This window comes from Dipteris shenzhenensis, chromosome 24, assembly GCF_047967505.1.
Source record: "Dipteris shenzhenensis isolate YYH24624 ecotype China chromosome 24, Dip_SZ_1.0, whole genome shotgun sequence".
Lineage (NCBI taxonomy): Eukaryota > Viridiplantae > Streptophyta > Polypodiopsida > Gleicheniales > Dipteridaceae > Dipteris > Dipteris shenzhenensis.
The window spans coordinates 54001717-54073805 of NC_141619.1; the positions used below are offsets into that span (position 1 = coordinate 54001717).

At 40.6% G+C, this 72089-nt stretch overlaps 1 protein-coding gene and 4 pseudogenes across 1 annotated transcript; 3 read left to right on the top strand and 2 right to left on the bottom strand.

Annotated features, from left to right (window-relative positions):
- Positions 1–223: 223 nt before the first annotated feature.
- On the bottom strand, positions 224–1772 carry LOC147886811 (uncharacterized; annotated as a pseudogene).
- A 4469-nt stretch (positions 1773–6241) lies between these two features.
- On the top strand, positions 6242–7215 carry LOC147886812 (uncharacterized; annotated as a pseudogene).
- A 1892-nt stretch (positions 7216–9107) lies between these two features.
- On the top strand, positions 9108–9908 carry LOC147886813 (uncharacterized; annotated as a pseudogene).
- A 6131-nt stretch (positions 9909–16039) lies between these two features.
- LOC147886814 (uncharacterized) lies at positions 16040–18419 on the top strand (annotated as a pseudogene).
- An 18803-nt stretch (positions 18420–37222) lies between these two features.
- Positions 37223–38032, bottom strand: LOC147886815 (uncharacterized). Its single transcript, XM_087395897.1, has one exon. It carries the CDS (start codon positions 37935–37937, stop codon positions 37362–37364), a length of 576 nt encoding a protein of 191 aa, XP_087252023.1. The 5' UTR covers positions 37938–38032; the 3' UTR covers positions 37223–37361.
- Between the last annotated feature and the right edge of the window lie 34057 nt (positions 38033–72089).

The window sequence follows — 72089 nt, forward strand, 5'->3', positions numbered from 1 at the left end:
TGTGGCTTTGTTTGCTTCAAACAAGGACAACCTATGCAACTTTGTCTTTATAGGTACATGGGAGCACATAGAGAGCAAATTCACCTTCTCCAATGTTGCATAACTTTCACCTGACCACTTTAATGACAATACATTGCTCCACCAGTGATCTCCAAGGGCGGGATCAATAATGTTGAGGATCTTATTACAAAAAACAATATATCCACTAAGATTCATAGTATTGTCAAACAGTAAACTACATAAAATTGCGAATCAAAAAAAGAAAAAAATAAATAGCTTTCCAATTCTATCGCTATACTTCCTTGTAAGCTCATCCACTTCTTTCATTTTCAACTTGTGAATTTCATCTTCAGAGAGAGTTGAGCGAAGAGGCTCAATCTTTTTGTGCAAATCCTTGCTTAATTGAACATATCAAGTATCCAATAAAAAATAGAAACAAATACAAATTTAGAAAAAATAAATACATTACAACCTTTTTGTCAAGAAATGCATTCAAGTAGATGAAATGTGTACAAATCATTCCACCTACATTATAAACAAGCCTGCCCAAATATCTCCTGGTGAGAGGAAACCATGGTTCTGCTCCCTTTGTATGCTTCCTTCTTATTGTAGCAATTAATTTCACATCTTCATCTTAAAGCTCCTTAAGATAATCATCGAGATTTGCAAAACAAATATTGTAAGTGTTCACAAGCTCATCTCGCAACAAAGTAGCCACCAAAGCATATGTATTGAGGCTTCAAAAAAAGAACAAAGAATAATATTTTTGAAAAAAATTCGGAGCCAAATAAATTGAATGTAAAGGTAAGAGAGAAACAATACTCACAAGTTCATGCATTGAAGACATGAGAGGAGAATGACTTTTTGAGGATCAATGATAGTAGACAAAACTCGAACATGCTTGTCCTTGCAATTTGCAAATCTCTCTTTAATAATTTCTAGCCATGCCACTGTCCTATGGTTTCCTTCCCAAACATAAAACATATGATTTGACAACATATGTAAGGAAGGTCTCCTGGCAATCGCCTCCTCAAAATCTTTATTTATTTCTGGATCCTAGGTTGAAATGACAACATCATCCACAATCGACTCCTCACTTTCACAAGTGTATATCTTCATGCATTGAAGACACGAGAGGAGACTGACTTTTTGAGGATCAATGATAGTAGACAAAACTCGAACATGCTTGTCCTTGCAATTTGCAAATCTCTCTTTAATTCTAGCCATTCCACTGTCCTATGGTTTCCTTCCCAAACATAAAACATATGATTTGACAACAGATGTAAGGAAGGTCTCCTGGCAATCTCCTCCTCAAAATCTTTATTTAGTTCTGGATCCTAGGTTGAAATGACAACATCATCCACAATTGACTCCTCACTTTCACAAGTGTATATAGAAACAATAAAGACACCCTTTTCTGACACATAACCCTCTTTACAAAAAGCAATCTTCACACCTGAGAGGTCATCCCTTAGACCGTGAACTCTCGCATATGGGATGAGGCAAGACAAAGGAATTGGAGGACAATCAAAACAACTTACAGCCCGTGTTATCTTGAGAATATCTTTCCCTTATTCCATAACCATCCTACTTTCATCCTTCAATGCATCCCCCTCCTTCAATGCATCCTCCTTTTTGTAGGTCTCAGGACGCAGCACATAAGGTACAATTTGTAATGTTGACTCTTTCACACTTATATCTTCATGAACACTTTGACACTCCTCAAGCTCCATTGGCTCAACAGAATCCTCCCTTATTGTATTGCGAGCCATCATGGAACTTCTACCTCTTTGAAATTTTTTAGACCCTCCTCTTTTAGGTGAGTCAAAAGGACCAGTTCGAGGACTGCAACCAACAAAAACCACACATATATATAGACTTGAAAGATAGTACAGATCTAGGCCTGGCTTTAGATATATACCTTTTGGACCCATGGACTTTCTACGCTAGAGATATAAGACTCCAAACCTATGCACATACCAACAACTCACTATATAAGATGAAACATCCAAACCTGTGCAGATACCAACAACTCCATAGCAAGCACTATCTTTGCATTAACTACAAAAGCAAAAAATCTTCTAAAAGACCTTTCACATGCTTAGAAGGGAGTTTTAATGCTGATAACAATTGAAAGTGCATCTTTGTTGAGCACATCTGAGCAGTTTGGATTTTAAGTGATTGATATCATCATCTTGCCGATATCATCACATGAACCAACCTTTTCTTCGCACGTACTCTTACATTCATATTTTAACACACATGTACACAAGCCCTACATTCCAAGCACACCCCTAGGCAATACACCAGCCCAAGTACACTTATATCTACGGTGATATCCAAAAAGAAACCTCTATCATCATTAATCTCCCACAAAATGACACACTCATAGAATGATAACATGAGGCGGGTGTGGAGATGAAACTATTATTGCAAGCATAAGCCTAAGAGCCATTGAGACACCAAAAACCAAAGGAAACTAGGGAGACTCCCCCTAGGTGTGCAAGGTTACATAAGGAGCTGATAAGGCTATGTCATACTATAGGAGGAAAGAACAAGACAAGTGTTACATAGTGCCAAGGGATGTCCATCTACAAAGTGTAAAAAGGATAGCTATGCGAAGTGCTTTACAAGGCCTTGCACCATGAGATTGCTCGATCAAAAGAGCCCTAGATGCAATCGTACTATCCTCAAAGGGCGTGAATCAGCTCCTACCAAGTAGCTGTGATTGTCTTTATGGGTGACTCCAATCTCCCCTCAAAAGCCTGAAGGCAGCAAATCGTCCAAGTGAACCAGATGGTGAGGCTGCTAAGCAAATCCTAGCAAAGATCACTCGCAACTCCTAACACATCACTACCACAACATCAATGCAATCTGTAAGTGGCAAGTCTTGTGTTGTATGTCTTTGTTTATAAGAGCAAAGAGGAAGCAAAATATAAAGATGGAGAAAGAGAAGAGGCAATGTGGGAGGTGGAGAATCTTATCTGCGACACTGCTCAGACGTGAGATATGTGTACCTGAGAGAGCCCGTGCCAGCACATGCTATTTGATGTGAGTCTTCTTGGGAGCTGTTGAGGTCTTCATGCGAGCTGTTGAGGTCTTCACACACGAGGTCTTCATGTGAGCTATTGAGGCATGGTTGTGGTGTTGACCCGAGCCACAAGAAGACCAAAATAGTGTTTACAAATTTTGTATTTTTGTTTTGCAAGTTTAGAAATATTATTATTTGATAGATGAGATATATAATTTTATCTATAAAGATTACAAAAGAATAAGCGATTGCATGTATATATATATATATATATATATATATAGTTATGCATCTATATATTTATATTGCTTATATATAAACCTTGATATTTGTACAATCTTTATTAAGATTCTTTAAAGGGTAGACTATCTAGAAGAAGAATCGACATTTAATGCATTGAAACATTAAAAGAAAAAACATTTATATTCTTCAATATAAAAACACATTCCAATATCATTCAAAAGATGATGGCTTCTAAAGACGACTTCTTTGATTCACAAATATCTTCTTGTCTTTAATAGTCATCATAATTTGGTGCTCCTTTTAGATAGTGGCCATGTGACGTTACTTCTTCAAGCTACAACTATTTTCAAAGAAAACATTTTCTAAAGCCCATTTCTTAATTGCTGATCTTTTTCTTGCATTGTTGCTTTCTTCTCGTTGTCTTCTCTAAAGGATTGAAAATGACTCACTGTGTCACAATCTATGGACCTATTAGAGGATCAAAACTTGTTATTCGTTTGGAGTAGAGATATTGTCAAATATCTCTGAGTGAACTTCGTGAACATTTTTAGCTTGCAAAAACTCAATCAATGAGTATTGTACAGATGACACTTGGTGATGAGAAAATAAATATTAAAGTTCAGACTTTGGAGACATTAGAAGATGGATATATTCTTGATTCATATATGCAGTCATTCTATAAACTTGTTTTGCTAACAGGTCACTCTGGCTCTCCAATAAACATAGAAGATGATGCACCAAGAGAGGGCTGATGTACAAGAGTTGCCTACTTCCTATGATGGATATATTGCCTTTGATCTGGCTCCATGCAGGAGTGACTCTTCAATGGCAGGAATGGAGCATAAACATGATGGACATGTCTGGGCAGATTATGTAACATGTAATTTGGATTGCTTTCCAGGTATTGTGTGATTTTGTGCGATTAAGCAGGTGTGAAGGTCATTTATGCTGCTACAATTTGGAGTGCTCATTTTTGGCATGATGTTCTCTAGTAAATTAAAAACATTGGATTGGAGAGCTAAGGAAGGTTTCTTCGATTGGACAAATAATGGAACCTTGGTGTGCTCTTTTTGTCGTGTGGCTCTAGACTATGGCTCCAGACTGCATTAAGCAATGCCCAGCAGTAATATATTACTGTATTCCCAGAGATCATATAGGGCGCACTAGATGTGTCATTCACTTGGGTTTTCATGAGTGACCGCCCTATTGTAGATGGTTCTTCTAGACAACAAAAAAAGGCAATTGACAACATGGTTTTTTCTTATGCAAAAAAAAAAAATATTTATGCTACAACAAAGCAGATTGAGATAGGTGTGGCCCAAGATGTAATATTGGATTTGTTGCTGAAAGAATTGCACGAAGATAACAATGGAGAGTTTGGTGACAAGGAAATGACTGATTTGTTGAATGTTGTTACTCCACTATCAGACAAGAAGAGGCTTCAAAGATGTTTGGAGAATGCACGAATAAATTCAACCTATGGACTGAAGGGGCTTGAGGCTATTCTAGATCTTGAGAGTAAGGTCAAATATCCATTTATTCATAGTGTGCTTTTTCTTGGCCAGCTTGAAACAGACATTCAGCCACATGTCTTCAAAATGTCAATGCTAGGAGCAAGAAGTGGCTTGGATTTGGTTAACAGGATGCAACTTGAGGGTAATCTGCAAGAAATGTGGGTACACTTTGATCATGTCCATAGATTTCAGGGTTGTTCTATCATGGGTGCACATGTATATGACCCATATATCCGTGAATTATTGATAATTGCTACTTGTAATTTCAAAGATTGTTCTACTTATAACCAACAATTATCAACATGAGATCACTGTCAACATAAGCATGAATTAAAATAAAACTTATCTTAATCGTCTCGATGTCCACGATTAAGAAACATAGCCATAGAATAAAACCACAACTCTGATACCATGTTGACCCTAAGACGAGAAGAGAAGAGGAACGACGAGCACATACGAGAGAGACAAGGAGCAGGGAGAGAAAGATGAGACACCAGAAATGGAGCCCCTGAAGTGTGTAGAATAGAGACATCATATGAGTATATATAGTGGGGACCTCTAGGGTTAGGTTGCTATATATAGCACAGTCTATATATAGCTCCAACACATCTGTGTTTGTGTGTGCATGCATGTGTGTGTATGTGCATGTGTGTGTGTGTGTGTGTGCATAGAGGGGGGGAGAGGACACTTACATTGTTTCTTGGAGCTTGGGGATGGTGCTTGATGATGAGGGTGTGGACGGGGGGAGAGAGAGAGAGAGAGAGAGAGAGAGAGAGAGAGAGAGAGAGAAAGAGGGAGTGTAGCTATGGAGGAGGATGAATCTCTTTCTTCATAGACTGATGCTTCGCCAGAACGTGCAAGAAGAGGGACAAAAGACGGTCGCTCGCCTCTGTCCCTCTTCTTATATAAAAAAATTAAAATTCATTTTATTGCCAATATTATCGCGTACAATATCGCATAAATCACCGTGGATATTACCATGCATATACCCACTCTATGCGCGTGCTCGAATTTTACTCTTGATATATCTACTTTTGGTAGGGCATGGATGATTCTTGCTTACAAAGTGTATGTAGGACATAGAATTGTAATATTCTATGTACACTAGGAGATTCTTTGAAGATTTTCATATAGAAATCAAATATTATTTATAGACTAAATATTGGGATGATCTTTTCTTTGTAAAATCAATATGTCAATGTTATTTTTTTACCATTTATTTCAAAAATTATTTTGACCCTTGTTCATGCGTGCAAAACGAATGGGATGATGAGGGATCACCGGTGGGTCTAGAATGCAACCGATGGTTGGTCGATCGCTTGTCTTGCCCCTACACGAGATGTAAAAGAGGCATCGCATGTCTTTGATGCGTGTGTCTGGTACACATTGACTGGCACACGTTGAAAATTGCAGCTTATGGGAGGATCCACGGAAGCGTACATGAAAAGAGACAATGGACCCATGGACGCTGGCGAAGATGGACATTGCTCCTCATTGGAGTGTCATTGGTAGTGGAGCATAGAGGATAAGTGAGGAGCGGCTATGAGAAGAGGCCATCATAGGGGTTTCAACCCTCCTCCCCTCCCCCTCCCCCCCTGAAGTTGGCACATCAAGAGGGGTGCATGATGGAGGTGCATCCGTCATTGTTCCACCCCATGTGAGAGTTGAGGACACCATTTTATATGAAATGGTAGAGGATTTAATCCTCAATGAAGCAAATGATGATTGTGAGGATGATTACACATGCGAGAAGGCTAGGTAATCTTCAGAGGAGTCCTTGCTTGAAGCAGTCCGCAAACTAGTGTATGAGGGAAGCACTTACTCTATTTTATAAGACTCCCTCAAAATGTTTAATCTTCAGGCAATGTTCGGATGGAGTAGTGCAAGTGTCGATGCACTTATTAGGTAAGTATTCATATATGTTTTATTATCGTTAACACTATGTATAATACTTAGTTTCTAATATCACCTTTTTATGATTTTTTTGGTGTTTTAGATTGCTAGGGGAAAGTTGTTACCGGTGGGTAATCAACTACCTGATAGCCGCGTTAGAGTGCGCGAGGTATTATGACGAAACTTGGACATGGATTATGCATGTATACATGCCTGTGTCAATGATTGTGTGCTCTTTCGTGGTGAGTATGCCTACGCAGAGGCCTGTCCTAGATGTGGCTAGAAGAGGTATAAAGATGGCATGCAAACCACCATAGTGCCTCGCAAGGTCTTGAGACATTTTCCACTTATCCCTTGTGTCCAGTATATCAGAAGCAAAGGAAGCAATATGATACTTGCATGACATGCATCAAATCGTAGTACAGATGGAGTCATGAGAATGCCAACGGATACACCGACATGGGGTCACATTGAGGATACATGGCCAGAATTTAGGATGGAGTCTTGACACTTGAGGCTTGGTTTGGCTACTGATGGAGTGAACCCCTTTGGTGAACACTCCACTACTTGGAGTACTTGGTCGGTTGTGCTTGTGAACTACAACATTCCACCATGGGAGACAACAAAAAAGGTAACATCTTTCTCTCTCTTCTCATCCCAGGCAAAGCATAAGGTTAAAAACATGGATGTTTATTAGAGCCTCTTATCAAGGAGCTCCAAGAGTTGTGGAAAGGCATCGAGGTGATAGATGTTTGTAGGCCCCCTCGAGATCAACGTGCTTTGGTGAAGGCCATCCTTTTGTGGTGGACGATGCATGACTTTCTAGGCTTTGGAGAGATCTCTAGTACGCTCATATCCTATCTTTAAGTGTTATGTTTATATCAACATGTATTGAAAAGTGTGCTCATCCTTCTTGTTTGTATATGTGCTTTAGTTTAACATAGTGCATATCCAATTTGTGGTCCATCGTTAGTCACAGAGAGGCCCGTGCTCCTAAACAAGGTGATATATCCCAACAACCAACGATTCTTGCCTACATCGCATCCTAAGTATGTACCTTCCACCAATGGGATGGAGCCATTCCAATGGAGCATGCAACGATTGGGCAAGGCATTGGAAAGAGCATCATGCGCAATTCCCTCTTCCTAATGGACCACCGAGAGGTATGTCACGATAGTCAATCTCATTGAGCCTCCTCTATTGGTCAAAATTGAAGATCCAGCATCTTTTGGATCCCATGCATGTGTTCAAAAATGTGGGACAAGCCATATGGGATCATGTAACATGTAAGAGGGATTCACTTTGTGCTAGGAAAGACATGCAAGCCTTTCGTCATCTCCCTCCCTTAGCCACACCTCATGTGGGACCTCGTGGAAAGATTATCCTTCCCAAGGCACCTTGGATTATGTCCAAAGATTAGCAAGAGCAAATGAGGCAAGTCATTGCCTCCATTCGCACCCGCATAGGTTACATGCGGTCCCTCAAGGGTACATTCACAAAAAGCAAGAAGGGAGGCTCTGCTCAACTCTATGGACTCAAGAGTCATGCATGTTATAAGATGCTTTAGGTTAAACACTAATCCTTCTTTCTTTATTTACACGTGCTCATGTCTTTAATGCAATAATCACATGTATGCTCTTGTTTTATAGTTTATCATTCCAATAGGCATAAGTGGATATGGAGATGCAAAGGTGAAAAGAGCAATCTTCAAGGTTGGAGATGTGGTGAGGTAATGAACAATAACTCCTATTCCATTAGATTCTCTCTCTCTCCAATAACATGGTTGAATACTTGTATTACTTGTAGGCTTGTGAGCTCCAAAGAGATAGAAATCTCATCCACCTATGCAACTCGTCTTTTTGCAGTGGAGGCCATTTGTGCTCTTGAGGATGCTTTTTCACGATCCATTCTTGTTAGTCAAGTGCACCTACTACTCCATTTAGTTCATGAGATTGCCATTTGTGGAGCGGCGCACTCTAGGTGGATGTTCTTTGTGGAGAGATTCCTTAAGACACTAAAAGATTTTGTCAGATTACGAGCTCAACTAGAGGCAAGCATAGCAGAAGGGTGGATAGTGCAAGAGGCCGCTTTTGTCTATGTCTCTCAATATCTCTCCACCGTTGATCCATCATTGCCTCATCTATGGACCGAAGAGGAGGACCCGAAGATGCACTCCAATATCCCTAGTGAAAGGGACCTTGCTCGTCATGGATAGAGATTTTTGGGCTATGGTTGGTCAATAATTACTCTCTCTACTCAATGCTCCTGTGATGACAAAATGGGTGGATATGTTCGAGGCACGTGCAACAAAAGATCGAGAGAGAGATGCATGGAAGAAGGCACATGGGGAAAGGAGAGCACCTCCTTTTCCTAAAGAGCTTGTGAATTTACCCGCTCTCATTAATGTGGAATGGATACATGTTACGATGACCAAAGCTGAGACACAAGGAGTGCAAATTAGCCTTAGGGAATGGGAGTATACAAGAGGGTGCATACCAAAGGTAATGAAAAGGTAGTCCATATGTGGATTTACTTGTGTATATGTCTTTGTGTATATTTGTTTGAGTATATGCATTTAAAATCTATTGATTTTGCAAGGCCTTGCTTTCAACTCTATGTGATCTCAAGGGTGTCATTTTCATACCCGAAAGGTGGATGAGATCAGAACCACAAGTGATGAGCAAGTGATAGTGGAATCATGAGCAACTTTGAGACTACAACCAAAGAGGTGAGGTATTGTGGAACCATAGAAAGAATAATCAAGGTGGATTTCAAAACATTTCACTCGTTTCTCTTCAAGTGTCGATGGTTTGCAGGTGTGGTGATGAAACATGAGAATTATTTATACATGGTGGATTCGACCCAGTTTCATCATGGAAATACCGATATCTTGGTACATCCTACTAGTTGCGAGCAAGTAAAGATATGCAAGAAGTTATAATTAAATTTATAGAAATCAAGTGGTCATTGCCTAACCTACTTCTTTTGAATTTTTTTATTGATAGGTCTTCTATGTGCCATCCCTACATCAAAGAAGACTATGGTATGTCATTCTAGTCACACCACGGAGTAGATCTGTCTTTGCAGAGATAGATGCAAAGCATGTTATTGATCCTAGTATAGCACGCACTATAATAGAAGCCTATGTTTACCACAAAAATAGACGCGTAAGTACACAAGTCATTGGGAGTGGGCATCATGCGCGTATCCAACAATATGGTCGATAATAAGCATGGTACTGGTCTAGGAGAAATAAGTGCGATAATAAGCGCGCGTATAACGTGCTTCTATTATCGTGCATGTACCCGCGTCTATTACCGTGCATATATCCGCTCGTATTACCACTAGATGGATTTTTCCAAAAAAAAAAAGGAATGACCATTTGGATTAGGTTCTAAAAAGACCCATCCGGATGGGCATCCCTTTTATTAAAAAAATAATTAAATTTTAGGTATGATTAAAACCAAGCATTTCATAGACAACAATTTCAAATTTTAATTTTTCATTATTCATGAAGAGTTTTATAAAAGAAGCCCAAAACAAAGATGGGCTTATATACATAGGAGAAGTTACAAAATAAAATTAAGGCTAATCATTGTCTTTCTCATTATCATTGTTAGCGGAATGCCATTCACCACCTTCACCTCTTTGGCTCTTAAAAAACACATAGAATATTAGTAATTATTTGATCATTAAATTAAAAATTATTAAACTTCTAATCAAATCTATTACTTACCTACTGAAGAGTCCCAATTGCCCTATCAAACTCATCTTGAGTTATGTTGCAATTTTCGAGGAGCTATAGCCATGTTTCGTACTCTGTGTGGACCTCTCGATACTTCACTATCTCTCATGTCGGTCGCCAACCAGTAATGTGTGCCTAAATCAATAAAAAATGTTTAGGATATGATACTTAGAGTTTAGTGTTTAATGATTTTTATTTAAAATAATAAAAAGACTTACAAATTTGTCTTTCCAAGCAGCCTTCCCTCTAGAGCCATAATACGTAGGCACCTGTCGAGACCTGGTCTCCCTCTGTTGCTCGTATACTGCTCGACCACCGGGTGTGCTCTCCACTGGCTATGGCTCTGCATCATGGACATTTTTCAGATAGTAATTTCTATCCGATTCTGTCACTTGCTTGCCTGCCATCCATCGGATACTAGACTTCTTGTTTTTTAGGAAGAGCTTTACATGCTCTTCAAGCCATTACTGTGAAAACTGGTGTTTCAGTGGATTTGGATACCGGATGTGCATGCAAGTTTCTATGTAGTTCAGGAGACTCACATCTTGATCCCGAAATCTTATAAAACAATTTTGATATGTTGAATGTATCAGATTATTTAAGTGAGTCCGTAATCTCCTACTAGCAGTAGTATCAGGATCCACATCTCCACCTCGGTGGGTATGATAATATAGACCCTGCCCATCGGGCGTCGGTCTATCTGTGTCCTCATTCTTTGTAGGAGTGGAAAGTGGTGAAACATGAGGAGAGTCGACATCCCCTCCACCAAAGCAACATCATCCACTGGAGCGGCGTGAGCATCTATCGCTACTAGAAAATTGACGATGACCCTCTGAAGGCCTCCACGTGTAGGAGAAGGTCGATGTGAGAGAAGTGGAGAGGCAGCTTGTGAAGGCAATGGAGAGGGCTGATGTGATGGAAATGGGGAGGGACCTCGTGACAGCAACGGAGAGGGTCAGTAAGAGGAAAGTGTAGAAGGCGGTGCCGTAGGCGGCACACTCTGGACTAGTGGTGTTTCTCGATATGGAGAGGTATATGGAAGCGTAGAGTAAATCCCATAAGCACTAAGCTCTTCGGATGTATATCACCCAAACAATGAGGCCGTAAGCTACTCTTACTCTGTCCATGCATGCAAAGCGGCCTAGATATCAACTGGACTAGCCGCGCCTAAGTAGCTAGATTATAACCCTCTGAACTGGGCATCATCTGCAGCGTGAGCCTTCGCATATGATAGCCCATCATTTACAAAATCGCTTATACTACAAAAACGATTCGAAGAAGATAAAGCCATAATCTGAGATAAGAACAAAATAGATATTTTAATAATATGCTCTCTGTCTCTCTCTCTCTCTCTTAATATAATTTTTAACTAGTGTCTAATTAGAGCACATTAGACAAAGAGAGACAGAGAGAGACACAGAGAGAGACACACACACATAGAGAGAGAGAGAGAGAAAGAGAGAGAGGAATCAATTTGGAGTGTTTTTTATGGGCCACCCAAGGGGCACATTGAAGAGGGGAAGAAGGAGGGAGAGTTCATTGGAGTGTACATGGGGGTGCACTTCAAATGGGAGGAGAGGGAGATCAATGTGTCATCCAAGGCACATTGATGGGGAGGAGATAGGGAGAGTACACATTATGAGGGGAGAGAGAGGGAATGTGCACATGGAGGTGCACATTGAGAAGAGAAGAGAGAGAGAGATCAATGTGCTATCCAAGGAGAGAGAGAGAGGGAATGTGCACATGAAGGTGCACATTGAGAAGAGAAGAGAGAGAGTGTGTGTATATGTGCACATAATGTGCACATACACACTCAATGTGCACATCAGAGTACACATTGAAGGGGGGGAGAGAGAGATCAATGTGCCATCCAAGGCACATTAATAGGGTCCTAGGAGAGAGAGAGAGAGAGAGTGCACATTAAGAGGGGAGAGAGAGGGAATGTGTACATGGAGGTGCACATTGAGAAGGAAAGAGAGAGAGTGTGTGTATATATGCACATTAATATGCATGTGTATGTGCACATTAATGCGCACATACACACTCAATATAAATATATATCTTATTTTTATAAATATCAAAAAATTATTTTATTTTTATATTAACGATCTTATTTTATTATTATGAAACCTAGTGTATATGTGTGTGAATCCTAGGTGTGTGAAATCTTATGTGAGGGAGGAATCCTATGTGAAGGGGGAATCCTATGTGAAAGAATCCTATGTGAAGTAGGAATCCTATGTGAGTGGGAGAATCCTATGTCTAGAGGAGATCTTACGTGGGTGCCTCTCATCTATAAAAGAGAGGCATACCTTCACTTAAGCTCTCTACATCTCTCATCTAAACTCTCTAAATCTATCTACTAATCTCTCTACTTCTCTCATCTAAGCTATCTAATCTCTCTACTAATCTTCAACCGGTGTAGTTGCCATCATCTATTGGAGCCTAAGCGGAGTCTATGGGTGCTTCTTCTATTGGTCCCTCTTCTACTCGGTCTCACATATGGAGGTAAGTGCTCTCACCCTTTTTAGTATGAGAGAGAGAATGTGCACATAATGAGGGTGCACATTGAGGGAGGGAGAGGAAGAGAGAGGGATCAATGTGCCATCTAAGGCACATTGAGTGTGTATGTGCACATATACACACTCAATGTGCACGTTGGAGTGTACATTGAGAGGGGGGAGAGAGGGAATGTGCACATGGGGATGCACATTCAGGAAGGGAGAGAGGAATGTGCATATAGGAATGCACATTGAGAGGGGGGAGAGAGGGAATGTGCACATGGGGATGCACATTGAGGGAGGGAGAGAGGAAATGTGCATGTAGGAATGCACATTGAGGAAGGGAGAGGGAGGGGGAGGGAGAGGGAGAGGGAGGGAATACACACTCAATGTGCACATTAAAGTGCACATTGAGAGGAGGGAATGTGCACATCGGGATGCACATTGAGGGAGGGAGAGAGAAAATGTGCATATGGGAATGTACATTGAGGGGAGAGGGAGAGGGAGAGGGAATACACTCAATGTGCACATTATTTGCATATTGAGGAAGAAAGCACATTGGAATGCTTGATATTTTCCAATGTATAATATGTACATTAGAGTGCATATTATTACAATGCATTAAGCATTCCAATGTGCACTCTAAAATGCAAATTGAGAAATGGAGAGAGAAATAGCACATTGGAATGCAATAAACATTTCAATGTGCACATTTAATATGCACATTGAAATACTTATTGAATTCCAAGTTTCAATGTGCACATTGGAATGCTTGAAGCATTCCAATATGCACTCTAATGTGCACATTGAAAGAAAGAAAAAAAAAACACATTAGAATGCAATAAGCATTTCAATGTGCACATCTAATGTGCACATTGAAATGCTTATTGCATTCCAATGTGCAATGTGCATCTTGGAGTGCACATTGGAATGCTTGAAGCACTCCAATGTACACTCTAATGTGCACATTGAAAGAAGGAGAAAAAAAAGCATATTGGAATACAATAAGAATTCCAATGTGCACATCTTATGTGTACATTGAAATGCTTATTGCATTCCAATGTGCAATGTGCATCTTGGAGTGCACATTGGAAGACTTGAAGCACTCCAATGTGCACTCTAAAATGCACATTAATGTGTGTGTATGTGTGTTTGCAATGCATGTGTGTGTATATGCAAGACGCACATTAATGCATGCATGTGTGTGCATGCAAAATGCACATTAGGTGTGTGCATGTGTGTGTATGATGCATGTGTGTGTGTATATGTGCATGTGCATGTGCATGTGCATGTGTGTGTGTGTATGTGTGTGTGTGTGTGTGTCATGCTAGATTCTTGCTTACAAAAATACCTAAGACATAGGATTGTAATATTCTATGCACATTTTGTAAGCATAGACTTAGGTAAGGAGAATCAAATAATTTTTATAAATTCAATATTAAAGTGATCATTTAGTTTTGTAAAATCATCTTGGTAGTGTTATTTTTTGTCAAGTATTTCAAAAATTATTATAAATCCTTGTTCATGCGTGTAGAACGAATGGGACAATGAGGGGCCGTAGGCGGGCCCGGAATACACTCAATGGTTGGCCGATCGCTTGCCATGCCCTTGCACAAGGTATAAAAGGGGCATTGCACATCTTCGACGCATATGCTTGGCACACGTTGAAGATTGGGGCTTATGAGAGGATCCACGGAAGCGTACATGAGAAAAGACGATGGATCCACAAATGTTGGCAGAGATCAACATTGCTCCACATTGGAGCATCATTGGTGGCGGAGCACAGGAAAAGGGAGGAGTGGATATGACAAGAGGCCATCACAGGAGTTTCAACCCTCCTGAGGTCGGCACATCAAGAGGGGTTCATGATGATGAAGGTGCATGTGCATCCGACGATGTTCTACCCCATGTGAAGAAACTCCATGTGAGGATTGAGGACACCATTTTACATGAAATGGTGGAGGATTTACTCCTCAATGAAGCCAATAATGATTGTGAGGATGATTGCACATGCGAGGAGGTCAGGCAATTTTCAGAAGAGTCCTTGCTTGAAGCAGCCTAAAAACCGGTGTATGAGGAAAGTACTTACTCTATTTTGCGAGCCTCCCTTGAGATCTTGAATCTTCAGGTGATGCTTGGATGGAGTAGTGCAAGTGTCGATGTGCTTCTTAGGTAAGTATCTTTATATATGGCAATATCGTTAACATCGCGTATTCTACTTATTTCTTAATATCATTTCTTTTCATGATTTTTTGGTATGTTTTAGATTGCTAGGGAAGTTGTTACGGGTAGGTAATCAATTTTCCAATAGCCGTCAAAGTGCTCGAGGTATTGTGACTAGCTTGGGGATGGACTATGTGCGCATACATGCATGTGTCAATGATTGTATGCTATTTCGTGGGTGGTGAGTATGCCTATGCAGATACATGTCCCAAATGTAGAGAGAAGAGGTATAAGGATGGCATGCAAACCACCATAGTGCTTCACAAGGTGTTGAGACATTTTCCACTTATCCCTCGTGTCAACATATGTTTAGAAGCGAAGGGAGTAGCACACTAGTCACTTGGCATGCATCAAATAGTAGTACGGATGGAGTGATGAGAGTGCTAGCAAATATACCAGCATGGGGTCACATTGAAGATACATGGCCAGAGTTTAGGGTGGAGCCTTGACACTTGAGGCTTGGTTTGGCTACTGATGGAGTGAACCCCTTCGGCGAACGTTCCACTACTTGGGCTGGTTGTAGTTATGAACTACAACATTCCACCATGGGAGACAACAAAAAAGGCAACATCTTTCTCTCTCTTCTCATCCCAGGAAAGCATAAGGTTAAAAACATGGATGTTTACCTAGATCCTCTTATCGAGGAGCTACAGGTGTTGTGGAGAGGCATCAAGGTGATGGATGTTTCTAGGCCCCCTTGAGATCGACATGTTTTGGTGAAGGGCATCCTCTTGTGGATGATGCATGACTTTACAAGCTTTGGAGAGATCTCTAGTATGCTCATATCTTATCTTTGAGTACTATGTATATATCAAAGTGTATTAAAAAATGTGCACATCCTTCTTGTTTGTATGCATGTTCTAGGTTTATCCACATCTAGGCATAGAGCATGTCCAATTTGTGGTCCATCATTGGTGACAGAGAGGCTCGTGCTCCTAAACAAAGTGATATATCCCAGCAACCATAGATTCTTGCCTACATCACATCCCAAGTATGTACCTTCCACCAATGGGATGAAGCCATTTCAATGGAACATGCAAGATTGGGAGGAGCATCATGCCCAATCTCCTTCTCCTAATGGACCACCGAGAGGTATGTCATGACATTCAATCTTGCTTAGCCTTCCCTATTGGTCAAAATTGAAGATCTAACACCTTTTGGATCCCATGCACGTGTTCAAGAATGTGGGACAAGCCATATGGGATCATGTAACGGATAAGAGGGATTCACTTGGTGCTAGGGAAGACATGCAAGCCCTTCAGCATCTCCCTCCCTCAGCTACACCTCACATGGGGCCTCGTGGGAAGATTATCCTTCCCAAAGCACCTTGGATTATGTCCAAAATGAGCAAGAGAAAATGAAGCAAGTCATTACCTTCATCCGCACCCCCACCGGCTACATCCGATCTCTCAAGGGTACATTCACAAAAAGCAAGAACGGAGGTTTGACTCAACTCTATGGATTCAAGAGTCAGGATTGGCATAAGATGCTTCAGGTTAAACACTAATCTTTCTTTCTTTTCTTACATGTACTTATGTTTTTAATGCAATAATCACATGTATGCTTTTGTTTTATAGTTTGTCATTCCAATAGGCATAAGTGGATATGGAGATGCAAAGGTGAAGAGAGCAATCTTCAAAGTTGGAGAGGTGGTGAGGTAATGTACAATAACTCCTATTCCAATCATGATTCTCTCTCTTTCTAAATCATGCGACTAAATACGTGTATTACTTGCAGGTTTGTGAGCTCCAAAGAGATACAAATCTCTTCCATTCCTGCAGCTCGTCTTCTTGTAGTGGAGGCTATTTGTGCTCTTGAGGATGCTTTTCCACGATCTATTCTTGTTAGTCAAGTGCACTTACTACTCCATTTAGTTGATGAGATTGCCATTTGTGGTGCGGTGCAGTACTCTAGGTGGATGTTCTTATTGGAGAGATTCCTCAAGACACTAAAAGATTTTGTCAGATTACGAGCTCAACCGGAGGCAAGTATGGCAGAAGGGTGGATAGTGCAAGAGGCTTTTGTCTATGTCTCTCAATATCTCTCTACCATTGATCCATCATTGCCTCGTCTATGGACCAACGAAGAGGATCCAAAGATGCATTCCAACATCCCTAGTGGGAAAGGGACCTTGTTCGTCATCATGGATAGATGTTTTCGGGCTATGGTAAATAACTACTCTCTACTCAATGCTCCTGTGATGACAAAATGGGTGGATATATTTGTGGAAGCACGTGCAACAAGAGATAGAGAAAGAGATGCATGGAAGAGGGCACATGGAGGAAGGAGAGCACCTCCTTTTCCTAAAGAGCTTGCAAAATTTCTCACTCTCATTGATGTGGAATGGATACATACTACGATGACCAAAGCTAAGGCACAAGGAGAGCAAATTAGCCCTAGAGAATGGCAGTATGCAAGAGGGTGCATGCCAAAGGTAATGAAAAAATAGTTCATATGTGAATTTGCTTATGCATATGTCTTTGTATTCATTTGTTTGAGTATATGCATTTAAAACCTATTTATTTTGTAGGGTCTTACTTCCAACTCTATGTGGTCTCAAGGACATCATTTTCTTACCCGAAGGGTGGATGAGAGCAGAACCACAAGCGATAGCGCAGTGATGGGGGCAACTTTGATACTATAAGTGAGGAGGTAAGGTATTGTGAAACCATAGAAAGAATAATCAAGGTGGATGTCATAACATTTCACTCATTTCTCTTCGAGTATCGATGGTTTGCAGGTGCGGTGATAAAACATGAGAGTGGTCTACATATGGTGGATTCCACCAAGTTTCATCATGGAAAAACCGATATCTTGGTACACCATACTAGTTGCGAGCAAGTAAAGAGATGCAATAAATTATAATTAAATTTATAGAATTCAAGTGATCATTGCCTAACCTTCTTGTTTTGAATTTTTTTTATTGATAGGTCTTCTATGTGCCTTCCCTACATCAAAGAAGACTATGGTATGCGATTCCAGTCACACCATGGAGTAGGTCAATCTTTTTAGAGACAGATGTAGAGCATGTTATCGACCCTAATATAGCACATCATGAAGATGCAGAGGAGGATGCCATCGAGGTTGATGAAATACAACCTCTCTCCAATGCGCACCATAGTGGGGAAGATGAAGATGGGGAAGATGACAATGACTCAATGGAAGATGCTTCGAATGAAGAAGAAATGAGTTTATTTATTGACCTAGCCACCATGGGCTTAGATATGGATACTAATGCTTGTAGAGACCTCTTGGCAGACGAAAATTGATATCCATCTTTTTGAGATTGATCTTTTGTATTGTGTTTGCCATTGTTTTATATTTATGCTTCTATTTTTGTCACTTTTTTTAAATTTATCATCGTAATCCTTGCCGTTAAATCCATAGGAATTTTCTCAATATTGAACAAATCTCTTTAGAATTTATTAGGTGGTATGTAAATTACATGTCCAATCTCCTTAAGATCTTTACATATATACATATATACACACACTTATACTTACACACACCTATATATTATAAATGATTAAAAATTTAATGTTTATGAGAAAGAGTAGAACAGAGATAGATGATAGGAGAGAGAGAGATATATATACATAGAGAGAGAAAATAAAAACAAACATAATATATAAGTGAGTTAAAATCTATATCTTTATGAAATATATACATACATACTTGTCCAAAATACATACATATATACATATATTTACACACACACACACACACACATATATATATATATAATAATTTATTTAAAAATGTATATGTTTATGAGAAAGTGTGAAAGAGAGACATATGATGAAAAAGAGAGAAAAAGAGAAAACAAAAAATAGACAAACATAATATATTATAAGTGACTTAAAATTCAAATATTTATGAAGAGAGGGAGAGGAAAATAGAATGGAAGAGAGATGATGGGGGAGAGAGAGAGAGAGAAAAGTGGAAGAGGGGGAGAGATAATAGTAGAAGAGAGAGAGAGAGAGAGAGAGAGAGAGAGCCGACACAATCAAAAAAGACAGGAGTTCAAAATTCGTTTTGAACTGTAATAATCGCGGTAATAGGCGTGGTAATAACCGCGGTAATAGGGCACTTGATATCCTCTCTCCACCTCCCCATCCTCTCTCTTCTCCTTCTCATTCTCTCTCCAAAGCCATGGTAATAACCCACTGTAAACACCCTATTCTCCCATAGTGACTCCATGAGGATGCGCATGCAGAGGAGGATGCCACTAAGGTTGATGAAATGCAACCTCTCTTCAATACGCACCATAGTGGGAAAGATGAAGATGGAAAAGATGACGACTTGATGGAAGATGCTTCGGATGATGAAGAAATGAGTTTATTTATTGATCTAGCCACGTCCATGGCTTAGATATGAATACTAATGCTTGTAGAGACCTCTTGGCAGATGAAAATTGATATCCATCTTGAGATTGATCTTTTGTATTGTGTTTGTCATTGTTTTATAATTATGCTTTTATTTTTGTCATTTTTTTATATTTGTCATCATGGTTATTGCTGTTGAGTCCATAGGAATTCTCTCAATATTAAACATATCTCCTTATAATTTTATTGTGTGCAATGTAAATTAGATGTCCAATCTCCTTCAGATCTATATACACACACACACACACACATATATATATATACATATACACACACATTTATAAATATATACATATACATTATAATTGATTAAAAATTTAAATGTTTATGAGAAAGAGTGAAAGAGAGAGAGAGATAATGGGAGAGAGAGATGTATATAGAGAAAACAAAACCAAACATAATATTAAAGTGAGCTAAAATCCAAAAATTTTAAAAATACATACATATATATGTTTCAAAAATATATACATACATATATACACACATTACACATACACACGTATATATTATAATTGATTTAAAAATTTAAATGTTTATGAGAAAGAGTGGAAGAGAGAGAGATGCATGATGGGAGAGAGAGAGAAATTGAGAAAATGAGAACAAACCTAATATATAAGTGAGAAACTAGGAGGGAGAGATGATAGGGGGAGAGAGAGAGGCATAGAGATGATGGGAGAGAGAGAAATGATAAAGAAGAGAGAGAGAGAGAGAGAGAGAGACAAAAGCAAAAACAAACTAAATAGGTGAAATTTTAAAAATTAATCTTTAGTGATAATAAGCGCGATAATATTCACAGTAATATCCGTGGTAATACTCGCGACGATAATAGCGCACTAGATATTCTCTCTCTACATCTCTCCACCTCTCTTCATTCTCTCTCCACTCTCTCTCCAAGATCGCAATAATAATCTGCTACAAATACCCCATTCTCTCATAGTGTTGATCTTAGCCACTATGGACTTAGACATGGATACTAATGTTTATAGAGACCTCTTGGAAGACAAAATTTGACATCCATCTTGAGATTAGTTTTTTTTGTTGTTTTTATGTCATTGTTTTATAGTTATGCTTCTATTTTTGTCATGTTTTTATATTTATTATCGTGGTTTTTACCGTTGAATTCATAAGAATTCTTATTATATCAAACATATCTCCTTAGAATTTTATTGTGTGTAACCTAAATTAGATGTCCAATCTCCTTGAGATCTTTCATTTTCTAGTATATTAGAGAGAACAATGCCAAAAATATATACATATATATATATACATCCATACACACACACACACACACACACACACACACATATATATTATAAGTGATTAAAAATTTAAATGTTTGTGAAAGAGAGTGAAAGAGAGAGAAATGATGGAAGAGAGAGAGAGAGAGAGAGACAAAGAGAAATCAAAAATAAATATAACATCAAGATTTCTTTAAAAAAGTTAAAGAGATAATACACACACACACACACACACACACACACACACATATATATATAAGTGAGTTAAAATCCAAATATTTATGAAAGAGAGTGGAAGGGAAACACAATGGGAGAGAGATGATGGGGGAGAGAGAGAGAGAGTGGAAGGAAGAGAGATGATGGTGGGGAGAGATAAAGAGAGAGAGAGAGAGAGAAAATGAGAACAAACGGAACAGGGGGAATTTTGAAAAAAGATGAAAGCGATAATAAGCATGGAAATAAGCACGATAATGGCGCACGCGGTAATAACACTCTATATCTCCTCTCTCCACCTTCCCCCACTCTCTCTCTCTTTCTTTACTGATTGTCTCTCTGGGGGTGTGGTAATAATCCAACCAAGCACCCCATTCTCTCATAGTATCACCAAGAGGTATGTCCTTTATATCGACCACAACATCTATGTCCCTCCCACCTCTTGATAATCCTCTCCATCCTCAATACATTTATCATACTTTGCCTACATTTTTGTCGTTTCTTGAAATAGCTTTTCCACCATAGTCTCTCTATTCTCATCCCTTTGTATCAGCTTTTTCTCTTCCATAACCTTGTTTCTTTAAATTCTTGACCTTACCCTCTCTATCTAACATCCAAAATCTTACTCCCAAGAATTATCCTAGGTATATTAATTTTATGTAACTTTTGTCAGAGAGTGCGAATGGATGGCAACAAGTAATTGCCATTCTGTTATTGGTGGATCCCTCTTGTAGATCATTATGGATGCAGGTGCCAAAACCCACCCTGATCATTCATGGTATGTCTCCTTCTCTTGTTCCATATATTTATTTCAATGGATCTTAGTCCAAAGCCTTTGGCACAATCTACAAATGCTAGCTGATTAGAAGAAGATCTGGATAAACTAATGATTTTAGAGTTTGATGATATGATAGACAAGCTTTGAGAGTTTATTTGAATCAAACATCGGTTGGAGGAACTTAGAACTTTGGTAGGAAATCCATTCCACAAACTTCTTGGGAAGTTACCTTCTTCTTTTGAGTCATTCAAGGACAATATATATCTTTGCATACCATTGAATTCTTTCGAGCTAAAAATCCTAGGTCTTTTTCATGACAAACTCTTATTGGAAAAGATGATGGAGCAAGATGCTACTTTTATTCCAAAGGCAATAAGCAAAAAGATAAAGAAAAGCCAAAGATAAAGGACTCATCATCATCAAAAGATAACAAAACTTCTCAATCTAAGAAGTCACTTAAGTGTTTATTTTGTGGCCAAAGAAATCATTCCAAAAAAAGGTATTCACTATAATAATTTCAATGAATACCGGTGTTTCAAGCGCCGGTAATAATACACAATCATTGAAAAAAAAAAGAAGTTACGGGCGTTGGTATTTGCGCTGTAACTATTTAGTGCTGGTAATATCGACGCTAAGCGCTGGTAGTATTATCGTTCATATTTTTTGTGGTAACTCCGATAATACCAATGCAAAGCGTCGATGATACCAGCATTTTATTAACCCCAATAATATCGGCGTTTATTCCGTCGATATTATCTACGTATTAGAAATAGAAAAATAATCACGAAATGTCGATATTATCGGCGTGCACACAGCCGATAATACCAGCATAACTAGCAGGGTGCCGATAACATCAACACTTGCAGAAATATTAAACGCTGATATTATTGGCACGAGCAGAAAGCGCCGAATACCCCCAGCTCTTACTCCACCAGCCGGCTAAATACTTGCAATACTCCCCCCTTTGAGCACCCTAGGCTGCCTCCTCTTTATGCGCGCGTGGTCTGCCCTCCTTCGTTTATGGCTGCGCCTTCCTCATCTCCTATGGCTGCGCCTGCAGCTTCTCATGATATGGCTGCCTCTGCACCTCTTGGGTCTGGTCTGGCTGCCTTCGTCCCCACTCCTCGAAATGCTTTCCTCCTGAAGATGGCTGCGCCTATAACTCTTTTCCTGTCTACGCCAGCTGCCAACCCCCCCCCCCCCGAGAGCTGCCCGAGAGCTCCTGGCAGCCTCCTTCTTCTGTATGGCTGCGCATTGTGACTCTTTCTATATGGCTGCCACCCTCTCCTCGTATATGGGCCGCCCAACAGCCTACACGGCCCCCCTATATTTGGCCCCCTTCTCCCCGGCTGTATGGGCTGCTTTTTCCTCCGGTTCTGCACCCTTCTAAACAAAGCGTACTGTATCAGTTCTTTTCGACAAGCCTTTCCCTGTTTTTCATGCATGGCAGCCCCTTTTAGGCTGCACCCCTCCTTTACGTGCATGGACTCTTCTATTTTTATCAGCCCAGCTTTGCTTTCTTAATGGCTAGTTGCCTCTTGCGCGTCCACCTGCTTCAATATAACCTGATTAAAGCTAAAAAAGTCTTGCACTCCCGTGCATTAATTTTATCTCTGATTCGAATTCAAGTTTAATCTCCGGCATACAAATTCTAATGAGTATTTGCAATATTAGCCATGCGATTCTGGCCTCTAAATCAGACATAGAGGAGCCCAAACTTGGGAGTCTTCATCTCATGTAGTTGTCACCTCTTCAAATACACCACTGGGTAGCCATAAACACACTAGACATTATCTGTTAGCAAAAACACCAAAATTCATAAAAATTTATATTTTTATTGAAGATTCTCTGTATAGGTGTGCGACAGCACGACATCCACCCCCTCTGGACCTGCGTATCCTCCGGTATGCGCCAACCATAGGAAATAGAGCATCATCTGCATAACAAAATCATCATAAAATCAAAATATCCTAAAATATCTACTACATCCTTGAAGCTTCGATGTCAGTCCTCTAGGATCGAAGGGCTTCTTCAATGGCATCTGTATAGCACCATCCACATATAACTCCATATCCGTAGCTTCACTGACACTGAAATCAGCTCCAATTCCCAGATCAAATGGGTAGTCCTTGGTCATGAAAAGTAAGTATATATTTGAAGCTCCATCGCTCCATAATAAGAATCTCGCTGGCATATCCCTGGCATATGAACCTGGAATCTCATTGAAGTCCTCATGGATTAGTCGTTGATCATAGGAATTCTATGGGATGTAATATGCTCCATCCTTCATGTATGTGAGCCTCTCTACATGGGATCTATCTAACTGCATCATAGAATTGTTAATGGCTTCAATCATAACATATATCAACATCTTTCCATGAAAGTCAGCTAACTGCAACAATATAACACGATTAGCATCCATAGACATCTTTTTGTTGATCCTTGCATAAACTCCCATAATAAAATCAAACTTCGCGTCTTTCAAGTCAGAATGATATGTATCAAAGAGATATCCTTGGATAAACTTATGCTCCATTCACAGCTTCCAAACACCTGTTCCATTGTAGAATCCTCTGTATCTCCGATCTCCATAACTACTCAAGCAGCTCATAAGACATATAGTTTGCGGTGGTATATTGTCACCACCTCTGAGAGTCTTTGGCATCATAATAAAAGCTTCGTCATTTGTTGCTTTGATAAGAATAGTGATTTGTATAGTCTGCTCTATCTGGAAGGATATAAGAGAGAAAAACTCCATTGATTTGATTATTTGGGAAGCTCCATAGGTTAGCCTCCATAAGTCTTTATATGCTTGTAAAGTGCCAGTGGATCTTTGAGAATAGTTCATAATACCTTTGTCATAAATTTGGCTCATCTCTGGAGGTTGGTGTAGATAAGTAATAAGGGTCTGTATTTGGTCGTTAAGATAAGGCTCTATCATCCTCCTCATTGTGGGAACCAGCATCAGGTCATCATAATTAGTAGTCTCCTCCCCATGCCACTGTGATCAGTTACCACCCGAATGGTGCAAAGGAGTCTCCTTTCCATGCCTGTGTGATCGGTTACCACCCGCATGGTGCAAAGGAGTAGTAGTCTCTGCTTCGGTAGCATCTTCATAATTCTGGTCACACAGGAAGGTCAAAATAGGCTCGATAATAATCACTCTCTCCAGCTCTTTAGCTTGTAAGTTTGTGTTGATTATCTCTGCTTGTATAATTGGGTCCATTTGATTTGAAAAATTTGGCTCAGCTTCACATGTTGGATCATCTAGTTGTAAGTCATTGATTGCGTCTTCATAAGTAATAGCTTCCATCGGCTGCTCCAATAAATAGTCTTCATGAAGTAGTTCTTCATCTCCATCATTATTGTCATCTCCTTGATCATCTAGCTTATCCAATTTGCATAGTAACATCTGGTTCTCTTCAAGGATATCGCCATTGCTATCTGCGTTGTTTGCTTGAATCTCCATGTCATCTATATGGTTTAGATTCGTAATCTCCTTATGCTTCATCGCAACCTGTACTCCATAGATAGCAGCATCAATAACATCATCAGTACTCTTATTGCTTATACCTTCTATTAATCGTCTCTTCTTGTTATCCAGTTGTCTAGCGTCTTGAAGTAGACCTTGCTCTCTAGTGTCAACCTTCATAGCTTCTTCTAGCAGCTCCGTCTTCATCATAAAAGTCGTTAAAGTTTGAGTTAAGTCGTCTATACCTCCACTATTCATGTCCGAAAGTTGCACTAGTGGGCTTTGGATTGAAGAACCTGCTCTGCTAGAATTGATCATAGGTACCATACTCGTTGTAGACTTCATGTTTAGTTTCTCTCCAAGCATCTCCTTCTTCGTCAGAGTTTGTACAGCTTCACGAACTTCGTTCCAATCCTCCTTTAGACTGTTATATGTGGAGGGATCGTCTAGTACATATGCCAGTCTCTCTTGAAGGTCTCCCTCTGCTGCTCTTAGAAATAGCTCAGTCTTTTCGTAATTTAATATCTTCTGGTCTTTGTCTGGCAACTGGTCATACTTTTCATCAAAAATCCTTAGTAGCTTAAGAGCAGAGAGACTTTTACCTCGGAGATCAACCCACTGCATAAATAGTCTTCTCGTCATCTTTGTATTGTCTTCCAAGTAAAAATAAGCTTTGATAGCTTGCTCGAATGATTTCCAAGTGCTTCCTTGAGTCTGCTCAATCTCCCTAATCTGCCGCTTGATTTCGTACTATGTGACGCGATTAAAGCTTTTGACTCTAGGTAGCTCTGGTATAGCATACATCTCCATGTAATTAACATAAGCTTTTAGATACCTGGTTGCGTCTTTCCCATCAAATAAGTCCACCACCGATATAAACGCTTCAAGAGCTCTCTGTATGAGTGATTCCAGCTTTGTATCCTCAAGTTGTTGTTGAAAACTTGATTGCTGCTGCATATAAGTCGAAAATAATTTCATCATCGCTGCCATATCTAAATCTCTAGTTGGGAGGAGCTTCATCATCCTCGCCATATCTGAGTTTTCACTTGAGAACTCCATCCTCGCTCTCACCCCGGCTTTCACGTCGGGTTCACCAAAGATGTCGTAGAGATTATCGTGAAGGTGCCGGGAAGCGCGGAGCTCCTGACTGTGAGAGGAGATGGAATCAAAGTAAGATCAGTAGACAAGACAAGAAGTAATTAATCAACCTTCCTTCAATGATAAGCTTCATCAATCTCAACAAAATCATGATTAATTGGTCGATAATCATTGGATAATAGATAAATAGGATAGGTGAATGAAAGTGATAATCATCATCATCATAAATAATAAACTTGAATAAAGAGGATTAATAGATAGTAATCATAAATTAGAGAGGATAGATAATTCATGATAGATGAGGAATAATAATAATGAGAATAAAGTAGAGAGAGAAAATAATCATCAAGCATGTTCTTGAATGGTTGTCAGCGTCGCTTCAAGATGCCCAATGCTGCCATGCAGCTCTTGATTGGATGATTAGCTTACTTCATTAAATCTCCAATTATATCACTATCGCTCCTCACATATCTGTATCGCTTGGGCCTCCATGTTTGCATCAGAACAATTCCTCCCCTTGCTTCTATGCTGGCAATTACAGCTGCCTCATGTTTGCTATAGGCCGTTAATTTCGACCAATTGCTCTCCTTATGTTCATGCTTTTGGGCAACATCCTCAGCCTACTTTCGGTGGTGTTTATGAACTGTCAGCGCACCAGCTTATCAGTGGCGCTCCTATGCTTTTGAGGTTGTTGGTAGTAGGTCTCCTTGATTTGTTGTAGACCACTTCTTTTAGACCTTCTCTTGTTGCAGCAGTCGTCTCCGTCTCCACAGCTGAGACTTCCCATCATTCATGAGGTGGCAGCAGTAGCTGCGCTGTCCTTCCTATCCGTCCTCTTTATCACTCCTCTTATACTTGCCTTGCCCACAGTCCCATGGAATCGTGGATCAGCCAAACATTGAGGCTTTACTTCAATGTCTAATAAGCAGCACACTCTGCTCTAGAGCTGGTGTTACCACCCCCCTCTCGTTCCCCTTTGTTCAGCGCCGAATACCCCCAGCTCTTACTCCACCAGCCTGCTAAATACTTGCAATACTCCCCCCTTTGAGCACCCTGGGCTGCCTCCTCTTTATGCGTGCGTGGTCCGCCCTCCTTCGTTTATGGCTGTGCCTTCCTCATCTCCTATGGCTGCGCCTGCAACTTCTCATGATATGGCTGCCTCTGCACCTCTTGGGTCTGGTCTGGCTGCCTTCGTCCCCACTCCTCGAACTGCTTTCCTCCTGAAGATGGCTGCGCCTATAACTCTTTTCCTATCTCCCCCCGAGAGCTGCCCGAGCGCCCTCGAGAGCTCCTGGCAGCCTTCTTCTTCTGTATGGCTGCGCGTTGTGACTCTTTCTATATGGCTGCCACCCTCTCCTCATATATGGGCCGCCCAACAGCCTGCACGGCCCCCCTATATTTGGCCCCCTTCTCCCCGGCTGTATGGGCTGCTTTTTCCTCCGGTTCTGCACCCTTCTAAACGAAGCGTACTGTATCAGTTCTTTTCGACAAGCCTTTCCCTGTTTTTCATGCATGGCAGTCCCTTTTAGGCTGCGCCCCTCCTTTACGTGCATGGACTCTTCTATTTTTATCAGCCCAGCTTTGCTTTCTTAATGGCTAGTTGCCTCTTGCGCGTCCACCTGCTTCAATATAACTTGATTAAAGCTGAAAAAGTCTTGCACTCCCGTGCATTAATTTTATCTCTGATTCCAATTCAAGTTTAATCTCCGGCATACAAATTCTAATGAGTATTTGCAATATTAGCCATGCGATTCTGGCCTCTAAATCGGACATAGAGGAGCCCAAACTTGGGAGTCTTCATCTCATGTAGTTGTCACCTCTTCAAATACACCACTGGGTAGCCATAAACATACTAGACATTATCTGTTAGCAAAAACACCAAAATTCATAAAAAATTATATTTTTATTGAAGATTCTCTGTATAGGTGTGCAACAGCACGACACCGTAAGCATAGTCAAGCTTCTCGGTGCTAACCATCTCACCGTTGCTCTTTGTTGCTAGCATGGTCTCAAGGTTCCATGATTGCGTGAGCATAATAGGTAAACTACCATCACTGTTTCTTGCCTCCACATATTGGTCACACCATTTCTCCATGAACGACGGCATTTGCAATACAATATGGTTGTATCTTCTCCCTTGTCTCATCCGTCAAGCGAAAGCATAAGCCCTTCCCTTGACGCACTTCATTAGTCAATTTGTCATCATCCTTAGTACTCCATAGCATTGGCATGGTTCTATCTACACGTCCAAGATATTCAAATATCCAGACACAAGATTCTTGCACCAACAAACTCAGGTTTGCCCTTTTGACGAACAAAAACTTTTAAGATCTTCATGAAACGTTCCAGATAAAACATCCATCGTGTGTTCATAACCCCTACCATAGCTACTTCATCAACCAAATGTACGAGTATGTGAACCAGTATTGTCAAAATGCTCGTTGGAAATGTGTTTTCTATCATGCATACAGTCTCGATTGCTAAGATTCTCATCCTGTAAATGGATGTATGATCAATCTCCTGGCAAGATATCCACCTACACAAAAAGGGCAAAATAAAGAAAGATATCCATACACACTATCTAATTCTAAATATCTCATCAAATACCAATCTTACAAGTGAAGACAAGTTGTATATACATTTTCACACTCCAATTGTACAAACACCAGATATTGCTATTGGAAGAATGAACTACAAGGCAAACATATAACAAGTTAGTAAGCAGTTTGAAATAAGAAACATTAAACAATTATCAAGGTGTATATATACATGCAACATTTTGTGCCAATCATGAGTCTTGAAACCACTTAACTCTTTTTCTTTGGCACTGGTGAAGGCACCTTTCAATCTATGCATGGTCCCTGTGGGTGTACGTAGAGTTTCAATTACCTTTTTCAATAAACTTCTCTCTTCTTTGCTAAGAATCCAAGGTGCATTTGAAAGTTGTCCATTCTCATGAGGCCAATACCTTCGCAACATGTTCGCTTCCTTCAGATATGCCCTACTATTGTAATTATCTTTCTGTCCACATATGTGCTGCCATACAACAATTGCAACATTCTTGAAACAATGCAGAGGATCTAAAAGGTAATTGATTAGAAGTTCTTTCCAATATGGTAATGCATAGAAAGCATTCAATCCTTTCATCCCTTGTCGAGAGAATTCTTTACCATCATCCCACGCTTGTTTCCAGACACTCACTGTCATTCTACTTGGAACTAGCTTTTGATCTCGTTGTTGCATAGGATGGTCCATAGGAAGGAACCTGGTGTGCCCCTTATAAATCATCTTCTTAAGATGTCCACTATAACGAGCTTGCAATTTTGGACCACATATAAGGCATGCATGATATCCTTGGACACTATATTTGCTTACATCCCCATACCCTAGATAATCATGCATAGTCCACATCAAGATAGCTCTCAAATTGAACATTTTACGATGCCTTTTCTTTGAACTGTCAACCACTACAATTCCATTGCAAAGATCTTGTAGCTCATCGATCAATGGAGCTAAATAAACTGACATGTCCTTCACCTTTCTCTTTCCTGGTATAAGTAAACATAATATAAGATGCCCTTTCTTAATTAACATCCATGGAAGAATGTTGTAATTCACAAGAACTACTAGCCAAGTAGACCATTTTGGTGAACGGAGACCAAAGGGATTCACACCATCCGTTCCAAGTCCCAATCTCAAATGGCGTGGTTCCAAGCACAGGCCACTTCCTCTCTATATGTTTCCATGTAGGACTGTCTGATGGTGTTCGCATTATGCCATATGTAGATCTGTTTTCTGCATCCCATGACATAAGACTTGTAATTTTCTTGGTATCTGAGATGCGTGGAATGAGTGAAAAATGTCTCAAAATCATACTTGGCACTTTGTTTCCTTGAAAATCTTCTTGATAACGTGATGCACCACACCGAGGACATTGCAATTCATTTGCTAGATCTTTCTTGAACAATAGATGATCATTGGGACAAGCATGTATAGCCTCATAGTCAAGACCAAGAGTGGCTAACGTCTTCTTTGCTTCATTATGTGACTCTGGCATACAATTTCCTTCGGGGAGAATTTTTTGCAATAGTTGAAACAAAGCTGTTACACTGCGGACCAACCATATATAGTTTGAAGATTGAGAAGATCGAACAGCATGCGTAACTTTGATATTTTCACCCCTTCATACAGTAGTTCATTGCATTGATCTTTTATTTCGGCCTCACGTTTCCTGTCTTTTCTTTGCTTCCTCTTGGGATAAAATATTACAAAAGAAATTGTTGAGCATATCTTGTATTCCTGTCTCAAGTCCCAGATCTTCTTCAATGTCCTCTATTCCAATCTCTGCCTCAGTCAAGGGGTCAGAAGATGTACTCACAACACCTGCCATAGCTTGTCGTCTAGCATCCCTATGATGCACTGATGTAGCAGGTGGATTTGGTCTCATATCCAAGTGTGATTGACTTGTACTTATTCCTTGTACCTGAGACTCAAACCATGATGTACATTGTCTGATATCTTTAGCCCCATATCTTCTCACATGATCTTCTGCAATTTGATGCCGTCGACGTGTTTGAAACTTGCAACGAACACATCTACACAAGATGATGTCGTTTAGATCCTCTTCCATTCCTATGTTGACACAGTGATTCTTCTATGCTTTGGCTGTCCTCTTCTTAAATTAGATGATAATAATCTATCGTCGTTATCGTATATTGAAATTATCGTGGATGAACAAATAAATGATTTGTTAATTGAAAGAAATATAAAACACCGATACTACCAGCATTATGTAAAAAACGCCGATAGTACCAACGTTTTTTTGAAAAAATTCATGTCGGTAGTATCAGCATTCATTTTTAAACTTAAAACGCCGATGGTACCAGTGTTTAGCTCAAAAAGTTGATGTCGGTACTATTGGCATTTTTTTTTCAGCTTAAAATGCCGATATTATCTATGTTTATCTCAAAAAACTAATGCTGGTAGTATCAGCGTCTATTTTTTTCCTTAAGGTGCTGATATTATCGACAGTTTTTTAATCTGCACTGATAATACCGACGTTTTTAAAATTTGCGTCGATATTACTAGCGTTCTGTAGTTTTTTGAATTTTTTAAGATCCTTGCTCGTTTGCCGCGTGTTCACGCCTATTTTTTTACCGGTATCTTACGTTTATGTAGTAGTAATTTTACAAAGAAACGAGCATCGAAGTTAGCAAAATCCAAATCTACCTCTACTTCACACTCAAATTCTTTTAATGACATAAGGACAAGAAGTATGAATCCAAAGCAAATGTGAATTATGTTGCTAGATATCATGTAGTTCATCTTCTTCTATTGATTGTTCTCATATTCTTATATCTTTTCCTATCTCAAAAGAGCTTGAGAAACATTCCAAAGAAGAGTGGGTTGAGGATAGTGGAGCATCAGTCCATCTGACACATTAATCCTCTCAAATGGAGAGCTATAGAGGTTCATCCTTGCAAGTACCTATTGGTGATGATTCTTCTTAATATATTCGAGGAGTGGGTGATCTTACTTTTAGAGATGCTTCTCTAGACGATGCTCAACATGTTCCACACCTATCTACCAATATGTTTTCTATCTCTAGAGTAACTTCAAAAGGTTTTGGTGTGTATTTTGAAGATGATGTTATGGAGGTAATTGATCGTAAGTCATTTTCTCTTACAGATCATGGATATCAAAGTGGAGGACTTTGATCAAAGCGACCACCTCTCCCTTTGTGGACACACAATGATAATGGCTTTGTATAGTCATCAATAACCTTTGATGGCTTGTATAGACTCATAGTAATGAAAAACATATATGCACCTTGCCTCGCGTCTCTTTTTTTTTTTTTTTTTTTGCAATCCCTCCCCAATAGAGGGCAGAATTCGTACATACTTCCAAGGGTGCTTATTGGGGGTTGAACCCACCACCTTGGCCCTCTTTCAACTAAGCTAGCCCCCTTGGGTTACCTCGCGTGTCTTTTTAGTTTTGGATGTATGGTCTTGTCCATGATAGAGCTTATGATTCCATTGTGCATCCAGTAATTAATTTACATTTTTCTAAAAATAAGGGCTCTTCTAATAATACTAACTTCTTTTTCTATTGTATGATATTTTGTTATAGAAGTCACTAGAGAACTTCAAGAGATAGGGGAGAGCCTCTAAAGATGAGAAGTGCCTAGTAGCCACTAAAGACTGGCCTTTCAAAGCCCCAATCTCCAAAAAGAAGACTCACCCGATCCAAAAGGTAGGGCTAGCAGAAATCCCTCAGCATAATGCCAACATTGAGTGGTCGACAATTCCTCCACTTTCTCTCAAGAAATGCAAAGCCCTAGCAAGAGAAAAGCCCAACCCCCCCATAGGCGCTCCCAAAGGATCCTTGTGCCACCAAAATTTCTTCGAAGCACTAGCAGGGTCATCGAGCGGGGGAGACCCAAGTGTGCCTGAGGAAGATCTTGCACATGACAGAGGCCCCAAACATCCCTTGCACTGTCATCCCCAATGAAAGCCTTCTTCCTCAGTCTCTCAATTCTCCCCAGGAAAATATAGAGATCATGTCGAAAGCAGAGATAGAAGAGTTCATCCCTCTCTCTAGCTCATGAAACAGATTGAATTAAGGTCCTGGAATGTCAAAGGTATCAAGTCAAAGGTTAAAAAAACCCTTTTCTGGTCTGAAGTTAAAATAGATCAAGTGAAGTTCTGGGCAATTCAAGAACATCACCTGGATGCAAGAAGCCCCAAGAAATAGTTCTTTGGCAAGAAACTAGTTTTCTACAGAGAAGGAGCTGAAGGAAGCAGCGGGGTTCTCTCTATTGTTGATAGAGAATTGGAACCCCAAGTAGTTTTCAATCACAGGTCAGGACGAGCTCTCGGAATCCGCATTAGATGGTATGACTAGTCCTTTACTATTATGAATGTTTATGCTCCCAATGAGACAAAAGCTAGAGGGAAACTATGGTCGGACCTCGCCGATCTCCAAATTGATGGAGAGTGGTGCATCACAGGCGACTTCAACATGGTTGAGTCCAGGTGTGACAGAACAGGATCAGCCTCCATTCTCTCAGGCTCAGAGCTTAACAAATGGAGTTAGTTGGCTTCCAAATGGGCCCTCTCGGACCTATGGAGGGCAGGCCCCTGGAGAGATGACCCCGGATTCACCTATGCAAGCCTACAACATGCATCAACACTTGCAAGACTGGATAGATGGTACTGCTCTCATCAGGCAGATTGGATCCCTCACTCACTGGAAATGAAAGTCGACTCCTCCAACTTCTTTCCGACCACTATCTAGTAGTCCTCAACCTAAGCCGTAATGATGCCAACCTCATCCCTAAAGGGAAGAAAAGCTATTGTTAACCAAGTCCCACCTGTTCAAGGACCCGGCATTCCGGGCACTTACAAAATCTGCGATTGAAGAACTCCAAAAAAAGATAAAAAGAGGGTCCTCGAACTCTTGGAAGTGCTTTGTCAAGAAAATTCAAGTGATCATTAAAATAGTAGGACCAAAACTGGCAAGAAAACATTCAGAGTTAAGCGTGAAAGGTAATGAGTCAATCCTCCGGATCAACAATCTCAAGCTATAAGGTAAGGCCTCCGAACAAGACCACGCCCAATGGCTGGACGCAAGAAAAGTCCTCGCCAAACTGCATGCTGCAGAACTTGAAAAAATTCGAATCCTCTCCAAAGATCAGATATTAGGGAAAGAAGAAGCCGGTCTCAGCTACTTCCTAAGAGCGCTTAAAATGAGAAAGAAGCAAAACCTAGTCTCCAAGCTCCAAGATGAGCAAGGAGTCACCAGCTCGGACCCTGATGTAATGGCGAAAACTACCCTGATGTAATGGCGAAAACTATGCTCAACCACTTGGCCCAAATTATGGGGCAACCGGAAACTAACTCACAAGTAGTAAGAGAGGTGCGGGCAAGAATACTTAGCACAATTAAAAAGTCAGTCTCCCAGGAACAAAACTGTTAACTCGACCGGTGCATTTCTGCTAAGGAGTGCAAAGAAGCCCTGTTCGCGATGGGAGTTGACTGGATGGGATGGATTAACGGTAGAATTCTTCAAAGAGTTCTGGGAAGAGCTCCAAGATCCAATCACCCTCATAGCAAACAGAGCCTTCAAACAAGGTCAACTAGAACCAGCCATCTCGTGAGGTCTAGTCAAACCCATCCCTAAACAAATATCCTACTCCTCCCTTAAGGACTGGCGACCGATTACAATGATGACAGTGATGTACAAAATAATCGAGAAAGTGCTAGAAAGAAGACTTGGCCCTGTGCTCAACATCACGATTATGCCTCACCAACATGGCTTCATCAAAGGTAGGTCCATAATGGATAATATTTTGATGGCCATGATAGGAATTGAATATGCCAAACTTGCTGATCAAAAGTGCATATTACTGCAATTGGATTTGGACAAAGCGTACGACAGGATCCTTTGGTCCTATGTTCAGGAAGTAATGGAGGCACTAGGTTTTGGGTAAAGCTTTAAAGAGCTTGGGATGTGGAGGGATCTCAGAACTGCTCTTCAATGTGGGCTCGTTTCTGGGACAATGGTCCATTAAACAAGAATGCCCAGTGGCCCCTCTGTTCTTTGCAGTTCTGTACCCATCCGCTCATTTCTGCACTCGAGTACGAAGCAGCCAAAGGAAAAATTTGTGGTCTAAAGCTCCCCAATAATGAACAGCTGCTGGCCAAATTATTTGCTGATGATGCCCTCATGTTTCTGAAAGCGGAGGAACAGTTCTTGAGAAAAGCTTAGGAGATTATCTAGGATTTCTCAATAGCTTTAGGTTCAAAATGCAACATTGAGAAATCCAGGCTTATATCACTGACAAAAGAGAACAATTTTGACCCTTCTTATTGGGTGGGAAAGACAACAAAAAAAGGCGAGATATTTCGTCACTTGGGCACCCCATTGGGAGTGCTAGTCTCTCACAATCAATGAGCTAAGTGGGTTTTAGAGAAAATCCACAAGAAATTGAAAAGGTGGGAGTTCATTCTTCTACCCATGCATGCTAGGGCCAGAGTCATCAACGCTTTCCTGATCCCCCTAATCTCGTTCAATTCCCCCTGCTAAAAATGGCTAAAATCCATTGGAAAGAGTTCCTGAAACCCATCAAACTTCCTCTGGAGAAACAGTACAAAAGCAAATAGACCATGGCAGTGGTGTAGCTAGGAAAGGGTATCTTCGCCAAAAGAATATGGAGGGTTGGGGATAATCAACCCAAGGTTTCATGCACTGGCCATGTCAGCAAAACTCTTTGTGTCTCTCACAGACAACAAGCAGGCTTGGGCAGTTATGGCAAACTTCTGTATTGACCAGGGAGCTCTCAAGTCGCAAGGGGATTCTTGGAAAGGACTCCGAGTAGCCGACAAACTGCTCTCAGTGGTCTTCCTTGTAGATTAAAGGTCTCACGGGAATGATGGTAAGGAACTGTGTAGCAGCAGCCTCAGCCCTAGAATGGCAAAAAAGGTCAAGGTACTTCACCAAATCCTCGGTCCACTGGTCTCCGTGGCTCTCCAAAATAGGGATCCCTCTCGACTCTCCAAGCTTGATAGAAACGGCACGTAAGCTCAACAACAAAGGACTTGGCCACCTAGAGGAGATCTGGCATCCCTCCCAATTCCGTTGGCTACTCCCTGAGGAGGTTCAACAACGGTGGCACTGATCAACATTAGAGAGCATTCTGTTGGGTCGGCTCTTGGCAACCTTGCATAAAGGCTCCCATCCATCATGCACCTTTGTTCAAGATTGGAAATCATGGAACTGGCCTCGTAACAGACCATTTAGTAATCCCCAGATAAAAGAGCTGTACCATCACCTAATCACCCCTTTAGATTGGGCATATCCCCTTAACAAAGCCTGGAACAAAGATTGGGCCCCCGACAAGTGGCATTGGATCTTAGGAAATCTATGGAGTTCTAAGTGTCAAGAGAAAATCAAACTTTTCAAGTGGAAGGTCCTGGTTGGAGCTCTCCCAACAGGCTCAAAAGCGGTAGTAAGGGGATTGGGTCCAAACATATGTTCTGGCTATGGGGCCAACGGGGAGACGCTCTCCCACACCTTCCTCGAGTGTCCCACCATCTCAAGAGTAGCGTTCAAATTCAAGAGATGGCTATTCTCAACCTAGGGATTCAAAGTCGCCAAAATTCATCTTGCCCTCGGGAACATCAACCTAAGTTTCTGAATCAGCAGAAACAGTGTTCTTAACAGCAAGCTCATGCTTCTTGAAAAGAGTGTGGCATGCAAGGAACCACAGACTATTTAAAGGGGAAGATACCAATCCCACACTCAAAGATATCCTGAGTGACTGTGCCACCTCTTTCCTAGATCTACGAACTTGTCTGGAGCAAAGTGTAGAATGGAATCAGTTCTGGGACGCTGTGGGAGGAAACCACATCAGCTAAAAACGTTTACCCAAAATCATGTAAAGTTCATCATTCGTGTGGTAAACTGTTAGTGATGCCACTCCTCTGGTAGAAGGCTATTGTAAGGGATGGCTCCCGTAAGCTCGCGTTGTATTTTTCTGTTTGTTTCTTTACTGTTCTTCTAATGCAAAGGTTTACTCCCTGTTGGGGGGAGTTTGTGTAAAAAAAAGAGATGAGAAGTGCCTGATATTAGCAAGTCAGAGAAACTATGTTTTCGACATCTATATTGAGTGCTTATATGGTATTTTTTACACTATTTTTGGCATTTTTACCGGCACCTATTTCGACGACTTCTATCAAATATCCATTTTGAAGGCGAAGAAACGTCCACATGCAACAGAATCGAGTGTGCGTAAAACTACACGCAACATCCACCACTTATTGAGTGACGATGGCATGAGATGAGAGACTTGAGGACAATATGATTTTAGGACCCAAAGTGTTTCCCATGTTATCAAGCTTTTTTTTAATTTTTTAAAAGGCACACCGTAGCTGCTTTATTTAATATCGGGAGAGAGCAAACACTCTCCACTAGGAGCACGGTCTTTCACAACGAGAGAAGTTGAGGCAGCCGGCTAGGTGGCATGATCAGGCGTCAACCACCTCACGCAGGACAACAGTGGCCGGCTCATGAAGATGATCATGGGAAGAGGAGGAGGAAGAGGCGAAGCGGATGGGGGTGCCTGCGACCTCGGGGGTGCAAAGAATGCCGCCTAGGGAGAGTAACGTGAACTGAACGTAGACGGCAGGGTAGTTCTCTGTGATCTGCAGCCGGTAGTTGTTGTCGGTGCTGTTGTAGCGCACGCGAATGATGGCATTCTGCGGCGTGCCACTGGGGTCGACGGCCACCCGCTCCAGTAGGCCGTCGACGCAAGCGTAGATCTGTGATGCATCTCCTTGAGCGCCCAACGTGACGGTGGTGTCCGTCAGCACCGGATCTCCCGGATACCCCAGCGCGAAGAAGAACCTAAAGAGATACCCGATTCCACTGTCCCGAGCCCAAATGGTGTAGGTGTTGCTAGCCCCAAACACCACGTTCTGGCCATCTGTTGTCACTACATTCTGCCATGTCTCATCATCCTGGGCCACGGTGCTGCAACCCATAAATACGGCGGTCACCATCATTAACCAGCACACTACAACTACTCCTCCCCTGGTTGCCATCTTCAATTCCCTCCACAAACAGTGCTACTAAGACAGCTTCCAGCTACACTCGCATCAAACTGAGAAACCCTACCAACTATGAGTAGTGAAAGCTATTTGAGAGAGAGAGAGAGAGAGAGACACGACATGTGAGCAACATATGGGCTAGGCAAGCAAGAGGCATGTGTTTTGGAAAAGCAAGGTGTATGTGAGCATTTAATGGGTCAAATAAATGTTGACAAATCCATCCAAGAGAGTATGTGAGTCAAGGGAGTTGTTGAGGACCATGTGGGCATTACGTGTTGGTAGATGAAGAATGTATGCATTGATTGGTAAGTGAGGAGCATGTGAGTTGAAAAAGCAAGTGGCATGTGAGCATTAATTGACAAGTGAGAAGAATGTGTGCATTAATTGGTAAGTGAGGAGCATGTGAGTTTAAAAAGCAAGTGGCATGTGAGTTTCTAGAATAAGCATCTTTGAGGTGTCCCCACTTGTCTTTATATGAAAGTCTTCAAGTAGGCCCTCTCTCTCTTATATGCATTGAAGGAAGGCGTGCATTATTGAGGAGAATTTTTCAATAAAAAAGGTGTAAATGAGAAAAATAGTATCATGGCTTTTTGGTTTTGTCAAAAGAAAGATATGAGTGGAGATTTGTTGGGCCACCTTAAAGATACCTTATGTCATTGGCATCTTAATAGCTATAGGGTCTAGTTAGGGTGGTATAAGATAATAATGAGATAGTTTTAAGAAAAATACCAATGCTTCTTTCTCCACATTTAAGAGACACAATCATTGATATTTTTTTCATAGCACTTTCTATTGGTAATGTAAACATATATTATCTTTGAGGTAAATAATAAAGTGAGATAGAAGGCTTCTCTTATGCATATGTATATTATGTGAAGAATACTTATGCTTCAAAATAACACAAAATATATTTCTTAGTGCCTGTTCCCAGTGCCTGTTCCCACTATATACGTGCCACAGCATGACAACGTCAACAATGCATAATGCAAGGATAAGCAGACACAAAAAGGGAGGCAAAGATGGTCTAGCTACAAAATAGCATTGATTAGCATGCAATACTAATAAGCAATGTCTACTACCACAATATCTTTATTGAACTCACCAACACCTTCATGGCACAAAGATGACATAGAGTGGGTGGATTGAGTGTTCTTGGTGCCATGTGAACTAGAGTCCACCACACTCTATATCCGAATGACATCCCTCCTTTATCTTTGGGTCTTCTTGGCTCTTCTTGTATGGTGCTAGGTTCCTCAACACTAGGAACCACCTTTGTAGTGATGGGGGGTGGCATTTGCTAGGGGCCTTCCTAGGAGCCATCTTTTTTTGTTTGAGTGTTAGTAAGAAGAAGCCAATGAGGATTGTGAGTGACTCTAGCTCAAACTATTCTCAATTGTGTGCTGAATGAATTTCAATTGTGCATACCTCTATAAAGGTCCTCATCTAAAGGATACTCTCCATGCAAGTAATCTTCCAACTCTCCTTAGAGTGTAGCTCATCAATCCAATCTTCTTGGGCCTCCTCTCTCTTTGAACAAGCCCAAGTATTGCAAGGGTGCTTAGGGGGGTGATGTATTACTCACTGTAGTGATTCTTTCCACAATTTGCAAGAGTCACCCATGAAAAAGAATCTATAAGTAACCCTCATATTAGCCACTTAGAAATCACACATAGAAAAATGGAACTGATACCTATATAACAATCAAAAACTAGTGCAAACTATGTGTGTTTGTGTCTTTGGTTTGTACATTGTGTGCATCTATGTTCTCTGTCTACTAAAGGCTTTTGCAAGGTGAAGACCTTGCCATTGTAGTATGGCCTCAACTAGAGATGCCCCAAAGTCTTTTGTCGCTTTGGTAGTGTAGACACCTCAGCTCATTGTCGTATGCCTCCATATTTTGCACAATGGATACTATAATACTTCCATACAAAAACACATCATGTCCCAAAGGCTACAAGAATGTCAAGTGAGAACCTATAACATGCTTGATTGAAGACACATCTTTGTGGCTATATCCAATTATCATGCAGACAAAGCCATTGCATAAATGGCTTCTCGATCAATGGAATGCTGGCATTTCTCAAGGTTCACTTGCCATCAATCATTAGTCAAGGAGAGCAAAGTTTCTTGCAATGAATCGAACATAAGATATAGCTCAATAAAAATAACAAAAAACACAAGCTCTTTGCTTACTCATTGGGTGGTGATACTCTTGCACACTATCACTTTACTTTGTTTCTCTTCTCAACCTAGGTAGGAGCCTAGACAGGAGATAAAATGAGAGAAAAAGGCACTCCCATTCCTTGGATTTATTATGGTTGCAGCCTCAAGGCCTCAATGGTAAGAAAAGTTCTTTGTCTCCTTCATAGCTTGCACATAGTTCTTTCCAAATGCTAATAGAGCCAATCCGAAGTGGAAAGGACCATGTGTAGGGAGACTCTTGATCTTTTGTTGATACATGGCATCCCACTCATCCTCCTTGCACAACATCATGTGAAGACATCGTAAATGCATGCGATGACATTGTCACACAATATCATCACTAACACTATTGAATTACATATTCTAAAATGAGTTATGCAAGCAAAGTCATGGATGATTATTTCAACCATTTTGATTTATTACGCTTATCAAATTGCAATGCTTGCTCTACTAGCACATGTGACTCTAGACTAAACTTGTCTAACAAACCTAAGTGACCCTACATACCAAAAACATTAGATTCAATGCACTCAATATGCATGTGCAAATTGGTTTTGGATATTATGAAAACTTACTTATTGATCATGTTGAGGACCAATAGAAATTCTATTTTTTCTCTTTCCTCAAATTGTACAACTAGACATTCAACTTGCAAAAAGTCTACATATTCCAAGTTTGGATTTATTGATATACACTCACTACATGCCCACAGTTAATGGCTCTCTTCCCAAACAATAAAGATTCTATCCTCCATGTGCTTTCAAATCATTGATGCATGCAAGATCAATATCAAGCTTGGCAAACAATTTTCTATCCCATTTACCATTCATGCATTTCACTTTGGCTAACTAGCATGTGTGCTTGCCCCAAAAAAGGCTTAGATACTATGAAGCGTGACATGGTGGATTGGTAGTCTTTTTTAGCAATGAAAGCTATAAGTTCTGCAACATAATCATCATTGGTTCTAATGGCTGGACTGGCTTTAAGGTGACAAGGGGGAATTCTAGATATTTTATCGAAAAATGTAGAGATGTAGGTGCATCTATTCATTCCCTACTATTGATGTGTGCATCTACTACTGAGCCAAAACTCTTTGCTTATTGGCTTGTCGAAAGGAGGTGAATTGTTGTAGATACTATTCGATGTAATGTACGATGATTATCAAATGCCATAATCTCTTCCACAACCATGGAGAGAGCTGCTACCACAAGAGGGATCTTCTCCACAAGTGGAGAGACACTTGCTTACAACATTCCAAGAGGTATCTCCTCTACCATATTGCTATCCTTTCCTTTTAAAGACAATCTCATCCTCAACACCATAAATAAAGATAAAGTAAGAAGAGAAAAAGAGAGCTTTTATATTAAATATGTGAGATTACTTTAACAAAGAGCTTCTTGTTGATGGATGGAAAAAAGAGAGGAGAAAGGGGGATTTTTATAGCATCCCCTCCCCCTAATAAAGTGCCATGTGGCAATCCATTGATGTTGCAAGTGGGCAGCACCCACTTGAGCACCCAAGAAGGACACTCTGAGACTGCCCCACGGGTGCCTTGCCGTGGGTGCCCATAGAGTGCATGCCAAGTGGGCCCTATGAGTGCGCCTTGGTGGTGGTGCAACGATGCACATGTGTGCTCATGATGGCACTAGGCACCTAGTGTGGCCCTGCCATGTGTATTGCACGCGTGGCATGTACATGCCCCCGTAGGCCACATGGCTTGTAGGTGGGCATTGTAGACATGGCATACACATGGCCTTGCCACATGTATCCCGGGCCGCTCATGATACACATGGTGGGGTCATGCGTATGCCATTGTCCACATTGGGATGGTTACATACAATGGCCCTGCCATGTGTATTGCAGGCCCTCAAAACACATGGCAGAGTGCCACCTATGCACTCAAAGCCACATAGTCCATGGGTGCACATGTGACCTTGCCATGTGTATCGTGGGGTCACAAGCGATATATGTTGTCATAGAGAATTGTGTGCGATTGCTGGGAGGTGTCGGGCTCATGGCTATGAGAGTGGGTGGAGATCACAGTGGATTTTCCATTTGATGATTGGTTATGATTAATTAGTTGATTATGATTAATTATTCGATTAATTTGATGATTGGTTATGATTAATTAATCGATTACCATAGAGATCTCACACATTAACACTAAATTTCTCAAAACAAGACAAAGATGAAAACATCAAAGCTTAGATCATAATTAATCATAAGAAGAATGAATGGATTCTCTGTAGCATTGATAGTAGCTAGCCTTAATTGTCCAAACAAACTCCTAATTGTCCTTTTTGAAATTGTAACTTAGTGTTTGCTATGATGTGTATGCTTTACCTTCTTGCAATGGGTATGAGTCGTCTCTATAGAGATCTTCTTGGTTCATATTAGGATAAAACTAATCTAAAATAAGATAAATATGTGCACATCAAATAATCATAATCAAGAAGTGGAAAATGAAAGGGTTTGGAAAAAGGAGAATTTCCCTTAGTCTTTTTGGCCCAAACAAAAACACAATTCTTTATTGAAAGTGAATCTTTCGACTAACACAAACATTAACTCTTATAGATTGTCCAAAGTGAAAAGGATGGAAATGCACGTTTGGATTATTCATAATATAAGGAAAAAGCTCTCAATAGATGTTTTGAAGTTACCTAAAAAAGAGAATCAACAAAAAGAAGTGAGAGATAGCATCAAGAAGTTTGATGAGAAGCTATTTTCAAAACATAGTATTTTTGTACTATGCATAAGTTACGATCACTTCAAGCCAATATTTAGTGTAATAAGGAAATTTTTAGCCATTATAAATCAAAATTAAAGTAGAGACTAATTAAAATAAATCTAAAGCAATCAAGAATAAAATTTAAAAGATAGTCTTATACAACATAATTTGCTTGAAGTAAGACTATCGTTGAGTTAATATAGAAGGCTTTGAGCATGACAATGGGGGAGTGTTTTCCATAAATTTGTAGAGGCTATGGGCTGAGGATCTTGAGAAGAATGTGCTTCTTATCATATATTAAGGGTGTTATAGTAGCAAGGTAGAGAAACATACTAGATAGCTTCTCACAAGAGAGAGCTCTAAGAGAGAGAGAGATAGTGATATGTCACCAAACTAGGATGTGTTGGTTTGGCAGAGGCAAGGCTTAAAGCATTTCTAAATTTAGCACTATGGCATTACTCTCTTGATGTTCACTCATGAGTTGCCCTCAATGAAGAATGGGCTGAATGGGCTGCCTTTTTTATAAATGAGAGAACCCTGCTTAACATAATCAATTGATTAGGCTAATGAATTAGTCCAAATAAAGCATCCTTTAAATATTTTTTCAAATGAGAAATGTTAGGATTTAAAATATCATAAAATTCAGCATTTTTTTTCATTGGTACTCCATAGGTATGCATAGTATAGGTTCCTTCCACAAAGATAAGATCCATATAGCTCGCGCAGGGTGACTCCAACTTGTTGGTCTTGGTCTGCAAGGCATCTTTGAAGGGTCCCATTCACATGCTTGTGTCTTTTACTCTAAATCCATTCTTTTACTTTGCAAAAAATCTTCAAGTAACTCCTTGTCACTTAATTCACCTATTGACCAAACCATTTTGCAGTATAGCTGTGAGAGGGTTTCACTATGTTTTTGTTGTAACTTTTTGACCTATATTTTAGAATGACATGTTTCAAAAGGAAAAATTGGCCCACAAAAAGTTTTTGTCCTGATTTTTCCTTTTGTCCATGCCCATACCTCATAAAATTTGGTTTGGATGGTTCCCCTTTGCCTTGGATATTTTATTCATGCAAGTCTTGAAGTGGGCTCCCTTTGTAGTGTGAGAGGGTTTCACTATGTTTTTGTTGTAACTTTTTGACCTATATTTTAGAATGACATGTTTCAAAAGGAAAAACTGGCCCACAAAAAGTTTTTGTCCTGATTTTTCCTTTTGTCCATGCGCATACCTCATAAAATTTGGTTTGGATGGTTCCCCTTTGCCTTGGATATTTTATTCATGCAAGTCTTGAAGTGGGCTCCCTTTGTAGTGTGCATCCAAGGAAGTCATGCATTATTGAGGGAAATTATTCAATAAAAAAAGATGAAAAGGAGAAAAATAGCATCATGGCTTTTGTGTTTTTCAAAGCGAAAGATATGAGTGGAATTTGTTTGGCCACCTTAAAGATGCCTTATGTCATCATGGGGCATCTTGTATGCATACTTGTAAAATACAAGTTTGGTGGCTCCCAAATTTTGACCTTTAAATATTCTTTCATCCCCCCATGTAATTTTTCTAGGTTTATCACTCCTTTCCATGCACATACTGAAAACCATACCAAAATTTGTTATCTTCTCTTTCAAAACCTTGTCCCTTGGGTTCCTTACCCTGATTGAAATTATTTTATTATTAATCCCTAATGCACAAGATATACTTTTTATGATGCTTAACTCCCTATTGAAATGCCAAAAGTAATTTTTATGATTTGATCTGCTTCATTTTTCCTTTATCGACATACCACATCATGACATCCACCACCTTCGAACCAGCACATCCTTCGAACCTAGGCAACAGATTTGGGATAGTCTTTGTGTCTTCATGTCTTCTTTGTAGCTCCTCTTGGATCAAACACCATAAATTTTGCTTCAATTAGAAACCTAGAAGCTACATCTGTCATTTGCATTTGTTTAAAAAGACATATCTATGGTGGGTATAGTGGTGCTCAATAGCAATCTATCTTTAAGTAACCTATCAAATAACTTTGGAACAAGTAGATGTATCAAGAATAACCATAAGACTCCAATAATTCTCTTCATCATCATGAACATGGTTAATATAATCATTTGTAGATAGGCTTTAATCCTCTGCATGGTCTTCTTTGCACATGTGGCATGCTTTTTGTGATCAACTTGTAGTGATGGTTTCACATCTTTATCATCATTTGAAATGCATAATAACTTCTTTGCTTGAAATCCATACAACTTTGAAATTGAGATAAACTTGTTAGTATCCCCATCATATACAATACTCTTCCATAGTAGGTTTCCATAATCATGTTGAGCTTATATCTTGCCTTTGGAACAATCAACATAAGTATATATTCACCAACATTTACATGTGCATACTAATCCTCTACCTTCCATACACCTGTCCCATTGTAAACTCCTACATACCTTTGAAATCTTTGTCTACATAGGCCCTTCATAACACATGTATATTGTGGCATAGGCTCATAACATCATTGAATGATGATGAATATACCTTTATATGATTGGTCCCTTGTATTAGATTTCCTAAGGTAGATTGTCATCTTTATATGAATATACCTTTATATGATTGGTCCCTTGTATTAGATTTCCTAAGGTAGATTGTCATCTATCTACTAGCACCCTCTAAGGTAATCAATTATAAGTCTTGCTTGATAGGTGTACCTCTAGGTTCAATAATTTGATGTAGATTCTTTAGAATTTTTTGCAATGGTGCTTCAAGATATAGTTTTATCCTCCTAGTCATTGTGGACATCAGCTTCATTTCTTTATATATCTCTTCTATCTCCTCCCCATACCTGTGTGATGGATCATCACCCATATGGTGCTCAGGAGCTTCCTCTTCTTGATCATCATCTTCATAGCCTTTGTCACACAGATAGGTCGAGATAGGCTCTTTAGTAGTCACCCCCTGTGACTCTTTGATGTATAGCTCTTCAATCATCAATTGTGTTTGTATACTGGTACTTTGGTCCTCTTGATTTGAAAATTTTGACTCAAAATGATCTACATGTTCAAGCATTAGATCATCATCTTCTTTTTGTATCATGCTAATTGTTACCTCATAAGTGATAGATTCATCTAAAGTATAAGTACCTTTTGTAGGCTTATCTTTCTCCATTTGTAGGTCTTTTTGAGGTGGATCTTCTTCTCTAGCATTGATCTTCACAACCTCTTCAAGCAGCTCAATCTTTGTCACAATAACGAGTCCTTAAATTTTTGTTTAGATCATCCATACCTCCTTCTTTAGACACCTCTAGGAGATGCATTAGTGGGCTTTGAGTTGAAGTGGCTCTTCTCTCTGCTTTGGGATTGAACATGGATACCATAATTGATGAGGATTTCATATTTAGTCTCTCTCTCACTCACTCACTCTCTCTCTCTCATCATCTTCTTCTTCATAAGAGCTTGTACAACTCCTTGAACACCACTCCAATTTTCCTTTAAGCTACTATATGTGGAGGGATCATCAAGTAAATATGCCAATTTCTCTTGTAGACATCCCTCTATTGCTTTTGCCTTTTCACTACTTAGTACCCTCTTTGATTCATCTTGGTAGTTGGTCATAGTTGTCTTTAGCAATCCACTAACTGAAAGGTTTTTACCTCTGAGATTGACCCACTCAATGAATAGTCTTCTTGTCATCTTGTTGTTGTCTTCTAGGTAGAAAGTAGCTTTGGCTAGTAGTTGAAATTTGTTATGTAGGCAGTTTTAAGAAGGCGAAGACTATTGGAACAAAGATATCTCCAATAATGAACTCATTTAGTTTTGAATTTGAGAACAAAGCTACATAGTACGGATGTTCAGTTATGATTGAATAAATACTAATTGTGCTCGATTGCACTCCGTTGTACTCAAGAGGAGGAACTTAATGCCTCTATCTTGGTGTGAATCATATCTTATACATGCTAATTATGGTCATAGATAATCAGGGACATTGGCTTAAATAAAGCAAAAAAGAAGAGGCGGTCATATATATTGACAAGGAGAAAGTACGCTAGCAGCTCTGATGGGGGATGTCCAAATTAGGAGAAGAGTCCCCAGCTACTAAAATAAGAGTATGGTCATGTTTACAAAAGAGGCCATGCATGTTAAAAGGGGGTCCTCTCCTGTCGGAAGAAAGACACAACTTGCAAACGGAAGGAGGAGGTAGTACCTACAGTCAGAGTAAGGTAGCATTGCATAGAGGCAGAGGTGAAAGTGGCGGGACTATTATAGAATGGTATTCTAATGTGTATATCTAGCTTGTATGTGTGCGGATGTAGCGATAGAGGGAGCGGGATATAAGGATGCATTCTATCTCATATTCTCTTATTAGTTGTATACACTCTCTGAAGAGGGCTCTCTATTTTTAAGAGAACCACTCTTTATTCTTGTAGCATTCATATATCTATATAAACATGGCTCACGAGGGTGCAAGGGATCAGTTGTTGCTTGTGTGCTCTCGTGAGAGGGATTAGCCTTCACCTCTCTCTCTCTCTCTCTCTCTCTCTCTCTCTCTCTCTCTCTCTCTCTTTCTGTGCATGGCACTCTCCATGTGAGAGGCATGCGGATCTACATCGGTACGCTTGTCTACGCACTTCTCAATGGCTCTACGATCGTCACCATCATGCTCTCGCATCGCAATAGTGGTATCAAAGCTGTGGCTACATTCCTCGATTACGACATGGGTATGGAAAAAGCTAAGTTCACTTTCTATTTCCTCTCTGTTTTTTTTTTTCATCCCATTCATTTTGTATTACATGTGCAAAAAATCCTATCCTCTTGCATGCACCGGGATCATCTTGCATGCATGCACAGAAGCATAGATTTTTGTTTAGTGTGTGTCGGTTTGCATACCCCATCTCGTTTTATTTCATGCAAAGGGTCCTCTCCCTCTTGTAAGGAGGTAAGGACCCTATTCTTGGAGCAAAGAGGAGGGAAACCCCTCTTTCTTATACACACAAAAGGCCCTTTGCCCCTTTCTTTAAGGGATAAAGGTGCCAACTCCTCATGCAACCATAGCTTTCAATTTGTATCAAATTTCACCTTCCACACCTCCATTTATGGGATAAAGTCTTTTTGTTTCTAACAATCTACACCCTCCTCTCTCTCTCTCTCTCTCTCTCTCTCTCTCTCTCACACACACACACACACACACACACACACACACATGCAACTCCACCTTCTTTCTTAGTGTAAGAGCAAGCGGTGGAGCTCGTCATGCAAAACCAAAAAATAAATTTATGGATTTCTTTTTGACAAAATGAGGTAATCATCTTCTCCATTTTTAGGTGAGCATCAAATTTAATTTTAATCAAAAAAATAACTCGATTTAAATCTATTTTTGAAATTTTATTTAACTCATGATAATAGAGCTTTCATAGTTCTATTTTCTATATTTTCTATGAGTTTTAATAGCGAGTTTGGACACGGATATCTCCATGATATCATCCATCCGCATCGACTTTGACGTAACAAAAAAGTAGTAGCAGTTTCTCTCTCCTCGACAAATTCAATGAGCATAAAACGGTAATTCTTTCTCGCCAATACAAAGGTAAAAATCTCATACTTCACTAACTTATCATCATAATCCTTTGCTTATCAACAAATCCCTATATACATAGTTATCACTCTTATACATGAATTCCTCCATCTACAAAGTGCACAAATAACCTTTTACACACATTGACTCCCTTTACACTGAGCCTCCATCATTGATGTCTAAATACCATAGCCTCATACTACATCAACAATCGGGCTAGCGCTATCAACAGCGAGAACTCAATGCATGTCATCATCAAATGAAATTTAGATAATTAGCATGTTCATTATCTGTAATTTGATACTATTTGATAAAGCTCTACATGTTTTCTTATCGTTGCAGATTTTGGACCAGTACTTTGCAGGATCTTTTTCTCTCAAATTTACATTATATCTTGTTTTGATTAGACTTGTTAATATTGCTATAATTTATTCAGCTAACCATGTTAGTCCTAATGATTTGTGTTTCTTTTCTAAGGAGATAATCCCTCACTGAGTATATTTATATGTCCTGTTGCTTGCTGCCATGCCATTTGTATATTGGTGGTACACTTCTGATGTCGCTCTTTCTTGGACTGCATATTTTTCACATCATTTTTGTATATAATGGCAACGTTTATTATGTCTTTATATAAAGCATAAATAATTCGCCTCTTGCTCTAGTCCATTAGTCACATGTATGCAACAAACTCGCCACATGAGATAGTACTTCTTTATGATTTTCTTAAGTACAGATTCACCAGAGGAGGCAGTACTTCTGTTGACGCGGTTAATGGACGATCAATGGGAGTCAATGAAGATGCTGTTTCTTGATGGTTCCCTACATAAAAGAAATCTCCATGTAATTTAATAGGTTAATTTGCAAATGTATTTTTGAGGGAATGAGGGCAGAAGGCTCAATGCTTGTAAGTCAAAATGATATTTTTGCCCTAATGTACATGAGAAAACCCTAGGTATAAACTGAAAACCTTATCCTTTGTAACATGATTTTTGGAATTAAGTGATTTTAGAGATCTCTGAACTGTGTCGTGCATTCCCTCTTCTGTGTGTATCTTCTCAAGTTCACACCGCACTGCACACAAGGTATATTGACGAATGGAGAACACCAGTGGATAGCTCTCACAAAGAGCTACGAGCCAATAGTATTCATGCGCGGTATCGCGAAGATCGAGCCAAACTCTCCATAGACCTTCTAGGTGAGATTTCTCTCAAACGGAGTGTCGAAATGCAATTTCGTCAATTGTTGTAGAGTGATCCTGGCACTTAGAGCTACCCTTTAGGTGCATTGGAGCTAGATTTTAGAGATCTACAATTTTTTCTCTAAACAGAGAATTGCGATTTTTTCCAAAGTCCAAAAATGGTATTCTTGGATGGGGTTGTGATCCTCTTGGTCTTAGGAACTCCCTACTAAAGTCTAGTGAGAAACGAAGATGATTTGCTACGTCAACAGTGAGATACAAGTTGGATGGTGAGTAGAGAAAGATAAACATAGTGGGAGGTTGGGTATTTTTCTTATGTGTTCAAAAAAGGGATTGACAACCCCTTGGTGTGCCTTCAAGCCCTAGTCGGGTCTCATGCATCCCTAGTATTGACATATTTACTGCTGGACATCATGGTCTTGTGATCGGTGGAGTAGTCCCCTGACACCATCTGAGGACCTGTGAACCCGGGGCATTAGCAACCAGAATTTGGCACCGTTGCCAGGGATACGAGTACCGTTACTAGAGTGAACACATAGGTTGTCTTACGACTCAGTGTAGATAGTAGGTTAGATTAGGAGATCGGGGTTTCCTTGATCTTTTAGGTGAGATTTTTGCCTTTTAGTGTAAGAAGTGTTTGTAAAGTAGTTTATGACTGAAAATATGGTGTTGGTGTGAGTTTGATGGAAGATAGCTTAAGACTTACACTAGCAGTGAAGAAAATGTTAAAATGGTTAAATTTATGTTTTTTCAGTTTTTGGTGATTTCTCTTTGTTATAGGAGTAGGTTAAGTTAGATTCAAGAAACTGAAACTGATCAAGAAAGAAAAACTCAGAAAAAGATAGCCAGAACATAGTTATCCAAAAAAAAACGCAATTGCTACCATAAGAGTAAAATTAGGAAAACTAAAGGTCTGAGCAGAAACAAAGGGTAAAAACTCAAGGAGGTTAGTGTACAAGACATAGGAGACAAGATACGGAAGTCAAGATTGATTCTAGAACTTATTTTTATTCACAAATCTCTGTGTTGGTCATTCCAGAGAGGTGATTTTTTGAAACTCATCTTCTCTGTGTTGGTCATTCTAGAGAGGTGGTTTTTTGAAACTCATCTTCTCTGAAGGTTAAACATAGTGAAAGGGTTACACAAACCAAATTTGAGTGAAAACTAAAACTTGGGTAAAAAGTTAGAGAAAAAGGCGAGAATCTGAAAGATGAAAAAATACATGGAAAAAGGAGTATAAGTGAAAAACTGAAACCAAGACGAAACAGTGAACCTTAGAGACACTTAGAAAGTGTGCATCAAAAGAAAAGGTGAGAAAATTGCATTTTTGCTCCTCTGGAGAGAGAATCGTGAGGCCAACCTAGTCCTAATAAGCTTATTTGTTAAGTTTTATTGAGTTTGGATAAATATTTGAGAATTTCTTGTGATTTTAGTGTTTCTAGATAGTGAAAGGTGCTAAAATTTGTGCTTAAGTGTAATTGAAAAGTCCAAAGTGTTTGAAATTTTGAATATAAGCTCTAAAGAGTGAGTATTAAATAGTGATATAGGCTAGTTTTAAGCAGGAGTTGAAAAAAGTGCAGTTTCAGAGAGAATCGCGATTCTCTCCAAAACCTAAGTTTGGGATACCCACCTACCATAAGATTTGATTTATAGTCTATTTAGAGTGAGTTTATGATACCTGCTCATGATCAGAATTGAGTTTGGTCAAATACCTAGAGAGAAAAGAGAGAATCGTGATTCTCTTCTTTCACCTAGTTAAATATTTTCAAATCTCATAAAAATTGGACTGTAAGTTAAGGAGATAGCACTTATCTCAAATATTGAGTTCCATTGTTTTTTTACTTTGAGAAGGCAGATCTAAGAGAGAATCGCGATTCTCTCTTTAACTTTGCTGGAAGTGTCCAACTTGAACAAAAGTTGGTGAGAAACCTTAGAATTAGCTATTAATCACAGCTGTATAGTCAGAGTTGAATTTGGGTCCATAAATCAAAAGTAGGGTGAGAATCGCGATTTTCTCCCTACTGAGATTTTTGTAGATAGAAAAATTTTCCAGAATTGGTCCAAACTTTACCAACTTGTTGATTATAGCCTATTTAGCTTACCAAAATTTTTCAAGTCATCAGAAACCTTGGTTAGGAGTTATTAAAGAAAAAAAATCTATCTAGATTAGAGATAAAGCATAGTAGCTCATCTTACACTGACTTTCGCTAATTTTTGGTATTGCAGTGTGAAGGTTGAAGCTTAACAAAAACCCAAGAGAGGACCTAGAGAGCTATCAGACCAAGTTGAGGTAAGGTACTTCCATAAGTTCATGTATTTAAGGTCAGGAGCTTTTATCCAGTCAGGTAGAAACCAGCCAAGCGATCAAGTGAGTAGGGTTTCTACTGAGGAGAGCGTGAACTAGAGTGAGTTAGATCACTTGGTTACTGTCCAAGAAGAAGTGTCAAATACTTCATCTGAGTTATCTTATAGCCTAGTAATGGAGAGAGTCCCAACAGTGAGCTTCTGCGAGGAGGAGGTGGGCATGGAACTTCTCATTCTCAGGGACCGCGTATGGAACCTCGAGTGAAAACGCTCCTACAGTACTATTATACTAATAAGTATGGAGCTAGAATCTACCTTGATGCTAACAATGTGTACTATGTCCAAGAGGACTTGGGTAACACCGAGTTCCTTGCACAAGTGGAAGCGGAGTTAAGAGGGGATGTTTATTTTGACCATAAGGGTATAGCTTATATCCCTACTCATAACCCAAAAGATGTAGATTCTATAGGAGTAGTTATTCCCAAGGATAAGTCAAAAGAGGTAAAGGAACGTCCACCTCTAGAGAACGATGTGAGAGCTAAGTTCATTTCTAAGAAAGAACTAGAGCGCATGGTGGTAGACAATCCAAAAACAGGATTGTATAGAATGATGACGATGGAGGTGGTACTATACTATCTTCGAGAGAATGTAGATCCTGTAGAGTTGACACAAAGGAAGGAGTTTTATTTGTATAACTATCATTTTGAACCCTTCCCTTAGTGGATAGAACGAGCCATGAGTACAAGTTCGTCTATGAAAATGACCTGAAGGGGTTAACCTATATGGGGATACCTTTTTCGATCATGTACTTAGACCATGCCCCAGGAAAAGCACCTGTACAAGAGAAAGTGAGCCTCATGGACATGGTTATGAGGATCCAAGCTACGATGGAAGATCCTAGAAGAATGGGACCAGTACCCACGAGACCGTTAGATCCTGGAACTCGACCAGTTTCAGTATCTAGACCGATGCAGGATATAGGTGGTTATGAGGCCATTATAGGGTCATCAATGCCACATCCCATGCCAAGACCAAAAGCAACAGATGTACCTACAGGCACATGGCCTAGAGGAATGCCTAGAGATTTGACTCTGCTAGGGTTTGCCCCAGTAGATTTATTAGGCATCCCGGGAGCTTGAAGATTAGTAGCCGAAACACGGCCTATGAAACCGTCACAGGTTGCCAAGTGTATGGCTTCTAAGTATTGCAGATCGGGAGATCCGCATACACATGCTGCTTCGTTCAAGCAAGTGTTGAGAGCTGAGAATATCATAGATCCTCATGTTTAGTATGAAGGCTTTGGTTTAACCTTAGAAGGGACTGCCCTTACTTGGTTCCAACCATTAAAGAAAGAGGACTATGTAGACATAGAAGCTCTATTACAAGATTTTATAGAAGAGTTTTCTATGAGAGGAATCAAGCATAATACAGTCTCTCTCATACACTCATTCAAGCAGAAAGATGGAGAAAAGGTCCGAAAAGCGGCCTTGAGGTTTAGGCAGTACATAGATAGATATCCACCTAGAGAGAAACCTCAAGAAGATAGGCAGGTTGTGTTGTTCATTGAGGGCATCAAGAACGACCACCTTAAGAAGGACTTATATTTGAAGAAATGTAATACATTAGACGAGGTCACATGAGAGAGGCAGTCTACTTGGTAGACAATCGCCAAATATATGAAGAGGTTTCTAGGGACACGGATACTCGTTCTAATGATTCTAAGTCTACTACTACGAAGAGTCCTATAGCAAGGCCAACTCAGCCTATTAGTGCTGAGCAAATAGCAGAGGATGTTATTTGATCATTAGGCCAAAACTTGAGGGTGCAAAATCAGCGCATACCTCCTTTAAGAAGATGCATGACATGTGGAGGAGATCATCCAACGAATTTTTGCCCAGTGATCACACCACCGCCGCGCCAAGACCGAAATGGTGTACTGTGGAAGGGAAATGGACAAATCATTTGACCGAGGAGTGTTATTACAAAAAAAGGACAGGTTAGGGAGAGGCCTTATCAGCCAAATCCCTAGTATCAATAGAACCCTCCTATCAACCAATAGTTTCTGCCACAAGCTAGGAACCCTCAGATGTTCCCTAGATATGTGCCAGGACAAGTTAATCCGCAAGTGGGAGCAGAGAGACCTAGGCCCGTGTTAGGACAACAGCCACCATTGCCGGATGCACAGGCAACAGTTAGATATGTGAGTTCGGACCAACCTAAAGAGAATAGTGCAATAGTGCCTACGTGGCAGTACTATGAAGAGGAAAGTTATAGCAACCACCCTGTATATGAGAGCAGCTACTTAGCTTACAAGCAAGGTGAGCCTTTAACTCCTGAACCATCATATGGAAGACTCAAAGCCAAATAGATGGATACCCTAGCAATCAAGGGACATTAATGTTTATCATGAATCAAGAGGAAGCTAGGAGTAATCCCTATCTCCCAAGACCATATGTGCAAAGACCCCAGAGAGTTTTAGGTCCATGCTATAGATGCTAAGAAAATCACTTGCTGAAGGATTGCCCCGACTAATCCAATGTAGGACCTAGTGCTCATCAGAATGTGAGCCCTGTTTTAGGACCCAACGATCGTGGTCATTGTCCAGATTGTGGCAAGACACATCTATTTAGGGACTGTCTACAACATCTAGATCAAAAGGGTAAGGCTATTGTAAATATAGTTGAGGTATTATCGTCAACTAGTGGGTCAAAAACAGAGGGAAATATACCTGTAAATGTAGTCAAGGGCACAAGCTAGAAAAGAGGCTACAAAACCTAAAGATATTGAGAGTGAAACAGATGCTAGCAAATCAACCAAAACTAAGTCTGCTAGAAGAGCACTGCGAGATAGATTTAGATCTCAATATCATAAGAAGTTAAAGGCTGTTACAGCTGAGCTATTAAAGGCTCAAGGGCAAACACAGCAACCTAAGGTAGAAATGCCTAGGGTAGAAGAGCAAAAAATACCTCAAGAAGATGTTCTTGCTAGAGAAAAGCCAATGGACTTTAGTTCAAGAAGATATTTGAGCCATTAGATGCCATACCAAAAGCTTATGAGGTTAGATTAGAGCAGAGGTATCAAACAAAGGAGAATAGGTGAAAGACCTATCCCAATGCTGAAATAGAGATATCTAGATTGGAAATGTGCAAAAAGCTGATAAAAACAGCTCAGATGTTGATAGAACCAAATGCACAAGAACCACAGATGGATAGGGTCATCCCAATACTGGTAGATGAGCCAATAAAGATAGATGAAACTATAGAGATAGAAGAGCTAGGGATGAGCTCTCAACAAAATAGACCTATAGAATAGGTGGTAGAACCATTAGAGATAGACAATCAAGAGAGGACCATTAGAGATAGACAATCAAGAGAGGAGGAAATAGGTAGAGCACAGCAACAATGAGTAGAGAATATGACAGATTGCTCATCCTATTCACCAACACTGGTAGTGCCAAATATAGAAGCAGATTGGCCAGAGCAGTTATGGTCAGATGTTAGAGAGGCCAGAGAAGGCAGCAACACATGGGTGGATGCACCACTAGAAGAAATAGGTCAAGGTGCAAATTTATTGGCACAAGATCTTCCATCCATGTATATGGCATGGAGATTTCAGAAGATAGTAGGGATGAAACCTTGAGAGAAATGCCAACATATGTCGGCCCCTACTACGAAGCGCAGTCAAATATAGTGTATCTGAATTTTCATAGGAGAATGGAGCCACCAAAGATAGATACACATAATCTGCATGACTTAATGTCCACACCAATAAGATGCACACTCACATTAGCAGAGCTATTAAAGATTAAACCGCAGATGCTGCGAGAAGTAGAGCGATGCCTAGAAAAAATGAGAATAAGAAACCCAGAGGAGAAGCTAAGAAAGGAGGTCCAAGACTTAGATCAACCCAAGTTGATATCAGAGCCAGTACCCCTAAACAAGGTACCCTGAACAAGGTAGGAGAGTACTGTGAGGGAGAAGAAGCTAATACCACATTGCCAATAGAATGCAAATGTGTAACCATCGTTGCTATTCTAGACAGCGGTGCTGGTGTTGCCATTGCTATGAAAACAATTTGAAAAAAGTGGAAAAAGCCTGCTCTTAGACAAACAACGTTGAAATTGCAATTAGCTGATGGACACGTTGAGATGCCCATAGGTCTCTTAGAGCAAGTACTAGTAACCTTGTGTGGTATTGAATACCAACATACTTTTGCGGTAGTAGATTTTGGTACAAAGAGTAACTACGATGTTATTCTTGGTAGACCCTTCATGAGACAGATGATGATGTTGTGAGATTGGGGCTACAATTATATCTATCTACGACATTTGGAAAATACTACCAGAGTAAATCTGAAAGACCACAGCTATCGAGATGTAAACAAGACTCCTGTAGAGGATTTTGACTTAGCTATGGCTGCTTCAACTTCCCTAGCATGATGGAAAGGACAAAAATAGGCTAACTTTTGGGCCTATGGAGCTTCAGAGTGCAGCAGTCAAGATCAAGAGAATGGGAGGGGAGGTGATAGGTCGTATGAGGATTCTGACTACATGCCTGATCCTTTTCCTAAGGTAGAGTGTGAACCGTTAGTAGAGTGGATGCAAATGCTAGCCACACTTGATGTGTGTGTGAATAAAACCACTCCAACCAAGTTTTGTGACCCAGAGGGCTATGATATAGTGCTTGTAAATATGCTTAGCATAGTCCCAAAAGAAAATAGAAAAGTGGACAACCAAGAGCAACAAGTTAAGGAATTAGAAGAGCAGGTATAGTGCCTGAGAATTAGAGATGAGATTTCTATTAAGATATAAGCACTAGTATTTCTGCTATAGAACACGAATTCAAATGACACAAGGAAGCAGCAGCAGATGAAGTACATGAAAATACAATTTTTGCAATCCTTGACTTAGAAATAGAAGCAGATGATGAGAAGTCGAGCAGTGAGCTAGATAGTAGCCAAGAGTCCGATAGGATTTACGAGTTTTCCAATCAGAAAACTAGAAAACAAAGTTACTGTAGAGCAAAAAGAGAGAGAAAAGCTAGGAGCATAAACCTATGCCTAAGCTAGTGGGGAAAACAGCCTTTTTAAGGTTAGTTAGAGCTCAAGATTGTGTGAAATCTCATGTCATAGGGCAGAAAACACAGAAAAACACTAGACCTAGCGAGAAAATAGAGAAGAAAATAGGACCATCCAGGGACCAGATGATGAAACTTAAGCGCAATAAGAGATATCAAGAGCTCAAGAGTTCCCTGAAAAAGGAGTGGATGATAGAGTTAGACAGTGAGAAGGAGTTAGAATCACAGAAAGATAGGATCAGTGTACCCTCCCACTATAAGAAATATACGATACAAGAGCGTAGGGTGATAATAGAAAAACTGATGAGAGAGCAAAAAGAGCCAAGGACTTCTTATGATGGTCCTGAAAATGCTAAAAAGATTGACTTAGCTGAACCAGGTGAAGAAATGAAACTGGTTTATATAGCTACAGACTTATCACCTGAAGAGGAAACCTTGTTGATCAAGACACTTAAACAGTATAGAGATGTCTTTGCATGGTCATATAAAGATTTAAAGGGAGTGGATCCTGATATATGTCAGCACACTATTCCTTTAAAGCCTGATGCCAAGCCATGCAGACAACGTCCCTATACATACAATGAGACTTTTACGCAGAAGATCAAAGATGAAATAGATAAACTTAAAGAAGCTGAGTTTATTTATGAAATTGAGCATACGGAGTGGGTATCACCAATAGTGATAGTCCCAAAGAAGAATGGAAAACTGAGAGTATGCGTCAATCTCAAAAAAGTAAATGCAGCTATGATAAGGGATAACTACTCTCTTTCGATAACTGATCACGTGTTAGAGAGGGTTGCTTGCAAGAAAGCCTATAGTTTTCTAGATGGCTTTTCTGGCTACAACCAGCTTGGTATAAAGCTAGAAGATCAGTATAAAATCGCATTTGTCATAGAATGGGGCATATACGCTTATAGGGTGATGCCTTTTAGGTTAACCAATGCTCCTGCAACATTCCAACGGCTTATGTCTCATGCATTCAAAGAATATCTTTGGATATTCTTAGAGGTTTATATGGATGACTTATGTGTGCACTCAATGCTTATAGAAGATCATATTGAACACCTAATAAAAGTGTTTGAGAAATACCGCACATATCACATCTGTTTAAACCCAGAAAAATGTATCTTCATGGTCCATCAAGGAAAGATTTTGGGCCATATAGTATCAGCAAATGGCATAACTACAGATATGGATAAGATCAAGGCAATTATAGATATGCCAAGGCCTACAACCCTCAGACAGGTACAATCATTTATGGGACATTGTGGGTATTATAGAAAATTTATCCACATGTATGCAGTGATAGCTAAACGTATCTATGGATTGATAGTGAACTTTGAGTGAAATGATGCTTGTGAAGAATTGTTTCAGAAGCTTAAGCAAGAGTTGATCTCTGCACCAGTTTTAAAGTCTCCTGATTGGACAAAGGTATTTCATGTGCATATCGATGCCTCTACTTATGCTATAGGATGTATATTGGCACAACCAGGTGATGGAAGCATGGATTTTTCAATATATTATGCTAGTAGGCAATTAAATGCCACTGAAAAGAACTACACAACTACTGGACGAGAAGGCTTAGGGATGATATATGATGTGAAGAAATTCAGGCATTATCTCCTAGCAAATAAGTTTGTGTTCTTTGTGGATCACCAAGCTCTGTTATACTTGGTGAATAAACCATGCAATATAGGACAAATAGCCCACTAGTTTATCATCCTGTTAGAGTTTGACTTCACAGTAGTGGTAAAGAAAGGAACGACCCATCAAAGGGTGGATCACCTTTCTAGATTGTTGAATGGTGAAGAACCAACGGGCATAGAGGACGACCTCCCTGATGCGTATCTATTTAATATAGAAATGATTCCATGATGGAGTGAGGCCTTAATTCCTCTCTTGTCTATAGGGCAACTAACGCTAGAAGATAAGCCGATAGATCGAACTTTGGTAGAGTATAGCTCTCCCTGTCAATTGTTAAGTGGCAGTTTATATCGCAAGGACACAGAAGGTATTTCGAGATTATGCATAGAACCTTGTGAAATCCCCACTTACATCAAAATAGCTCATATAGAGGTTGCGTTGCATATTAGACGAATCACGGATTTATCATAATTTAATGCGCCTAGGTGTTTACTGGCCAACAATGAAGTTGGAAATACATGAGCTTATTATAAATTGCTCTATATGCATCAAGAAGTCTCTAGTAGCTCATGGTACATTATTTCAGGTGAATATAGCACCATGCTGGAGCAAGTATATAGTAGATTGTTTAGAACATAGACCCTTCCCACAGAGTATGTCTAAAACGCGCATTAAGGCCATAGAAATAGAAGCGCAAAGCTACCAGCTGATTGGTAATCAATTGTATAAATGAGGCAAAGATAATTAGTTAAGGCTTTGCATAGCTAAAAACGAATATGTACCTGTGTTGCAAGAAGCACACTCCGGAGTGATAGGAGATCATTTCTCAGCTGATAGAACTGCAAAAATTGTCATGTTTGCTGGGTTATGGTGGCCTACCTTGTTCATGGATGTGGATGAGTATGTAAAACGCCATGATGAGTGCCAATGCACCAAGATACTGATCAGAAAAGATCAGATGCCAATGAGACCCATGATGGAGGCCAGGGCGTTTGCCAAATGGGGACTTGATTTTGTAGGACCCATATCACCATCGGCCTATAAAAGCGTAGCACAACAGCTAAAATGAACGGGTCATGAACTGTCAGATAGACTTGATGACCTAGAAAAACTGAGCGAAACCAGACTTAGAGCTATTGCGGCTATGTATGCCCAAAAACGTCGCATGAAAGAGTTCCATGATCATCACGTCAAATCAAAGGAACTCAAAGAAGGGAGATTATGTGCTCATCTATACGCTTAAGCAGCACACCAAGAAATTAAAGAAGCGAAGAATGGGACCCTTTGTGATCCATGCCATATCGTCAAGTGGGGCCATTAAGCTTGCTATACTAGATGGCCAGCAAATGCCAAATTGGATTAGCGATTGTAGAATTAAAAAATATCATTTGTCACTAACTTCTGAAATGTTAGAAAGAGTCCATGCAGCCAAGAACAGGGCACAAAAACATCAGAAAAAAATCCAACAAGCGCAAGCCGAAGCAAAAGAAAGAGTAGCTAAAAGAAAAGCACAGCAACAAGGATTGAACCAGTGCAAAACGATATGGCTCAACACCATAAAGCATGTTAATGAAATGATGATGCAGAGATAGATCCCATAATCTCAGTAGAAGTGGGATAGTAGAAGTGAGATCTGAAAAGTTAGATCTTCATGCTTTAGTAGATTCAGACACGCACCTGAATACTGCAGAAGGCTATGTCAGGTTGCCATTATATGTTTAGGGATTACCTTGCCCACACAATTTTTTTGTGCTACCGCCTGACACCCCAAGTGATCAAATCATCCTGGGAGCTCCATGGCAAAGAACTTACAAAGCATACATTCACTGGGATGAAAGCCAGGTGTATTATAGGTCAGAGGATTGAGTCAAGCAGATCTCCCTTGCGCCCTATGAAGACACTCGCTAGTTGTTTGTCAAACCAGATAAATCATTGACAGTAGCGGTTAATGGGGTTTCAGAGTCACCTCCACCACCTTTGGACACTCAAGAGACCACTCCTAACATAATCCATAAACCCCAGGAACTCCCTTCAGTCCCAGAGCCAACCAACATATCTTATCAACCCCACAAGAAAGCAATTCGTCCCTCCACAACGCAAGGTTCAAACGCAAGTATGGCGGCCAAAACAAGAACCAGAGCAATCAAGTCAAATCAGCAGATTTGGATCCCAAAAGATACTCCAAGACAATAATTTAATCAAGTTTGGGTCCCCAAATCGCAACTAAATACCCCTATTATTACAACACGCAAACCCACTCAGAAGAAGCAGTCAAAGCAGAAAAAGGCAAGTACCAAGCCCATCCCACCACCCAAAATCTCACGACACAGGTATGTTTACAGGTGGACCCCAAAGTCGACTGCTCCAGTTAGATATGTATACAAGTGGATGCCCAAATAGTCTACACCATCGACCATAGTATACAAATGGGTTCCAAAGTAGAAACAGGTGCAACCCCACACTACATTCGTTTATCAGTGGGTACCAAAGGCAAAGCCAGTTTACACATTTGTTTATAGATGGATACCTAAAAATACAACTCAAGTCAATCCATCAACAGCTCAGGTGGAACCGTACAGAAATCAATGCCAACAGGTAAAATCAGGTATGAATGGTGACCTAAACTTCATCTGAAAGTAGTCCCATCGCCATCTAGACCATTGGTTACCATTCAACACCGCGCTGCCTATTTACAAATGCTCTTACATGGATACCGATCGCTTACGTCACGCCAAAGACATCTCGTCATCGAATGCCCTTAAGCGCTTCGCTTAAGACCTCCTTGCACAACATTACTTTTTCATGCATTGCAAGTATGCCTATCGGGCCATATTACATGGCCATGCACTTGGCACATTTTTTATGCCCATGCACAACACCTCGGCTTTACCATTTGTCCCGGAGGACTCAAACTAGGAGGGGGAGAGGCATTCTATTTTATTTTGATTTTATTTTAGTTTATGTGCTTTCTTTTTTGTTTTTGTTTTATTTTGTTTTGTATTGCTTTATCTAGTAATTTATAAATATATATATATATATATATATATATGTATGTATGTATGTATGTATGTATGTATGTATGTATGTATATATAAGAGGGAAGATCATTCCATTCTTGACAATCTCATCTCCAGCATTCCAGAACTTCAAACGGTTCGTAAAACCGAGATCGAAGGTGAAAGTTATGACCAAAAATGTCTAGATGTGGAAACCGATTTTGAAAGCCACTACGCCGACCTGTTTTGCAAAATGTGGAGAAACTTGGCCAAATGGTGTCCAAATTAAGAAATTACTAACAGCAGTGATAGGAGGAATGGTAAGGTCAGTTCATAAGGTGAGTCGGGGTCCTCGGGTATGTATATAGAAAATCTCTCATTTTAGTTCATTTCCACATTCGAGGCTTGGAGAGAGTGTTGACAGATTAAAAGAGCCTAAGTACAGCACTTGGGTTAGCCAACCTTGGCGATAGCCCTTGGCTATGCCAGATGCAGACGAGTGCAGGAGCAAGAGAAAGAGAGACACACAGAGAAACACACACACCAAGATTCCCATTGATGAAGCTACAGAAACTACAAGGAGGGCACCAGGGGTAGCCCTTTACAAACATAGACACACACTCTATGCTGCCACCATGCCTGCTCGCTCGCCTCCTGCTCGTTTACCTCTGCCCCTTAGTCCCAAGCTTCTTGTATCTTCCCAACCGTCGGCTTAGGTTGTTACCTCTTGTTTCTTGATCTTGGACTAATTGCCTTAGTTTCTTTGTCCCTTTGCCCTTGTTCCCAACTACCATTCTTCTCCGTTTTTTTGAATTAGCTCCTGGGTTCAAAACATCTGTGGAAACTTCTATGTCAGACTGGCTCCAGGTGAGCCAGTCATCTCCTGGCTCCTAGTGTGCCAGTCAAGTCCTGGCCCTTCAGGACCTCCTGGCACTTCAGCACTTCCTGGCCAGCGCCAGCGTCAGCACCAGCACCAGCCTTTCAACTCAACACATTCAGATCAGTCAGCCTCAATCCAGTTCAGGCCAAGCCAGATCAGCTCCAGCACCAGAGTTGATCACACCCTTCAAGTTCAGCTCTTCATGACCAGCACCAGGTCAGTCCAGGAAGACCAGGGCCAACACACCAGTACACTTTCTGGCCACCCAAACCCACCAACTTCAGCTCAGTTCATACCAGGGCCAGGTGCTAGCATCTTTCAATTCCTGGTTCCTTCTCAAGATTCCTGGCGCTTCAGTACAGGCATGGATACCATGATCATGGCCAGATAAAATCATGTCCGACAAATCGTACTAGTAGGCAACATCTTCTGCCAGCACCAGCTCCCTTAACTTCAGCTTCAGTAGAGCCAGCATCGGCCATTACGAGCTAGCCAATGCCAACACCATGTCAATCTAGTCCAGCACACACACCAGCACCCTTCAGCTTCAGGACCAGGTTCAGCTTAGCTCGGACCAGCACCAGCACTTCAGCTCAGGCTAGTGTCAACATTTTTCAATCCTGGCCCTTCAAGAGGTCTAGCACTGGCTGGCACTTCAATTCTAGCACCAGGTCGCTTAGCTTCAGCAACAGCTGATCACATTCCAACTCTTCAATTCAGCATATCGACATATTTTGAGCTTCAGTCTGGGTTCAGGCAATGCCAGCACTTCCTGGCACTTCAGTAGCTGCTCACACTTCAGTCCACACCCTTTCAGCTCAGCTCAGCTTTAGACCATCATTAGCCTAAGCTGCTCAGCTTTAGCGAACCAGCCAGCCACCCAGTCAGTCCAGCTAAGTTCAGCACTATCCAATTCACACCAGCCAGCAGCACCAGCCAATTCAGGCCAGTTTCAGCTCAGATCCAGCTCAGATCAGATTTTAGCATCAGTTCATCAACATCAATTCAGTGCAGATCAGTCCCAGTTCAGATTTTCAGTTCAGATTTCAGATTTTCAGATCAGATTCAGATCAGATCTTCAGTCCCAGATCAGATTCAATTCAGATCTTCAGTCCCAGTTCAGATCAGATTCAGTTCAGGTCAGATTCAGTTCAGATCTTCAGTCCCAGTTCAGATCAGATTCACTTCAGGTCAGATTCAGTTTAGATCTTCAGTCCCAGTTTAGATCAGTGCCAGCCATTCAGTTCAGGCCCAGACTAGTCTCAGGACCCCAGACTAGTCCCAGACCAGTCTCAGGACCCCAGTTCAGTCCAGATCAGCAAAACTTGAAAAATTTACCAGTTTCTCTCCTTGCTATCTGAACACTTCCTTGCACACTTTTGGACTTCAAAGATGCAAATTTCGCTTGATTTTCTGACACACACACTATAAATATGAGCATTCAGTTTCTTAGTGCTCAGATTCTTCTGAACCCAGTTGTGCCTTGCTTCAGATGGTCTTCCCAGCCATCTCTTCAGGCGGTCTCAGGGAGCATCCTCCCACCACCTTCTTCATATCACTCATCCTCATGAGCCTTTTCCTCCAACATATGGTAGACCCTCGCCTCTGGGCACACTCATTCTCTTGGACATTCTCATCCATGAGCCACCACCTGACTTTCGCCTCGATCTCAGAACACTCGTCGTGCCACCACTCGCTAGAGAACTAGTCTAACCCACTAGTCTCATCTCTGGTCACCACTGAGTCTGACACTAACTAGTTCTTTCTCAGAGGATCCCCTACATGTGTAGTTGACTTTCCATCCTCCTGAGGCTCTAGGTCACCATGGCCCTCACCAAGAACTATCCAGCTCACTCTGGTAATACTTTCAGATCATTCATTGAATGAAACATTACTACCAAGTGGATCACCAGTCAAACTCTTCCAGGCAACTCGTTTGCCAAAGTTTGCCTTGCCACCGTAGTATCCTACTCAGCAAGCCATGCCAGAACATACCCCAGATAACCAGCCTTTAACCTGCTAGTTCGATCTCGAGCAACCCCTGACTCTGACATGCTCACTAGTACTCATACTGGTGCAAGTGATCTTTCCTCTGTTACTGGAGGTTCAAACATTTGCATCTCTCTCCTCCTGAGGCCCTTTCATCTCATATTTGTCCTTGGCCTACTGATGTAACTGATTCTCTTTACCACTTGGGTTGCCTTAGCTCTTCCCAGGACTTTCGCACACAGCCATCTTGCTGTTTAGACCCACGTCTCTCTTCAGACTTTTCCAGTGGTCTCCAGGAAAACCTATTCCAACAAGCATCATTCTTTATCAAGCATATTTTCCAAACCACCAACCTCATGAACCACAGGTTTTGAAAGAGATTTGTTCATTCGCTACTGCACCTGTCTTCATGAACCATAACTTCCAATTTTACTACTCTGAGGTCTCTTCTGAGATATCAGCGTTACTTGGGCTACCTCAGTCTTGCGCTTTTGCAAGATCTCAACTGGCGTTGCTACCTAATCTGGTCCACCAGGCGATATCTAAACTGGTCCTTCAGATTTATCTAAACTGGCCTTCCAGCAAATCTGATCCTTCAGACAATCTGGCCCATTAAACAATCTGAACCTTCAGGTTATCTGAACCTTCAGAAGTTGCCCTTTGTCAATAACTATAACACCATAGAAACTAGTGATGACTGGGCAGTGATGCCAGATGCATATAGTGCCACACTCCATCGCCTGCACGATGCCAGCATCCTAGACCCGGCCATCGGACTTGTCATCCCCATGAGTGCTTCTCAGCCATAACACAGACCAGAAGCTGAACATTATCACTTTGATGGATTCTACTGATTTCTTGCTTGGCTCTGTCACCCACTCGCCTGAGCACAAACTCAAGACTCCAGCACTCCAAGTCCTACCTTGTGCCAAGGTATGAAAGATCCACTGTTGTTGGATTCATCTGCATTTCCAGATCTACGCATTTCTTTGATAGAGCAAAAGAATCTTCAACGCAAACTTCAAAGGCATGATTAAAGCTGATGAACGCCTAGTAATTCACTGTTCTGGCCTCCACCTGATGGGAACTGGTCATATCCCATGACCCAATGTTGCCAGTTTCAATGAATTCCAGCCAACCTTGCATGCCCTACTTCAGCTTGGAGCACGTAACACACGATCTGAAATTAGTGTTGGCTCACGTGAAATAGACATACCAAAGGCAACCACATAATCTTCTCGAACAATCATCAAGTGCAATTCCCTGTCATCTTGGATTAACTTTAGGCAAGCACAAGCTTTCAATAATGACTGAAGCGTGTATATACTCGGCAAAATTATACCCAATTGCATCTTTTGAAAAATATCAAGGGCCACTTGTAAATTTCCAGAGTCAATATATCCCTATATAAGAGATGTCCAAGTATACTCATTTTGAAATAGCAACTTATGAAATATTGATACAGCATACGCCATTCTACCACATTCCACAAGCGTCAGAGCAATGAAGTTACCAATCACTTCATGATCTCAAAAGAAGGCTCTCAGTGTTTGACTATAACACTGCAAGACCCTCTTCCAATGTGAGAATCATAGAGGCATTCTGGCCTAATAGATTTTGTGGTTATACCTTGCCCTAGAGGAACAGTTCGCAAATCAAAACCAGAACTACAAGCCATTATCTCTTGGACTGACTCTTCATCTAGGCTTGTAGAAATCAAACGTGTTGTAATTCCAGTACCATAAGCTCCTTCACATAGTGTCTGATTCAATAGATTACTGAAGTTGTGTAGACCGATTATTCTCAATAGGGATATCCTCATTCACTTAAGTTCCAGGGCTTAAAGGAAGGGTTTACTCCATGGTTCCTGCTGTGCAGCTTGTCCATGAAATTCTGCAATAAGCTCTGAGAATGTTTGTTGCTACAGGCAAGACAATTGCACCCCTCTAACGTTGAAGTAGACCAAGAAAGGAGAAGGAGAAAGAATGAGGCAGAACATGGGAACAAAGCAATCCAGGTCGAAGGTTGCAACGCGTCCTCCTCCAAGGAAGAGAATGGGGTGAGAGACCAGCCTCTCCATCATAGGAGAATGGCTCACATATTATCAACATCTGCTCACATGCAGATGCTGGCAGGCATATTACTGGAATAGATGGAGTTTCTTCAAACTGTGGATCCCTCTCAGGTAACCTAGTTGCCCCTCAAGCTTCCATGGGAGTTAGACAGAACTCTAATTCAGGTCCTCTTTCAAAGAATGGTGATCCAACTACCACAAATATGCATCAAAACACTACAATAACAAAGACCTTTGGCCCTCTTCATAGGCAAAATTCAGGTCCATTAACACCTAATCTCCCAGCTACGGGTCTCATCACATCTTGACCCATCACTTCAGGTCTTCTTTCTGCATCAGGTGGACCTTTAAGAAAGTATTCTGGCCCAATTGATGGTGGGGTACTTAGCAGCAAATGGTGTAGTCTCTACCCGAAGAGCCACTGCTTGAGCCACTAGACCAGCCACTATTGCCAGCTACTCCAAGTTCCGAAAGCTTGCGAGGGATGCAAGGCTTATGAGGGGAAATGATGTTTCCGCCTTTGAGCTCACCATGATCAGCGAGGGCCAGAGGAGACAAGCTGGGTGTAAGCACGAGAGACAGGGCCATACAACACAGCGTCAAGCTCATGAGCTCCTTCAACATGTCCTGTTGCTCTCACATTGCCACAGAATGAATGACTTGTTCTCTCTCTCTCTCTCTCTCTCTCTCTCTCTGCAGTGTCCACCATAGTCGGGACTCTTCTTCAAGAGCTTTCCCAGCAGGATCGCCAATGTTGACAAATTAAAAGAGCCTAAGTACAGCACTTGGGTTAGCCAACCTTGGCAATAGCCCTTGGCTATGCCAGATGCAGACGAGTGCAGAAGCAAGAGAAAGAGAGACACACAGAGAAACACACACCAAGATTCCCATTGATGAAGCTATAGAAACTACAAGGAGGGCACCAGGGGTAGCCCTTTACACACACAGACACACACTCTATGCTGTCGCCATGCCTGCTCGCTCGTCTCCTGCTCGTTCACCTCTGCCCCTTAGTCCCAAGCTTCTTGTATCTCCCCAACCATCGGCTAAGGTTGTTACCTCTTATTTCTTGATCTTGGACTAACTGCCTTAGTTTCTTTGGCCTTAGTCCCTTTGCCCTTGTTCCCACCTAACAGAGAGTCTAGGCGACCTACTGCGACCAGAATTTAGCGACCTCCAATGACTTCCACACTTCACCGACTCACACACATGATGAGAGGTAGGATGTACACCTGTAATTTTAAGTTTCTAAAGTTTCAGAGTGGAAAATGGGGGACTGGGTAGAGCGAACAGAGTGCGGGACCCAAACCTAGGTTAGGATCCCCTACGACCAAACTGCCCAACAAAAGCCTACAAAAATCAAATGGCGACTTACCCCAGGCTCAGGCAACAAGCCTATGCTACCTACATGGGGCCAGACATCAGGAAAAGGGGTAGAAACAAAGAATCACGATTCTCTCCCCATAGCCCCAGAACAATCCAACCAGGTCTCAGGCATAGCCTCATGACATCTTAATCATCATGTCCTTCAAGCAGGAAGCCACCAAATCACGCAGAAAGCTCAATCCTACCACATGGCCTGCATATAGTCACCTTGGCCTAATGCCTGCAAAGCTTGATCAATGGCCACCAAAATGAAGGAGAGACCTCATCTACAAGCGATTGAACAATGTGGCTACTCATATTTGAGAATGCTAAGTTTAACAGAAGGTTATAAGCAAGACAGGCTTCCTGAAGAGTGAAAATCGTTGCACACATCCATCCAAGGATTCAACCAAGGGCAAACCAAGAAATTTATGTTTATTTAAATTATGTGATTGTTTGCATGTGCAAGTTTAAGTTATTTTTTGCATAGTAAGTAGGAAATCGCGATTTCCTCCAAAATCTATCTAGGAAATGTCCCAACCCAATTTCGACCACACAAATAATTTATATAGATCTATATGAAGCTACCCACCAAGTTTCACTGAGGATGGACCAGTAGACCTTCAGTAAAGGCTAAGTGCAGATATCAGAAAAACGACAAATGGTCCTAGGCCAACCCATAAACCTCCAAATCTTATGAAAGTTGGCAAGAAGACTCAAGACAATACCCAGGAACAGTGCTTATGCTCAACAGTGGTAGAAAATTCCCAAAGAGTCTCTGTCAGAGAGAATCGCGATTCTCTCTTTTTATCCACTTAAATAGGTGCTGGCCAAAATCCAACTTGATAATTTGTATATTCGCACCTAGAATATACCATCTCCAAAAGTTGGCTGGGATATCACTTTCCTACCTATGAGAACTGGACAGTTGGAGACATGAATAAATGGCCAGGGTACTCCAAGTGAATGCAAAGTGGGAATCAAACATATCAATGTGCTCATAAAGACCAGCTGGAGCTATCCACCGAGTCAAATCACAAGTTGGATAAAAAACCAGGAAGATTGGTAAGAATTGCGATTCTTACAGATAGTTTGGACAGCTTAAAGCTCAATCTAATTTGACAACTTGTATATTCAAGCTTTCATTAGCATAAATATCAAGTTTCAAGTGGATATCCCAATCACAGGTACCCCAAAGTGAAAGTCAATACATGAGAAAAAGGGAAAAAATTGCCTTCTACTTTCAGTGATGGAAACTTGCAACCAGAGATATTAGTATGCTTAGAAAGTCATAATAAACATGTGGCTAAAGTATGGTCAATAGCTGATACCAAATACTAAGAAAAATGAGAGAATCACGATTCTCACTTTTTTTATTCCACATACAAACCCAGGTGTAGATTTTTCAAGTCAGTTGGTATAAACACCATAAGGAGAAGCCAAATATCAGGCTTTATGAAGTTTGGCCAAGTGGAGACCCCAAAAACCACAGAGTCCACGTCTTTTACTGCTAATATTTACTTATGTATCAAAGTGATACTTAAGTCAGAGTCTAAAGATATCTGTGAGACTAGGGTACTAAGATCAACATGCCAGCCAAGTTTTGTGCCATTTGAAGCTCAATAAAGGAGACTTAGCAGAGAATCACGATTTCCATCAAACTCATATCCAGACAGAGCATATGAAAAGTTTTTTCATTGAAGGTGGCTATACAGGGTATGGACAGCTCCCTAGTAAAGTTTGGTGACATTTGGGTAAAACCATAGAGAAATAAGAGAGAATCGCGATTCTCATCAAAATGCAACCTAGAAAATCCAAATTCTTTGAAATCTGGTTCAGAAGCTTACATTGATGGCATTAAGTGAAATGTATGGTCAAAACCAAGAAATGATATCCAGATAATAAGTTAGGAGAGAATCGCGATTTCCTCCTGATGGTGCATTTTTATGAGTTTTTGCATGTGTAAATATTTTGCATGGTTTATCTGACTAAATAAATGTAAAATTCATTGATCAATACTAATGATCATCTTCTCAAATGATTATAGGATCAATGGAAGCCTTCGAACTCCCATGGCATAAGTGGAGCCAAAAGAAGAAATTGGAGCACTTGCTGCCCTACATGCTTCTCAAGGATTTAGTGAGAGAATCAAGCTCATATTTTGAGAAGGAAGAGCTTCAAGAATGCAGCACCGCTATATATGAAAGAGTCTACAGAGATGAAGATAACAACAAGGTCACATTGCCCTTGGTGCTAGTGGAAGTGTACAGACTTCTGGACCAAACACACATCAAAGACCAGCTCAAAGTGGTGGGGCTTCACAAGTTCTTTAAACTTCCTCCATGTGGGATTGATATTTGTAGAGCACATGAGTTGTATGAATCTATAAAAAAGGATGGGACTGCAGAAATCACAACTCTGGCACATTGTCCTGAAGATCCGGTAGGCAAAATTCAAGTATTGATTACGAAAGAAATAATTGCTCAGGCATTGAAGCTCTCAGACAAAGGGCATTCCTTCCATGAAACAAAGAATATTAAAGAGGTATTCAAGAAGAAGGGACCAGCTGCTACCTTTGAACACATGACTGACCAAAGTGTCGTCTTGCCTGCTACCAAGATGTTCATGTAGTTTTTTTATGTTTGAAGAGAAGAGACCATCCCGCTTCACAACCCCAAACCACACAGTGGCTATAAACTTTTCATGGGCCTCGGTGATGCAATTGCCAGTCTCCCTCGATTATGCTGAACATATCTTGGAGCTTCTCATGGGCCTCGGTGATGCAATTGCCAGTCTCCCTCGATCATGCTGAACATATCTTGGAGCTTCTCACAAGGAAGAAAAGGCATATGCCCATCACTTATCTTGCAGCTGTTGAAACCTTGACAAGAATAGCCTATCAAGCTATAGGCCAAGCTGACAGAAGCAACTTCGCAAATGGTATGGCTGGAAGGAAAAGAAGAAATGGAGGGCCCGACTATGCAACAAACTCCTCGTTTTATAAGCAAAAGAAAATAGCAGCAGGAGCTAGAGAGGAAGAATTGAAGAAAGCCCAGGAGGCCATGGATAAAAAGGGGAAGAATCCCATGAGTGCAGCTTAAATGAGAAGGAAAGAAAAGGTTCAGAAGGAAGTGAGATCCAAACGCATGGAGGATGAGTTCAAAAAGCAGAGGGTAGAGAAGGGAGATTTGGAAGACAAATGGAACCCTTTGAACTTCCTCCAATGCCTCCTAGAGATCCTGACTATGAGGAGACACACCCATACTATGACTCTGCTGAAGAAATAGAGGGATTAAAGAAAAAGTACTCAATACCTATAAGCCCTCCAGTGTCTTCTTCTGAAGAAGAAAGTGTGCCATTAAGAAAAGTCAGACCCGGTCCACTGCCACTATCTGACGATGAATCGATGTCCACACTTCCACCCCTTTCAAAGACTCAAGACACCTCCGTCTCCCACACCTCAAGGTGAAACCCCACAAAATGCAAAATCTCAAGTGCCTCAACCCATGCAACAAGAGGTGGAAAGAGAAAAAGAAACATCAATGGAGAAGAATTTGCCGAGGGAACAACCACTACCAAGAGAAGATGGGGAGAAGGAAATAGAAAAGGAGGTCAAAGATGACGTCAAAAAATCCATTGCGATGGAAGAGGTCACTGCAATAGGAACTAGAGAAAGTGATTCCAAAGAGACTAAGGAAAATACCGAACAAGCACCACAAGAACAGAAACAAGCTGAAAAAAAGAAAGAGGAAGCCATGAAGGTACCGAAGCAGCAGGTTCAAGTTGGTACAAGTGAAATAAAGGAACCTGGGTGGGAGGACATGCAAGGCATTGAAGAACAAATCAAGGCTCTTTCCCACCAGATGTTGTCCAAAGCCCGAATGAAGGTCCAAGGGTACCATGAGCTGGAGGCCCACTTACAACAATCCATGGAGCTGAACCGTGCCTACCAAAAGGCAATATATGATAATGAGGCAGCTCAAGGCCAAGCAAATGAGGAAATTAAATGCTTGAAGGAAACTATCACAAGATTGCAGATGGAGTTAGAAACAACCCTTCAGCTAAAGAGAGCTGATCAAGACAGATGGCATCAATGGACATGGTGGTCCAAGGCCTCACCTCACATCTAGAAGAACTAGAAG

What these genes read in the sequence shown, in the direction of transcription:
- LOC147886815 (XM_087395897.1), bottom strand. Translation starts at nt 37,937, where the DNA reads ATGGCAACCAGGGGAGGAGTAGTTGTAGTGTGCTGGTTAATGATGGTG.